Source organism: Balaenoptera borealis (assembly GCF_965194805.1).
Source record: "Balaenoptera borealis genome assembly, chromosome: 1".
Taxonomy (NCBI): domain Eukaryota; kingdom Metazoa; phylum Chordata; class Mammalia; order Artiodactyla; family Balaenopteridae; genus Balaenoptera; species Balaenoptera borealis.
The window spans coordinates 57,612,175-57,684,263 of record NC_138860.1 but is presented as its reverse complement, the minus strand read 5'-3'; the positions used below and the strand labels follow the sequence as shown (position 1 = coordinate 57,684,263).

The 72,089-nt window shown below is 37.6% G+C and overlaps 1 protein-coding gene across 1 annotated transcript; it reads right to left on the bottom strand.

Annotated features, from left to right (window-relative positions):
• Window positions 1–35,554: 35,554 nt before the first annotated feature.
• On the bottom strand, window positions 35,555–58,380 carry TNFSF18 (TNF superfamily member 18). The gene is made up of 3 exons (XM_082402460.1): window positions 53,959–58,380; window positions 48,254–48,284; window positions 35,555–46,003 (listed from the first exon to the last, which is right to left on the bottom strand). The coding sequence occupies exons 1-3, from the start codon at window positions 54,169–54,171 to the stop codon at window positions 45,657–45,659; spliced, it is 591 nt and encodes a 196-aa protein (XP_082258586.1). The 5' UTR covers window positions 54,172–58,380; the 3' UTR covers window positions 35,555–45,656.
• Window positions 58,381–72,089: the final 13,709 nt, after the last annotated feature.

The window sequence follows — 72,089 nt, the reverse complement described above, 5'->3', positions numbered from 1 at the left end:
ATAGATAGATAGATAGATAGATAGATAGATAAACATAGAGATGTATAGAAATAGATATATTTGAGTTAATCATACTCTTCAGAATGCACATTATTGTCATAGGTCCATGCTAGTCTCTTGCTTAATTTCTTTCATTCTTTCCTCCATTTCCCACACCAGTTCTCCATCCCTATGCCTCACATCATAGGAAAGTGTTCTAAGGTATTTAATGATTATCTTTTTTGTATGTATTATTCTTACAAAATATGCATTTTATTTGCATGAATTTTAAATTGATGCAGATGGGTTATTTACAGATTCCACTCCTATTTCTATCTTTTCTTTCTTTTTAAAAACTCAGCCATAACTTTTTTAGCATTTGTTTATGGAACTGTGGGCATATGTAGTCTGTTATTTCTTTCACTGCACAGTCCTTCATGATGGTAATTCTTCACTTTCAACCTATATTTCCCCCAGGATTGGACACCAAGATTGCCTGAAATTTCCACCACCAAAAGCAACACTGGGATGAGCTTTCTTGAAAATGTTCCCTTGTGAAACTGTGTGAGAATGTCTTTGGGTAGATATCCAGAAGTACGATTGCTTGGTCATTAAGTAAGGGGTTATTTATTTGGACCAAGGACTGTCAGAGTGATCTCTGCACCAATCTATACTCTATGGAAAAGATGTCCCCATATCTCTATCAACGCTTGGCAATGTCCATCTTTCTCTCTCTCTTTTTTTTTTTTTTTGTTGCCAGTTTAACAAATATAAAGTAATGTCTCATTGATTAATTTGCATTTCTCTAATTACTACTGAGTTTGGACAGCTTTTCATATGCTTGTTAGCCTTTCCTCTTCTATAAATGGCCCAATCATGTCTTTAGCCCATCTCTTGATTGGAAATTCCTGTCTTGTTGATTTTCATGTGTTTCTTATCTTAAATATTAGTCTTTTGTGGTTTTAGACATTTAAACATCTTCTTCCAATATGTAATGTCTATGAACTTTATCTATGATGTCCTTCATTGAACAGAAAGACCTAATTATTATATAATCAAATTCATCAATTATTTTATTAATGATTCGTGGAATTATTTTCGGGGGAAGCATTGTTTAAGAATAGTTTCCCCCACTTCTAGGTCACAAGGATATTCTTTTGCATTACTTTGTATGTACTTTTATAAATTTTGTTTTAACATCTGGTTCTGAATCCATCTGCAATCTACCATTTGCATTTACTATTGAAGAAGGAATCCAGTTTCATTATTCCACATGTTGCAAGCCTGTTTTCTTAACACCATCCACTAAACCATCTGCTCTTTGTCCATTGGTTTGCAGAACTTCCTTTGCTGTATATACATAGGTCTGTCTCTCTAGGCTCCATGTTCTTGAAACTATTTTTATAACTATGATTTTTTAGTATTCTTAATAACTGATAGGTTAAGTTTTCTCTCTGCAGTTTTCTTTTCTGAGATGTTAGAATTTTTTGTTAGTTTCTTCAAAGATCCAGATTAAAGTTTTATTGGGTTTACACTGAACTTATAGATAAATGTGGAGTGAATTGGTTTCTTTGTAACATTTAAGTCCTTATATCCAAGATAATAAAATGCCTCTCCCTTTGTTCAGGTCATCTTCTAGAAATCTTGTGTACCCTTGGGTAAGTTAACTTCTGATAACTTTTTCTTGTGATTGAGAGAGACGTCTTTTTTAAAAATAGCATTTTCTATTTGATTACTACTGATAAAGGAATGTGCTTTTATTATCGTGCAGTAATCTTGGATCCAGCAAACACATTGAACTCTTAATAGTTCTGAGTTGGTCTGTACCTCCATTGGTATTTCTAGGTAGATAATCATATCACTTGCAAGTCATGAGTTTTACTTTTTTCTTCCAATCCTTGAATTTACTTCTTTTTCTTTCCAGGTAACTTTCAGCAGCATGTCTAGTACTGTGTGAAATAGTAGCAGTGTGTACTTGTCTTATTTCCAGTATTTAAAGGACATGTGTAGGCTTTTTCACTGACCACAATGTTTGTTCTAGGTTTTTTGGTATATAACTATCACCAAGTTAAGGATTTCCTGGCTATTCCTAGTTTTCTAAGACTTTGCTTTTAATTATAAATAAGTGTTGAGTCATCCTTATCTACTTTTGGAATCAAGACTACACTGGCTCATAAAATGAGTTGGGCAATATTACTCCTTCCCTATTATCTGGAAAAACATATTTAAGTTAGAAATTAAGTGGCAAATCATTGTTTCTTTCCAATATGGGGCAGTCTGGGTTCTCTGGAAAGATATAGACTTTATTACATTTCCAACTAGAAAAGATTTGTCTTTTCCAAATCAGCATTGGTTCTTGTTTGGTATCTTCTACCTTGGTAGGAGGGTGCCTAGTGTTTTTAGCCATTGTTTTGCATAAACCAAGAGGACTCTTACTAAAGGAGGAATTTGCTTCCATTGTTGTTCAAACCCATTGAAAGGGATTCTAAAGCTATCTCTTGATGAGATCATTATTTTTGCTCCTTTGTTGCCCTTGAGATTAATCACTCCATGGGCTGAAGGTAAGGAGTAGAGGTGAGCATATAAGAGAAAGGAGTTTGGTCAGTTGTATCTGGCAAAATGCCATCAATGATGAAGATGGATAGATTGTGCTGTGCTCTACTTCCAAAGATGCTGGTCCTCCAGATTTCTTCTTTGGGTAATATCCAGGACCCAGTTTGCCAGAATTTCCAGGTTCCTCTTTATGATACTGAGGTTGTGGAAAGAATCCCAAAGATAGTTAGGATTTCAACAGTTCTAAAGATAAAGCTCAACAGGTCATGGTAAAGCATGTTAAGTGTGTGCGCACCCAAATCTGTACCCTTTACATGGTGAAAGGAAGTAAAATCTTTTTTCCCATGAGCATTTGTGAATTGGGGCTCACTCTCCCATGTGGCAATCTGAAGCTAGATGAGGGCTACATGCTGACTGACAGGGATATTGAGGTGAATTTGGGAGTGCTTAGCTTGAGCTCAGGTCTACCAAGTGATCTCCTGATAACTTTCTCTACTTGAGTTTACTACCACCCCTTTCCTCTTTGTACTTCTATGCTTCAGATAATACCATTTACACCACAGCAGAAGTAAGCAAGGGAGGGGTGAAGCTGAAGAAAGAGTCATTGCCAGCCCTGCTCAGGCAATAAGTCAGGGGAGTTTTCTTAATCCCCAAGGAACCTAATCATGCCAGTTGCCCACGCTTGTCTCAGGTGGCTAGACCTGTGGATGGAACCTGGCATCATTCCTTGAAACAGCTCATAGTGTTCCTTGAGCGTGAGAGAGACAGAGGATGGGGTAGAAGAGATCAGTTTTATTAGCAAGAGGGAAAGCAACCAAGTATGTATGCTTAAACATTGTGCCTATAAAATTCCCATACTCTCTTGTCAGTGAGTTTCAATGAGAGGTTGCACATAAAAGAACTTAGAAAAATATTAAGCCTACATATGGAAGGTGGTGTTACTTTTATCTTGTGTTTACTTTTCCATCTCAGGTTATCATTGATTCTCAGTATAAAAATTGTCCTTCCTCCATAGGAAGGAAAACAAAGAGAGAAAAGTTAAACTTAACAACACATTGAAGGTCAAGTAAGCAATGAATTTCTCCTTGTTTCCTCTCTCTGACTCCAATGCTCATTCACATACTCACTCAACAAATAATTAGTGAACCTTGATACTGTGCAAAGCACTGATACCATAAAAACAGTGTAATATTTTTCAGTTGAATCTGATCTTGTGGATACATATATTTTTAAATTTTCTTTCTCTACTGGCAATTTCCTCAGCACTTCCAAATAGAAGACTAAGAAATGTTTTCCCACAGTCACATAGTACTCCAGAGAACACTTGGAATTTGAACCAGCCCCCTTGACTTCTCTCTCGACCAGGTCATGTTGCTGCTAATTGTGATCTTAGATCATCAAAACTCTTTAGCTCTTCTAACAAGTGCATCCACCTTAATAAATTTGGCTACAGATTTTTTTTTTTCTCCTCCATCCCTTTCTTTTTTTTTTCTCTCAGGTAAAACAGATTTGTATGCTGTCAGCCAAATTAAGAAAAATCCTCATTTATCCAATTTATAAGCTTAGCAGAGACATCTCATAAATGTACTCACAATCTTATTACTGTACCTTTAAAATCCAATTGTTGAAAATTAATGTAAAACAAAAACAAAAATAAACTTCAAAATATGGCAGTTACGTTAACATCGTTCTATGGAGGAATTTTAACCATTCTCTAATATTAATGACTCACTCTTGTACACATTGATTTAACACATTACAAAATACTTTCTGACACATTTCATTTGAGGACTTCACATAACCCTTTGGGGATGAAAGTCAAAGCAGGATTAATGATTTCCATTTTTCCAGATATTAAATAGATGTAGAATGTTTGGTGACTGATGATCTAAGATCACACAAATTCTCTTTGGCAAATCCAAGTCTTATATTACTAATGCATTTTCTCAGAACAACACTCCTTTGAGAGGAATTTAGCTGTATTAAGCAAAACTAAACTTGCTTATGTAAACACACAAAAGTCATGTGATGCAGGCACAAATAGTTTCATATACCATTTTCTCATCATGGAAACAAACTTGGACAACCGTAACCGAAAGTGAAATGTCCAGAAAGTTTGTCATTTAGGATTCTATCACTCTCCTTCATCCTTTCCTCTCCATCTGGCCTCCCCTTCTCCCCTTCAGACACCCTTTAGCCTTCTTCTTGTTTCATACTTCTCCATCTATCCAAAAAGAAAAAAGCATTTCAAAGATCAATGTGCTATTTTTCCAGCTGTAGAAAGGGCATAAAGGAACAGTTAGTAGGATAACCCTGGGTGTCCTAAGGAGGTAGTTCTCTTTATCCCTCTGGAGGAATTGTTGCACATATGTATCTGTGTGTGCATGTATCAAGATGGAGGTTGAAGGAACAGAAGGATGAGTCAAAGGATGTTCCTGATATCCAGGAAAAATAGTAAACTTTATATGTTATTTCTACCACTGAAAAACTCAGCCATTCATATATTCATTCACATAACACAATGCAATAATTTATTGAACACCTACTCTGCGTCTGTTCTATGTTTCAGGGATCTAGTAGTACTCTCCCAGGTTGTTGGGCTAGGCAGACAAAAAAATGAATAATTGCAGCATAGGGTGAAAAAAAGCATAATAATGTTGGTAAGTACTATGTATAATAGTGGCACAAAAGAGGAAATAATCACCTTACGAGCTGGAAGTCAGCAAAGGGCTCTCAGAGGAGAAGGTATTTAAGCTGGAGTTGTAGAGAGGAATAAAACTTAGCCTGCCAGACATTCCAGGCAGAGAAAATAGCACTTGCAAAGGCAGGAAGGTCTGAAACGAACTGGCACATTCAGGAGTCTATAAGTAGTCCAGTGATGGAAAGAAAGAGTAGTGATGGGAGAGACTGACAGTGATCAAGATCATGGAGAGATCTGTATGTCATGGGGAGTGTACTTAAGTCATTTTGTCTGATCAGCATCTCTTTCCCCTTCAAGTGATAATAACACCCTGATTCTCTTTGGGGAACCACACTTCCCTACTCTTTGTGATCTCGGTTGGGCTATCTTTCATGGCAACCTCCTAGAGACAGAAAATGACTCAAAATTACCCAGTCTACGGTTCTGTCTTCCTTGGTTATGATGATTAATTCAAGGCACATGACTCAAGCCAGGCCAATAAGAATTTTCCCTAAGATTTGATGTATGAAAATTGAGATAAAGGGTCTTCTTCCTTTGGAATCTTGAATTGTATGGATCATGCAAGCCTGGAGTTGTAAGCAGCTACCATCTCCTGCTGCCTGCAAGTTGTATGCCAAATGAGACAAACACACCAAGGAAGGTAGAATCCAGGGACAGAGTGAGAGAGATCAAGAGAAATGGAAAGATGAGGCCCTAGTGATATCACTTGAGCCCTGTGCCTGAAGCGTCTGTTCAATTCCTGGACATTCTCATTACCTGGGTTCTACTTGAACCACTTTAAATTGAGTTTCCATCACTTCTGGCCAAAAAAGTCCTAATATGAAACCATGTAAAGGACATTGGACTTTATTATCTGGGCAGTGAGGGAGTCTTTGAAAAGAGTGGAGCAGTGACTAGATGTGTGTTTTAGAAAGCATATGCTGGCAACAGTGTAGAGAACAAGTAAGAGTAAGGGATTGTCACAGAGCCCAGTTATAAAACTAGTATGATAATCTAGATAAGAGAAGAGAAAGGCCTGAACTAAGGCAATGCTAGTGGGCATGAATGGAAAGAATCAACTTTGAGGAAGAATTAAGAGGTGATCAACTGGGTAAGAGGTATGAGGGGGAGGAAGGATTCAGGGATAATTGTTGACTTTCTTGCTTGGATTTTTAGGTTGATTGGTTTTCTGGTTAACCAAAAGAGGGAATCCAAGAGGAAATAAATATTGGGGGTGGGAGGAAGTAAGTTCATTCAGGGAACTTTTAAATTTAAGATTTTGTGGCACATTTATATGGCGATGTCCAGTGGCAGTTATATAGTTGTAATGCTTCCGAGTAAGATCTGGGCAGGAGATCCAGATTTGAATGTCATCACCGTACAGATAATACCAGACCCTTTTGATGTGGAAGAGATTGCTTGGGGAAACTATAAGGAGTAAGAAGAGAAGAAGACTAAGGACTAAACTCTGGAGAATGACAGCATTTAAGAGGTAGGCTTGTAATGGGAACTGAAAAGGAGATGTCGGAGAGATGGAAGAGGAATTATGAAAGAGTGGTGTCCCAGATATCAAGCCATAGTAAATGGTGTAAAGTACCTTGGATTAGGTCAATGAGGTAAAGACTATACAGTGTCCTTTTTTTTGACTATTTGGAGTTCTTCTATGACTGGAGCCTGAGCAGTTTCAAGGGAGCATAGGAGCTGGGAAGACAAAACTTTGTAAGCAGAGTAAATAAGAGGGAGTGTGTCCATCCAATTGAAACTTTTTAGTATTCTCAGATACAATACTGGTTATATGTAGAATTTTGTTGCACGTTATACCATATGGAGGGCATAGCAAGCAGGAGTTTACAGAAAACATCTAGTCTTTTATTGTGAGCTCTATACTTGTAACATGGGCAATATCTGGGGTACAGGGATATGTCATAGATGATCTCAGAAACCCAAAAGACATGTCTTTCAGAATCATCTAGTTACTATATTTGTGTCTGTCTAGACTGACACCTCAGGTACCTCGTGGCTCTCATTCAGGCTAAGTGCTTTAATTCTGATCAAATAATAACAGTTTACAAGTCAAAGAGATTGTTTAGAATGATGATTTGCTATCTTTGGCTCAATCTAAGTTTGCTTGGGCTGGGAATTAGATTAGGGCTTATAGCTATGTGTCTTAATACCCTTCTTAGAGATCTTGTGTGTGTAAATCACACAACCACAGAATTAGACATGATGATGATGACTAAAAAGATATATGTATATACCTTTTTCGTCATGTCTAATTATCAATGACAATATATCCATGACAATATTTTTAGGACACTTTAAATAACTCTGGCTCTAACATAAAATGAATGGAAAGTGAAGAGAAAGGAAAACGAGAGGAGAAGGTAAAAGATAAAACTATACAAGAGATGAAAAGGGAGAGAAGAAAAGGACAAAAACAAATGAAAAGGCAATTTTCGCCATCAGAGTACCTTCTTAGGGTCTCATGTGAAAAAGCACCTGAAGCCAAGGCCTTCACAACAGCAGAAAACTTGGCTATAATATGATCTGATTGCACAGCTTCCATTCTCTCTGGACTTTTCTAGCAAAGGGAGTATACAGAAGGAAAGAAATGACCTCGCTGCCCTTTAAAACCATCTAGGGAACTCATGTCATGAGAATCTGAACTCCCTACTACCCTGGGTTCAAATATCACCACAGCAGGGAGAACAGATGAAGGGATGAGGCCCCTGACCTTTCTACCAATGACTCATTGATCTAGCCAGCTGTAGGATGCATATTTATTAAACTTCTGCTTTAGCCCAAGTACTGCACAAGGTCCCATGGATAAAGAAGGCTTAAACTCCATCCTCTAGAAGCTCAAGAATTATCTTCATATTTCACTTATTTGAGCAGAGTCTGGAAACTGGAGTCTACCTCCTTGACTTAATTCACTCCATGAATCTTAGACAAGTCCTTTGCCCACTCTGTGCCTCTGTTTACTTACCTGTAGAATGGAGATAATGCTAGTGACTACCTTAGGGACCTTTCATGAAGACTAAATGAACTAGAATGTGTAAAGCACCAAGACCAGATTACTAGCACATAGTAGTTGCTCAATTAGTTCCTATTGTTTTTATCATTGTCATTATTAATATTGTCATCAAAAGGAAAGGGACTTTTTCTTGGAATTTTTTGCCTGGGACCCGATTATTTTCTCTTGTCCAGCTGAATGAAACTGCTTGCAGGTCCTGTGATAGAAAGCCCCATACTAAGGTACAGATTCTCAAAAAATCCTCAGCCTGGCCAGGCTCTTGTGAGTGTAACTTTCAGTATCTTGACCTTTGTGTTCCTTGTGGGTGATCAGGAAAATGAGAGAGGATTTATAGCATTTTCTCCTTCCTTTTGTTGCTTATGGTTTTATTGTTTGCTAAAGGGAAATATTTTGCCACATGCCCACACCTTCAGCTTTATCACATTATCCAAGACAAATGATGGCAACAGCTCCTACTTCTCCAGCTGTGAGCTTCTTGGGTGGCTGTCTGCATGTTTCTGGTCCTTGGAGCCAGAGAAAGTCTCATTTTCAGAAACAGCACTATGATGCACCAACAACACTAACCTCATTTCCTGTCTTGAGTGGGCCCAGAGCATTCCAGTAAGTTCACAAGTGTGTTGTAGACTGTGAAAGAATAGAAAACATGCTCCATTCTTTTGCAAGTTTCACCAAGATCCATGTGAATGAAACATACTGACTTCGTGCTTTCATGAAAAGTATTATAGATCCCAGACCTGCCAAAGGCAAAGGATGGAATGGGCCAGCCAAGGGGCTAAGCAGGGACATGCTGACAGCATGTTTTGATATCCAGCCTGTCTCTGGCTGAGAACTTTGAAGATCATTTATGCTTATTCCTCTGAGTGGGGACTTCTTTGCCTTAGCAGTCTCATGGAACAGAAACTTCAACAGGATACGCGTAAGCAAGCTGTGATATGTACGCATAGCTAGCAGGACGTTCTCTGGAGTCCTACCCATCATGACAGTCATCCTGGTTATCTCTGCAGCTTCCCTCAGTTTTGAGCCTCCACTACTCCACCCATTCTAGTTGTCTGATGCTACAGCCCGCCACAGAGTCAATCAAGCAATCATCTATCTCTAGGGCCCAGTGACAGGCCAAGCACTATGTACCTTCTATTGTGCATGTAAAAGAATTCTGTGACTTAGTTTCTTTCTGTGCAGTTTGAAAGACAAAGTGAGCACATCCAAAGCGATTAAAAAGCCAAAAAAATATCTAAATAATAATGCAGACCTCTAAGATAGGAGTCCCAAAGCAAGGGAGTTCAAGTTTAACTATAGTTATGTGACCGGAAGGACTTAAGGAAGAGGAATTCAGCTGAGTCTTGAAGGATCAGCACATTTAGAGAAGGAAGGCAGAGATGACAGAGATGTGTGTTCTAAACAGTGGGAGCTAAAAACACAAAGGCCAAAGTGTGCAGAGTGGGTGTGGGGGACTGGGGCAGGGGAGCAAGGGAGGGGTGAGACCAAATGACAGGAGCAGAAAGTTTTAGGAAGTTAAGTTGCCCTCCTTGGATTCTAGCCATCCTTCCTTATGCACTGGAGTTCACTTGTGAATCTCAGGACCTCTTTTGAAAGCGGCAACTGAGAAAACTGAGGGTACTGTTCGCGGAGCTGCGTACAGTAAGAGGGGAACCAGAGCGAGCTAGATACTGCATTTTCCTTCTTGTTGTTAGGGGCGTTGTAGGGGAAAATGGAGCTCCCATCTTCCCATATCCCTCTCTCTCACCCCCGCCCCACACCAGCACCACCATGCATCATCAAGAAGAGCTGGTCACACCAAAGCAGGCGTGGGCGAACCTAGCATGGTGTAAACCAGGAACAAAGGCTCAGACTCTCAGACACCCTTGTGTGTTAAGTGCACAGCCTCTTCCACACTGGCCTTGGGCCCCAAAAGGAGGCTGCTTTCTAGGGAAGCTTTCACCAATTGCTTTTCTGCTTCAAGATAGTAAAACCAGCATTCACCCCTTTGGGCTTTAATTTTAGTTCTCTTCCAGTGCTTCCCTGGTGAAAGAGGTAAGGGAGAGAATTCTCTTTCTCAATATTCCCTCTTCTCAGGAAAAAGCACACAGGCCTTTTTTCCCTCACCAATCAGAATACAAGTTCACACCTGATTCTGATTCCTAATATAAGTCAATAGTTGGGTATATATGTATATTCCCTGGCTGGACTGTAATCTCTCCGTGGACAAGACATGGTGCCACACGAGCCCCATTCATCTTTTCACCCCAGTGCTTAACAGCAATGGCTGATGCCTATGGAGTGTTCAACAACTGGAAAAGAAGAAAAGACCCCCAAAGAGTTTTTCGACGTTGTTCTGAAATTTTTTCTAGGACAAAGGAGCTCATGAATGAGTGAATCCATGCATGCCTGCTTACTCCACCCAACACAGTGCCATTAAACTCTTTAAGTTTAGGTTAGTGCTTCCTTTAAATTGAAAAAGATTGAGTGGCCCCATTAAATCATCAGGTCTTTTCCAAAGTAGCAGCTAGCCATAAGCAAGGTCTTATGATCACACAGGATAATTCTGCCAGAGAGGAGAGTGGAGCTTAGGATACAGAGTTTCAGGTATTTATTGGGAAAATAGAAGATGGTGATGCTACCCAAGGAAAGGCTTTATATGTCTCTTGTGATAGAGTGAAGGGCCCAGGTTCTAGGAAAGTGTGCTAAGGACAGAGATGAAAGGGTGGAAAAGATCACATTACTGATTCTTCATGACCTGTAATTCATCAAGTTGCACAACTGTGCCATGTTCAAGAGAGAGACCCTGTTCTTATCCCTAGAAAACCATGCCTTCCCTCTAAATACAGAATTTAGCAATTTTTCCAGAAGTTCTTGTGTACACCAGGCTGAAGCCTCTCCCTGTTCTCCAAAACAAAAAAAGCAAACCCACTTTCTACAGAGACGAGAGAACCATGAGCATTCTAAAACCAGATGGGGAGCCAGAGAAGCAAAAGAACAGGACATTATTTGGGTTTATGAAGAAAATATGTGTCACAAATAAGTTGTCAAGAAACTGCAGTATTGTTTTAAAGGAAAATTCCCCAAAGTCCCTAAAAAGTAGCCAGAATGAAGCTGATAGATTGGTGGCCTTTTCTAGAGGCCTACTGAATAAATGTTCAGAAAATACCCTGCGGTGCTTGCACGACTTTCTCCTACAGGGCCATTCCCTTCTTTTTCTTCCTTCCTTCCTTCCTTTCATCCTCCCTCCTCCCTCCCTTCCTTTATTTTCTTTCTTTCTTTCTTTTTTCTTTTCTTTCTTTCCTTCCTTCTTTCTTTCTTTCCTTCTTTCTCTCTCTCTCTCTCTCTCTCCCCTTCTCTCCCCCTCTCCATTCCTTCCTTCCTTCCTTTCTTTCTTTCACAAACCTAGACTTCGATTTCTTGAAATTTTCCCAAGCATCATTCTTGCTGTGTTTTCTAAATTAAAGTGCTGGTTCTCATTTCATAAAGGGCCCCACTTATAGGAGGCCCCTGAATTCTTATGCCCACTAAGCATTGTCTGTACACTAAATAAAGGATGTATCACAAATACATCTAAAGAAGCCATGGTAAATAGTGTATAATTAACTCATTTAAAAGACACCTTTTGTCATTTTTATGATCAACAGATATTAAAGGTATCTATTTTTAAATTAATTTTTATTGAGGTATAATGGACATATAACATATTAGTTTCAGGGATATAACAATGATTTGATATCTGTATATATTTAAAAATGATCACCACAATAAGTCTAGTTAACATCCATCACCATACATAGTTACAATTTTTTTCTTGGGATGAGAATTTTTAAGATCTACTCTCCTAGCAACTTTCAAATATGCCTTATTTTTCTTTATTTTTCTTTGGACCTCAAGTCTTTTTATCACCAACTCAGGGGCTAGCTAAAAATAATTTATCTTGTCTAAACTTGCCCCAGTGTTTAAGAGGATACAGCATCTGGTGGCAGCGTATTTAGGTTAACTGGCAATTCTGCCAAGAAAAGAGCAGAGAGGTGGAATGGTGTAGTCACAATGGCAAAATAAATTCCCAAAGTTGGAGAGCACAGATGTCTTCTTTGGCTGTCACACCACAGCAGAGCCCTGAGTTTCATGCTCTTTAATATCCACATCTTCCACCACACACACACACACACACACACAGTGCACTCATACACCCTCGTCTCTACTTCCTTCTTGGAGCCTTCCCTGGTTACCCAGCTCTCATTCACCTCTCCTTTCTGTAAACACCTATGGATAACAATTCCCACTTTGCATTTTATTATCTGGGTCTTCTAGAGTGTCATATAGTACTTTCTATCTCTAACCAAACTGCAAAGTCCTCGAGGATCAGGGATTGTGCTTGTATAATACTTCTCTTGGGATTTTTACCTGGTCCTTGTATTGTGTTGAACTTGTCCTAAGCACTTGAAAGTAATGATTGGTGGATTGTTTTAGATGGAGTCTCTCATTCTGCAGGTCTGTTTCACATCCTTATCTTAAGTGAAAATTTCTCAAACATAATGTTTTCTGGATTCCCTAAGAGAAAAGAGCTAGTAGAATTTATTACCACTTTGCCTAATGCAGCCAAAGAAAAAGTGACAAAACAAACTATACACAGGGGAGTTATGGGGAGGTTTCTCATCTGGTTTTATTTCCCTCACTAGAATATGTCTTCTGTGTCATGGAATGACTGTGTCATTGAGACCCAAAAGGCTAAGAAGTTGTCCTAGAACGTCAGAAAAAAAAAAAGAAAATAGAAAACAGATGTTCTTCCTCAAAAACTCTGGTGTTAACACCATAGGGGGAAGCCTCAGAGTCAGAAATCATGTGGGAATGGGCTTCCCTGGTGGCGCAGTGGTTAAGAATCCACCTGCCAATGCAGGGGGCACAGGTTTGAGCCCTAGTCCAGGAAGATCCCACATGCTGTGGAGCAACTAAGCCCGTGCACCACAACTACTGAGCCTGTGCTCTAGAGCCCACGAGCCACAACTACTGAGCCCGCGAGCCACAACTACTGAGCCCACATGCCACAACTACTGAAGCCCACGCACCTAGAGCCCATGCTCCGCAACAAGAGAAGCTACCACGATAAGAAGCCCAGACATGGCAACGAGAGTAGCCCCCACAACTAGAGAAAGCCCATACGCAGCAACGAAGACCCAATGCAGCCAAAAATAAAATAAGTAAAATAAATAAATTTATTTAAAAAAAAAAAAGAAATCATGGGGGAACTCCATTTCCTGGTGATTACAGACATACCTCTCAATGACAGGTTTCCAAAAGATATTTCTTCCTCTTTGATGTCACTTGTAGTGCCTTCTGATTGCAAGCTCCTTCAGGCCAAGCCCAGTTCCCATTCTTTTTCAGTTTCTCCCAGAGATTGGTTACACGGTACTCAAAATACTTGATTAAATGACACCTTCATTTGTGATTTTTATTTCAATTACCAGTCTGCATCATAATGGTTACCCTCAGTCTAGGCAATAACTCTCTTCCCACTAACATGGTATCTTGAAAGAATACCGTGCCTTAACCAAGGCTTATGATCTGCATTGATGAGTGAGCTAATACAGCAGAATGATGGAGAGTTCAGCCTCAAAGTCAACCACCTGAGCTTGCAGCCTGCCTTTGCTACTTATTTCTTCTGTGAACTTGGGCAAGTATCTTATCTTTTCCACATCTCAGTTTCTTTATTTGGCATGGATTTGTTAAGAAGATTAAATGAGATGATCCACATAAGTACATAAAAGAGCTACTGGTACACTCAGTGTTCAGTAGATATTAGTTATTATTAGTTATTCTTCTTGTCTAGCTCCAGAGGGTATGTGGGTCACCTGGACTTCTGGACACATTCTCTCTGTACCCTGAATTTGGAGCCTCCACCCTGAAACAGAGACTCTTACCCCACCTCAGGAAAGTCAACATGGCTCTCTCATCCATGGCCACATGTGGACAGATGCTGAACATCCTGTGTGCCATGCAGGAAGCAGTGCATGAGGGCCAGGGCTGCCGACTTGCCCGAGTTCAAATGAGCCCAGACACACTCCATGACAACATGACAGTGGCTTGCATTTGTTTCCTCTTTCTTTGCTGCTTCCTTTTCAGTAAAACACTAGTACAAACCAGACCACTGTATAACAAGGAAATTTCTAGGGCTTCATATAGTTGATTATTTTTTACATGTACATGTATCTATTCTTTTTCAAGTTCTTTTTGCATTTAGGTTATTAAAGAATATTCGTTCCTTAAATGTTATCTGATCAGATCAAAGTTCAATACCAATACTTGGAATTGGATAGTATTTTGCAATGTGTTGTGATCAATGTAGCCCGTGAAAACAGCTTTGTGATGAACTTCTTGAAGTGAGTATCAAGAAATTGTTATCTTATTGCTGTTTCTAATTCTGAGACTGCATTGGCTGGAGGACGTTAGGCAAATTACCTCCTTCTTGGATTTAGGCCTTCCCCAAAATAATCTCTGAAAAATAGTATTCATTGCTACTCTACTGTCAGAGAAGATCTAAAAGCACTACAAGAGTTGCCCCCAAACAGTAGGTGAATGCAAGGAAATAAAAACGCTTTCCGATTTGGTAATTTCTCAAAACCGTCTCTCTGTGTTTCCATGATAAACTAATTAATAAAGAACTTGGATGACTTTCTGGAATCAAAAACAAAATTCAGAAAGATTATCCTATTGTACAAGGAATGACATTGTTTAAATAGGGATTTACTTTCAGGGTAGGATAACTTTAGGTGGGTATTATTTTGTTAAAATTTTTCTGTGACCGGAATTAAGATTGCAGAGTGCAAATCTCAAGTTATCCTTAGAACCCTCCACAAGGATGTCAGTGATTTCATAACTCTCATTCAAGTCTTCTTGAATCTTTGGCTAATCAAAATAACACAAATTTGTCCAATCTCAGAACGCCCTGAGAATTCCAATACAAATATTTTTTATTGAAATATACTTGACATATAACATTGCAATTTGATACATTTATATACTGTAATATGATTAGCATTGGAGCAACAGTTAACACCTCTATCATGTTACATATTTATCCTTTCTTTTTGGTGATTGGAATAATTAAGTTCTAGTCTCTTAGCGAGTTTGATGATTATAATACAATATTGTTGTCTATATTCACTATACTGTGCATAAGACATCTAAGGCTTATTCACTACTTGTTGCAGGTTTGTACCCTTAGACAACATCTGTCCTAATATAAATATTTCTGAAAGCATTCTTCACCACAGATGATGGACTGTCTTGTTAATAAGGGAACAGTTATAATAGCAAGTGATATCCTAGCATATCTCTTTGTAATTTATAAGTAAGTTATTTTATATACCTTACCTCATTTAATCCTCACAATATTGTGAAATAGTTATAGGAGACATAACTATCTCAATTTTTATACATGAGAGGAGAAAAAGAAGAAGAGGAATCAGTAGAGATGACAGAGAATATCCACTCATCCGTTTATTCATCTATTCATTCAACAACTACTAGTGAATAATCATATGTGCCAATCACTGGGAGTATATGGCAATAGACCAAATCTTTACAAACCTATAGCTTAATGGAAGTGACTGAGAGTTGAGATAATAACAATAAAATAATATAAATGTTGTGATATGGACCTCTGAGATCAAAGAGCAGAGAGCCCTACTTGAAAGTTTGGAGAAGGCCTCCTTAAGGAACTTACATTTTAGCTAATGTATAAGGGATGAGTAAGGAGTTAGCTAGATGAAGGGGAAGTGGGTTGAGTACTCCTGTGGGATAGAACATCATGTCTCAAGGAACAGAGTCGAGTTAAGACAAATAGAACTTATCAAGAAATAAAAAAAAAAAAAATTTGGCATGATGAGTATAAAATGCAAGATGGAAAAGAGATGAGGCTAGAGAGACAAAGGACCAAACTCATATAGGACCTTGTAATTTATTTTAAGAGAAATGACAAGACAAAAACGAGGGCAGCATGGAAAATCTAGGATAGTAAGATATTTTGAAGGTCAAAGGCCAGGGAGAGCTTTAGGAATATAGTCAATCACACTAATCCTATAAAGGAGCTAAAGAATGAGAGAACTGACAGTAGGTCATTTGAGACATCATGGATGATGGTAACACCTTCAGTTTGATGTTAGAGGTGTAACACAAGCTCCATGTATGATTGAGAGACAAGGAAATAGAGGCAAAGTACATGTAGACTATGGTTTGAAAAAGTTCAATTCCTCTATTGCTAGAGTTGGTAGCAGGGTCAAAGGAAGTTTTTTCAAGGTAGAAATTTTTAAATATCTTTGAAGGCAGAGGGGAAAGGTTGGGTAAAAAGGGAGGACTTAAAGATGTCATGAACTCATTGAAGATTAAGGAAGTAGTAATATACAGCATGGTGACTATAGTTAATAATATTGTATTGCACATTTGAAAGTTTCTCAGAGAGTGGATCTTTTTTTTTCCCCATATCTGCTTTTTTTTTTTTAACATCTTTATTGGAGTATAATTGCTTTAGAATGTTGTGTTAGTTTCTGCTGTATAACAAAGTGAATCAGCTATATGTATACATATATCACCATATCCCCTCACTCTTACGTCTACCTCTTACACTCCATATCCCACCCCTCTAGGTGGTCACAAAGCACCAAGCTGATCTCCCTGTGCTAGGCGGCTGCTTCCCTCTACCTACCTATTTTACATTGCGTAGTGTATATATGTCAGTGCCATTCTCTCACTTTGTCCCAGCTTACCCTTCCCCCTCCCCGTGTCCTCAGGCCATTCTCTACATCTGCATCTTTATTCCTGTCCCACTTCTAGGTTCTTCAGAAACTTTTTTTTTTTTTTTTTTAGATTCCATATATATGTGTTAGCATACAGTATTTCTTTTTCTCTTTCTGACTTACTTCACTCTGTATGACAGACTCTAGGTCCATCCACCTCACTACAAATAACTCAGTTTTGTTTCTTTTTATGCTGAGTAATATTCCATTGTATATATGTGCCGCATCTTCTTTATCCATTCATCTGTCAATGGACACTTAGGTTGCTTCCATGTCCTGGATATTGTAAATAGTGCTGCAATGAACACTGTGGTACATGACTCTTTTTTTTTTTTTTTAACATCTTTATGGAGTTAAATGGCTTCACAATGGTGTGTTAGTTTCTGCTTTATAACAAAGTGAATAAGCTATACATATACATATATACCCATATCTCCTCCCTCTTACGTCTCCCTCCCACCCTCCCTATCCTGTGCCTCTAGGAGGTCACAAAGCACCGAGCTGATCTCCCTGTGCTATGTGGCTGCTTCCCACTAGCTATCTATTTTATATTTGGTAGTATATGTAAGTCCATGCCACTACATGACTCTTTTTGAACTATGGTTTTCTCAGGGTATATGCCAAGTAGTGGGATTGCTGGGTCATATGGTAGTAATATTTTTAGTTTTTTAAGGAACCTCCATACTGTTCTCCATAGTGGCTGTATCAATATACATTCCCACCAACAGTGCAAGAGGGTTCCCTTTTCTCCACACCCTCTCCAGAATTTATTGCTTGTAGATTTCTTAATGATGGCCATTCTGACTGGTGTGAGGTAATACCTCATTGTAGTTTTGATTTGCATTTCTCTAATGATTAGAGATGTTGAGCATTCTCTCATGTGTTTGTTGGCAATCTGTATATCTTCTTTGGAAAAGGTCTATTTAGATCTTCTGCTCATTTTTGGATTGGGTTGTTTGTTTTTATGATATTGAGCTGCATGAGCTGCTTGTATATTTTGGAGATAAATTCTTTGTCAGTTGCTCATTCTGAAGGTTGTCTTCTCATCTTCTTTATCGTTAACTTTGCTGTGCAAAAGCTTTTAAGTTTCATTAGGTCCCATTTGTTTATTTTTGTTTTTATTTCCATTTCGCTAGGAGGTGGGTCAAAAGGGATATTGCTGTGATTTATGTCATAGACTGTTCTGCCTCTGTTTTCCTCTAGGAGTTTTATAGTGTCTGGCCTTACATTTAGGTATTTAATCCATTTTGAGTTTATTTGTGTGTATGGTGTTAGGGAGTGTTCAAATTTCATACTTTTACATGTACCTGTCCAGTTTTCCCAGCACCACTTATTGAAGAGGCTGTCTTTTCTCCATTGTATATTCTTGCCTCCTTTGTGAAAGACAAGGTGACCACATGTGCATGGGTTTATCTCTGGGCTTTCTATCCTGTTCCATTGATCTATATTTCTGTTTTTGTGCCAGTACCATACTGTCTTGATTACTGTAGTTTTGTAGTATAGTCTGAAGTCAGGGTGCCTGATTCCTCCAGCTTCGTTTTTCTTTCTCAAGATTGCTTTGGCTATTCGGGGTCTTTTGTGTTTCCATACAAATTGTGAAATTTTTGTTCTAGTTCTGTGAAAAATGCCATTGGTAGTTTGATAGGGATTGCATTGAATCTGTAGATTGTTTTGGGTAGTATAGTCATTTTCACAATGTTGATTCTTCCAATCCAAGAACATGGTATATCACTCCATCTGTTTGTATCATCTTTCATTTCTTTCATCAGTGTCTTATAGTTTTCTGCATACAGGTCTTTTTTCTCCTTAGGTAGGTTTATTCCTAGGTATTTTATTCTTCTTGTTGCAGTGGTAAATGGGAGTGTCTCCTAAATTTCTCTTTCAGATTTTCCATCATTAGTGTATAGGAACGCAAGTGATTTCTGTGCATTAGTTTCGTATCCTGCTACTTTATCAAATTCATAGATTAGCTCTAGTAGTTTTCTGGTAGCATCTTTAGGATTCTCTATGTATAGTATGATGTCATCTGCAAACAATGATGGTTTTACTTCTTCTTTTCTGATTTGGATTCCTTTTATTTCTTTTTCTTCTCTGATTGCTCTGGCTAAAACTTCCAAAACTATATTGAATAGTAGTGGTGAGAGTGGGAAAGCCTGTCTTGTTCTGGATTTCAGTGGAAATGGTTTCAGTTTTTCACCATTGAGAATGATGTTGGCTGTGGATTTGTCATATATGGCCTTTACTATGTTGAGATAAGTTCCCTCTATGCCTACTTTCTGGAGAGTTTTTATAATAAATGTGTGTTGAATTTTGTCAAAAGCTTTTTCTGCACCTATTGACATGATCATATGGTTTTTATCCTTCGATTTGTTAATATGGTGTATCACACTGATTGATTAGCATATACTGAAGAATCCTTGCATCCCTGGGATAAACCCCACTTGATCATGGTGTATGATCCTTTTAATGTGCTGTTGGATTCTGTTTGCTAGTTTTTTTTTGAGGATTTTTACATCTATGTTCATCAGTGATATTGGTCTGTAGTTTTCTTTTTTTTGTGACATCTTTGTCTGATTTTGGTATCAGGGTGATGGTGGCCTCGTAGAATGAGTTTGGGTGTGTTCCTACCTTTGCTATATTTTGGAAGAGTTTGAGAAGGATAGGTGTCAGCTCTTCTCTAAATGTTTGATAGAATTCGCCTGTGAAGCCATCTGGTCCTGGGCTTTTGTTTGTTGGAAGACCTTTAATCACAATTTCGATTTCTGTGCTTATGATTTGTCTGTTTATATTTTCTATTTCTTCCTGGTTCAGTCTTGGAAGGTTGTGCTTTTCTAAGAATTTATCCATTTCTTCCAGGTTGTCCATTTTATTGGCATATACTTGCTTGTAGTAATCTCTCATGATCCTTTGCATATCTGCAGTGTCAGTTATTACTTCTCCTTTTTCATTTCTAATTCTGTTGATTTGAGTCTTCTCACTTTTTTTCTTAATGAGTCTGGCTAATGGTTTATCAATTTTCTTTATCTTCTCAAGAACCATCTTTTAGTTTTTTTGATCTTTGCTATTGTGTCCTTCATTTCTTTCTTTTCTAAAAATTTATTTATTTATTTATTTATTTTTGGCTGCTTTAGGTCTTCATTGCTGCGTGCTCTAGTTGCGGCGAATGGGGGCTACTCTTTGTAGTGGTGCGCAGACTTCTCATTTCGGTGGCTTCTCTTGTTACGGAGCACGGGCTCTAGGAGAACAGGCTTCAGTATTTGCAGCACACGGGCTCAGTAGTTGTGGTGCACGGGCTTAGTTGCTCCATGGCATGTGGGATCTTCCCGGACCAGTGCTCGAACCCATGTCCTCTGCTTTGGCAGGCGGATTCTTAACCATTGTACCACCAGGGAAGTCCTTCATTTATTTCTGATCTGATCTTTATGATTTCTTCCCTTCTGCTAACTTTGGGGGGGGGTTTTGTTCTTCTTTCTCTAATTGCTGTAGGTGTAAGGTTAAGTTGTTTATTTGAGATTTTTCTTGTTTCTTGAGGTAGGATTGTATTGCCATAAACTTCCCTCTTAAAACTGCTTTTGCTGCATCCCAAGGTTTTGGGTCATTGTGTTTTCATTGTCATTTGTTTCTAGGTATTTTTTGATTTCCTCTTTGATTTCTTCAGTGATCTCTTGGTTATTTAGTAACGTATTGTTTAGCCTCCATGTGTTTGTATTTTGTACAGATTTTTTCCTGTAATTGATATCTAGTCTCATAGCATTGTGGTCGGAAAAGATACTTGATACGATTTCAATTTTCTTAAATTTACCAAGGCTTGATTTGTGACCCAAGACATGATCTATCCTGGAGAATGTTCCATGAGCACTTGAGAAGAAAGTGTATTCTGTTGTTTTTGGATGGAATGTCCTATAAATATCAATTAAGTCCATCTTGTTTAATGTCTCATTTAAAGCATGTGTTTCCTTATTTATTTTCATTTTGGATAATCTGTCCATTGGTGAATGTGCAGCGTTAAAGTCCCTGACTATTATTGTGTTACTGTCGATTTCCGCTTTTATGGCTGTTAGCATTTGCCTTATGTATTGAGGTGCTCCTCTGTTGGGTGCATAAATATTTACAATTGTTATATCTTCTTCTTGGATTGATCCCTTGATCATTATGAAGTGTCCATCTTTGTCTCTTGTAATAGTCTTTATTTTAAAGTCTATATTGTCTGATATGAGAATTGCTAATCCATTTTTCTTTTGATTTCATTTTGCATGGAATATCTTTTTCCATCCCCTCACTTTCAGTCTGTATGTGTCACTAGGTCTGAAGTGGGTCTCTTATAGACAGCATATATACAGATCATGTTTTTGTATCCATTCAGCCAGTCTATGTCTTTTGGTTGGAGCATTTAATCCATTTACATTTAAGTTAGTTATTGATATGTGTGTTCCTATTACCATTTTCTTAATTGTTTTGGGTTTGTTATTGTAGGTCTTTTCCTTCTCTTGTGTTTCCTGCCTAGAGAAGTTCCTTTTGGATTTGCTGTAAAGCTGGTTTGGTGGTGATGAATTCTCTTAGGTTTTGCTTGTCTGTAAAGGTTTTAATTTCTCCGTCAAATCTGAATTTCAGGTCCTTGCTGGGTAGAGTAATCTTGGGTTAGTTTTTTCTCTTTCATCACTTTAAATATGTCCTGACACTCCTTTCTGGCTTGCAGAGTTTCTGCTGAAAGATCCGCTGTTAACCTTTCATCACTTTAAATATGTCCTGACACTCCTTTCTGGCTTGCAGAGTTTCTGCTGAAAGATCCACTGTTAACCTTTCATCACTTTAAATATGTTCTGACACTCCTTTCTGGCTTGCAGAGTTTCTGCTGAAAGATCCGCTGTTAACCTTATGTTATGTTAACCATAACATTCCCTTGCATGTTATTTGTTGATTTTCCCTTGCTGCTTTTAATATTTTTTCTTTGTATTTAATTTTTGATAGTTTGATTAATATGTGTCTTGGCGTGTTTCTCCCTGGGTTTATCCTTTATGGGATTCTCTGTGCTTCTTGGACTTGATAATTTCCTTTCCCATATTAAGGAAATTTTCAACTATAATCTTGTCAAATATTTTCTCAGTCCCTTTCTTTTTGTCTTCTTCTTCTGGGACCCCCTATAATTCGAATGTTGGTGTGTTTAATGTTGTCCCAGAGGTCTCTAAGACTGTCCTCAATTCTTTTCATTCTTTTTTCTTTATTCTGTTCTACAGTAGTAATTTCCACCATTTTATCTTCCAGGTCACGTATCCATTCTTCTGCCTCAATTATTCTGCTATTGATTCCTTCTAGAGAATTGTTAATTTCATTTACTGTGTTGTTCATCATTGTTTGTTTTCTCTTTAGTTCTTCTAGATCCTTGCTAAACATTTCTTGTATTTTCTCCATTCTGTTTCTGAGATTTTGGATCATCTTTACTATCATTAGTCTGAATTCTTTTTCAGGTAGACTGCCTATTTCCTCTGCATTTGTTTGGTCTGGTGGGGTTTTACCTTGCTCCTTCATCTGCTGTGTGTTTCTCTGTCTTCTCATTTTGCTTAACTTACTGTGTTTGGGGTCTCCTTTTCGCAGGCTGCATGTTCGTAGTTCACGTTGTTTTTGGTATCTGCCCCCAGTGGGTAAGGTTGGTTCAGTGGGTTGTGTAGGGTTCCTGGTGGAGGGGACTGGTCCCTGGGTTCTGGTGCATGAGGCTGGATCTTGTCTTTCTGGTGGCCAGGACTGCATCTGGTGGTGTGTTTTGGGGTGTCTGTGAAATTATGATTTTAGGCAGCCTCTCTGCTAATGTGTGGGGTTGTGTTCCTGTCTTGCTAGTTGTTTGGCATGGGGTGTCCAGCACTGGAGCTTGCTGGTCGTTGAGTGGAACTGGGTCTTAGCATTGAGATGGAGATCTCTGGGAGGGCTTTCGCTGATTGATACTACATGGGGCCAGGAGGTCTCTGGTGGCCCAATGTCCTGAACTCAGCTCTCCCACCTCAGAGGCTCAGGCCTGACACCCAGCCAGAGCACCAAAACTCTCTCAGCCACATGGCTCAGAAGAAAAGGGCGGAAAAAAAGAAAGAAAAATAAAATAATATTAAAAAAATAGAATAGAATAATATATTAAAATAAAAAATGAAAAAAAATTATTAAAATTAAAAAGTTTAAAAAGTAATTTAAGAAAAGAAGAGAGCAACCAAACCAATCAACAAATCCACCAATGATAACAAGCACTAAAAAACTGTAGTAAGATAAACATAAAATTCAGAAACTAGTCTGTTGCATACAGCAAACCCCAAGTCTTCAGTTCCTCCCAAAGTTCATGGCCTCAATTTTGGGATGATTCATTGTCTATTCAGGTATTCTACAGATGCAGGGTACATCAAATTGATTGGGGAGATTTAATCCGCTGCTCCTGAGGCTGCAAGGAAAAATTTCCCTTTCTCTTCTTTGGTCGCACAGCTCCTGGGGTTCAGCTTTGGATTTGGCCCCGCCTCTGCGTTGTAGGTCGCCCTCTGGTGTCTGTTCTTCACCCAGACAGGAGGGGGTTAAAGGAGCGGCTATTAGGGGGCTCTGGCTCACTCAGGACGGGAGGGAGGGAGGGGTACAGAATGCAGGGCAAGCCTGCAGCTGCAGAGGCCAGAATGACGTTGCAACAGCCTGAGGCACACAGTGTGTCCTCCTGGGGAAGCTGTCCCGGGATCACGGGACCCTGGCCGTGGCAGGCTGCACAGGCTCCCGGGAGGGGAGGTGTGGATAGTGACCTGTGCTTGCACACAGGCTTCTTGGTGGCTGCAGCAGCAACGTTAGCATCTCATGCCCATCTCTGGGGTCCACGCTGATAGCCATAGCTTGTGCCCATCTCTGAAGCTTGTTTAGGTGGTGCTCTGAGTCTCCTCTCCTCATGCCCTCTGAAACAATGGTCTCCTGATTCTTAGGCAGGTCCAGACTTTTTCCTGGACTCCCTCCCAGCTAGCTGTGGCGCACTAGCCCCCTTCAGGCTGTGTTCACACAGCCAACCCCAGTCCTCTCCCTGGGATCTGACCTCTGAAGCCTGAGCCTCAGCTCCCAGCCCACATCCACCCTGGCGGGTGAGCAGACAAGCCTCTCAGGCTGGTGAGTGCTGGTCAGCACCAATCCTCTGTGCGGGAATCTCTCCGCTTTGCCCTCTGCACCCCTGTTGCTGCGCTCTCCTCCATGGCTCTGAAGCTTCCCCTCTGCCCATCCCCCCATCTCCACCACTGAAGGGGCTTCCTAGAGTGTGGAAACTTTTCCTCCTTCACAGCTCCCTCCCAGAGGTGCAGGTCCCATCTCTATTTTTTGTCTCTGTTTTTTCTTTTTTCTTTTTTCTTTTACCCTACCCCAATACATGGGGATTTTCTTGCCTTTTGGGAAGTCTGAGGTCTTCTGCCATAGTTCAGTAGGTGTTCTGTAGGAGTTGTTCCACATGTAGATATATTTTTGATGTATTTGTGGGGAGGAAGGTGATCTCCATGTCTTACTCCTCTGCCATCTTGAAGGTCCTTCCCAAGAGTGGATCTTAGAAGTTCTCATCATAGGAAAAATTTTTTCTAACTATGTACAGTGACAGATGTCAACTAGACTTATTGTGGTGATCATTTTGCACTATATACAAGTATCAAATCATTATGCTATAGACCTGAAACAAATTTTGTATTATATGTCAATTATATCTCAATTTAAAAAGATTAAGGGAGTGAGATACACAGGAAGAGTTATAATGAAATGCTCCAGTAAGCAAGAAGGCTCAGAAAAAGACCTATGTGCATATTTTTAAAGCCCAAGTACCAAAGCCAATCCTACTCATTGCCCTCTCCCTGGCTACTTAATCTAATAATAACATTCCCAAAAAGTTTTGTCTTTTTATCACTTGGTCTATCTGTAGTGGGACACTTTCCTGTTGGACCCAATTCACTTATCTTCATCTTTGAGATGATGTCAAGATAATGTTAAGAATTGTTAAGTCACATATCCTTGGAATATGGAAAGACAACATAGAAAATAAATTCTGGCTAATGAATATACTCTTCTCCATTCCTGTGAAAAGGGGAGGTGCTCATATGCAATAAATGGGTGTGGAAAGGTCTCCAGAATTTGAAGTGAGGTGAGTCAGACTATTTTCTTTCATCATTGCAGCAACCAAAATGGAGAGTTCTCAGATCATCATTTTCCATTAGGACATCATCAACCTTTCATCAAAAAGTAGAGACCTTTTACAAGCACTGGCAAGAAAACTAAGCCACCTAATACTTTTTCCCCATGCCACCAACCCGACAAAAAATGGGGTGATGGGGCTTTTCTTAGACATTTCAAGGGATTATTGAGCCAGATACCCTGAAGATCCCATCCCAAAGTGTTTCAGGACCTCCTACACCTATAGGTACAGATTCTTCTAGTCCTGCTATGAAAAAGTAGACAATAAATCTATGCCTTTAGCAGGCCATAGAAAAAGGCTATTGGAAAGAAAATTGGTTTATTTGCAGATGCTGCAAAGCTGGGCAGTAGAACTCATCCAGAAGCTTCATTCAGTACTCTAAATAGGGACTTCCCTGGTGGCACAGTGGTTAAGAATCCCGTTAACCAATGCAGGGGACATGGGTTTGAGCCCTGGTCCAGGAAGATCCTGCATGCCGCAGAGCAAATAAGCCCGTGCGCTACAGCTACTGATCCTGTGCTCTAGAGCCCGTGAGCCACAACTACTGAGCCCACACGCCTAGAGCTGGTGCTCCACAACAAGAGAAGCCATTGCAGTGAGAAGCCTGTGCACCGCAACAAAGAGTAGCCCCTGCTCACTGCAACTAGAGAAAGCCCACGAGCAGCAACAAAGACCCAACGCAGCCAAAAATAAATAAATTTATTAAAATAAAAATACTCTAAATATCCTCAACGTACTCAAGAACTGGGCCAAGACCAATAGTGTGAAATTTAACTGGCACAAAGATTAATTCCTAGGGGTGGGGATTAAGAGGTACAAACTACTATGTATAAGACAAATAAATAAGCTATAAGAATATAAGAATATATTGTACAGCACAGGGAATATAGCCATTATTTTATAATAACTCTAAATGGAGTATAATCTATAAGAATTTTGAATTACTATGTTGTACACCTGAAACTTATATAATATTGTAAATTAACTATACTTAAGTTTTTTTTAAAAAGATTAATTTTTGCATCTAGGTTAAATACCATGAGTGCATACGAAAAAAGTAGAGGCGAAGATCTGGGTTTTTTAGCTGACCACAAGTTTAAGATGAGCAGCATAGCTAATAACAACCTCTAATGCCACTTTAGGCATACTAAAGAAGTGTTTTCACTGAGAGAGCAAAGTATCTCCCTATACCCTTTACAGATAAGCCCCATTCTGAAGTGCTTTATTCCAGTTTAAGTGTAACAACTCTACTGTGTGCAAGCACAGGGCAGCCATGATCAGCTTTACATAGAAATTTACAGTATGCAAGTCTTTGACACATACTCTGATGCTGATTTTGATCCCCATAATCATCCTGTGAGATAAATGTTATTATAACAGTCTTAATAGATTGAAGTGCTGAAATTGAGTGACATTAAGTGCCTTGATCAAAGTAGCATGGTTAATAAGTGGCAGAGCCAGGTCATTGACTCCTAGACCTCCATTCTTTCATCTGTATCATCCTGTAACAACTGTGATGTTTGATCAGGGGAGACAAGATTTGATGGTTCATGTTTACACTCTTCAAACATTGGAAGGACCATCATATGAGAAAGCTATTAGACTTAATATTTTTTTAAAATTTTATTGAAGTATAGTTGATTTACAATGTTGTGTTAGTTTTAGGTGTACAGCAAAGTAATTTAGTTATATATATATACATATATTCTTTTTTAGATTATTTTCCATTATAGGTTATTATAAGATATTGAGTATAGTTTCATGTGCTATATAGTAGGTCCTTGTGGGTTATCTATTTTTAAATTTTTATTGAAGTATAGTTGATTTATAATGTGTTAATTTCAGGTGTACAGCAAAGTGAATCAGTTATATATATATCTCACTCTTTTTTTTTTTCTTTTTAGAATCTATTCCCATATAGGCCACTACAGAGTACTGAGTAGAGTTCCCTGTGCTATACAGCAGGTTCTTACTAGTTATCTATTTTATATATAGTAGTGTGTCTATGTTAATCCCAAACTCCTAATCCATCCTTCCTCTACACCCTTTCCACTTTGGTAACCGTAAGTTTGTTTTCGAAGTCTGTGAGTCTGTTTCTGTTTTGTAAATAAGTTCATTTGTATCATTTTTTGTAGATTTCACATTTAAGAGATATATTATATTCGTCTTTCTCTGTCTGACTTACTTCACTTAGTGTGATTATCTCTAGGTCCATTCATATAGACTTACTCTTAAATGAGACAGCGAATAGATGTTAAGAGAACCAGGTATCAGCAAAGGCTGGGTGACTGTTACTAAAGGAGTAGAAAGCTGAAGAATGAGAATGTAAGACAGAGCTGATATAACTAAAAGGAGTCAGTAGACTAAACTGAAGTTCCTAATAAATCTTGGATTTTTTTTAAGCTTCAGAGAAAATTCCTGAACAAGAGTATGCAAATTTTTCCTTTACTCTCATTTTTTTAAATAAACCTCTATTTTTATTATGAAAGTAGAAGTGGAAAAAAGAGAGGGAGGATGCATTAACAATGACACTGGAAAAGGAACCACTGATAGTGCCATCTGCCTAAAACTGTAGTATCGTATCTACAAAGCCTTTTATGGAACATGCCAATTATTCCCACTCTGTGTGAATTAACAACAGGGAGTAAAGGATGAGAGGCTAATCTTTTCCCAAGTTAATGTTTGGATCTAATGGTGCTATATCCTCCCACACTCTTCAAAGTCATTCTAATCCTTCAAAATATCATATAAAATGCCAAGTCGGTGTTTGCTCTCTCTACCTAACCCCAGTAATGGAGGATGTCAAGAAGTGAGAGAGTGGCATGGACATATGTACACTACCAAACGTAAAATAGATAGCTAGTGGGAAGCAGCCACACAGCACAGGGAGATCAGCTCTGTGCTTTGTGACCACCTAGAGGGGTGGGATAGGGAGGGTGGGAGGGAGGCTCAAGAGGGAGGGGGTATGGGGATATATGTATACATATAGCTGATTCACTTTGTTATACAGCAGAAACTAACACAACAATGTAAAGCAATTATACTCCAATAAAGATGTTAAAAAAAAAAAAAAGAAAAAGAAAAGAAAGTAGAAAAAAATACCGAACTAGCAGTCAGAAACTTTGCTTCTAATTCCAGGTCTGCTGGATACTGCCTGACTGGCCTTGGGCCAGTGGGGCTATTGAAGCCTGTGGCACCTCATATAGAATTTATGAGCATATACTGTGTAATATGGTTTAAGAGTACATGCTTTATTTAGCATCAGACAGACCTGATTTTCAGCAATTCCCTGCCACTTAGAAGTGTCTCACCTTGAGCATTTTACTACGTTCCTCTAACTTCAGTCCCTTCATATGCTAAAGTTACAAGTATGAAAATGCATGTGATATAGTTATATAAATTACCAGTGAAGGGGGTCACTGGTCATAATCTCTATATTTTGGGGAAAGCAGATTTCAAAAGCTTCAAACAAAGTTAGATGGAATGCAATAAAGTGCAGTTGGAAGAGAGAGAATGAGTGGATCAAGAAAGATGGAAGCTAACAAGACATTCCTGACACTGCAGTAGCATATCACTCAGTTGAGTAAGGAAAGAAGGGCATATAGAAGGATATATATGGCTCACACATTGCCTTTCTAATATTTATACGCTGTAGGCTCAGACCTAACAGCGTATAAATAAAAGATGAGAGACGGGGCACATAACCAAGACAATTTTACTTTTTTTTTTTTTTTTTTTTAGCTGCACCACACAGCTTGCAGGATCTTAGTTCCCCAACCAAGGATCAAACCCGGGCCCACAGCAGTGAAAGCACCGAATCCTAACCAGTGTAATTCCCTTTTTTGTACACACTTTTTTTCCAAGACAATTTTAAAACAGTGGCACAAACCTCCCAGAATAGAGTCATAAGAGCCCAGAATGAACTAAAGTGTGTGACAAAAAATTCTGAAGCAAGAAAAAAGACTACTTTGTGTTTTTGGTTTTTGTTTGTTTAAAGAAGACTAAGAAGGAAAGAATAAGAGCCTCATTTCTTGGGGATAATAGTGTCATGATAACTTTTATGGTAGAGAAACCTGAGTTTCTCAGGCTCTGTTTTGCTTTCCTCCAATTTCTGTCAATAATATTTATTGAACACTTGCTATGTGGCAGGTCTTGTACCAAATGTTGAGCCTTTCATAATAAGGAGATATAACCTCTTCTATCAAGAAGTTGACAGTCCAATAAGAAGATAGGCATGCAAATAAATAAATGTAAAATATAAAATATACTAATTTATATTAATAGAGGTGAGTACAAAACCCAGGGGAAATATAACAAAAAACAACAACAAAAAAAAAAACCAAATCTGCCTGGAGGCTCTAGAGGACGATTCACAGAAAGAATAGCATTTAGACAGAGACATCTCAGATGAAATGCGGTACAAACCGAAAAGGGTAACACAGATAAAAGATAATAATATACTCAAACTTCCTGTCATTTTAAATGAGTTTAGCTCTATTGACCCTGGTGAACTCTTTCAGTTTGCTAAAAAACATTTACTAAGATTTTATAATGCCCAGCAAATTTTGGAGACAGTAGAGAACCAGAGAAATTCCAGAAGACTAAAAATTGATAAATATTATTTAGATTTTCAGTTTTAAGAGGGAGGATTCAATGACAGACAATGTTGTGGATTATTTGAAAGAACAGGCTCTGAATTTAGACTGCTAAGATTGTCAATAGAATTCTGGCGTTACTCCTTACCTTGGTTAAGATTGTGTGATCTTATCCAAGCTATTGAGCATCTCTGTTCTTCAGTTTCCTCATCTATAAAATGTGAGACTAAGACTATATATTCAAAGAAATTGTAGTGAGGATTACAGAGAAAATGGTTGGAAGAGTACCTGGTATATGGTAAGCTCTCAATATTATGAGCTGCTTTGTAATTCTACACACTAGACCAAACTGGTTGGCCTCAATCACACAAAAGATTCCAAAATAGAAGGCTTAAAAGACTCAGCATTGAAAAAGAAGTGGTGATATTTTGGGACCAGAGTGGGTTCACTAATAACATGTCATTTCTGACCCCCACACATTTCCTGTTTTGGCGTATGTGTTTGGCTGACATGGAAGAGGGATTTTGTAGACCTAGCACACATGGAATTTACCAAGGAATTTTGCCATCCTTGGAAACAAAGGTGGAAAAATACAGACAGGTATACCGGTTGATGATTTGATTAGGCACATCCATGACTAAGTGTTGATTAAAGGATCTTACCAATTACCAGGAGAGGAGTATACACACAGAAGGCTTTGATATACACACGGAGGAGGAACTATGCTAGACACTAGGAAAACAAAGAAAAGCATATTCCCATTCTCAAGGAGGTTGCAGTAGATGAGGGAAAATAGATGTTTATACAAATATTATAATAGCATATATATACTGTATATACTATATTATACAGTGTGTCTATACTATATATACTTTAATAACTATATATAAATATATATATATACACTATAATAACAAATATATATCCAGTATCATATGGCTTAGGTGACTGCAGGAAGGCAAAGAGGTCCCAGTGAGGAAGATACTTGAACTAGTTTTGAAGGCTGGTTTTTTGGCCTTGATAAATGATTTTTGTTTTTTTTAAAACATCCTTATTGGAGTATAATTGCTTTACAATGGTGTGTTAGTTTCTGCTCTATAACAAAGAGAATCAGCTATACATATACATATATCCCCATATCTCCTCCATCTTGCGTCTCCCTCCCATCCTCCCTATCCCACCTATCCCACCCCTCTAGGTGGTCACAAAGCACAGAGCTGATCTCCCTGTGCTATGCGGCTGCTTCCCACTGGCTATTTTACATTTGGTAGTATTTATTAGTCCATGCCACTCTCTCAGTTCGTCCCAGCTTACCCTTCCCCCTCCCCACGTCCTCAAGTCCATTCTCTACGTCTGTGTCCTTATTCCTGTCCTGCCCCTAGGTTCTTTATAACGATTTTTTTTTTTTTTTAGATTCCATATATATGTGTTAGCATACAGTATTTGTTTTTCTCTTTCTGACTTACTTCGCTCTGTATGACAGACTCTAGGTCCACCAACCTCACTACAAATAACTCAATTTTGTTTCTTTTTATGGCTGAGTAATATTCCATTGTATATATGTGCCACATCTTCTTTATCCATTCGTCTGTCGATGGACACTTAGGTTGCTTCCATGTTCTGGCTATTGTAAATAGAGCTGCAATGAACATTGTGGTACATGACTCTTTGAATTATGGTTTTCTCAGGGTGTATGCCCAGTTGTGGGATTGCTGGGTTGTATTGTAGTTCTATTTTTAGTTTCTTAAGGAACCTCCATACAGTTCTCCATAGTGGCCATATCAATTTACATTCCCACCAACAGTGCAAGAGGGTTCCCTTTTCTCCACACCCTCTCCAGCATTTATTGATTGTAGATTTCTTGATGATGGCCATTCTCACTGGTGTGAGGTGATACCTCCTTGTAGTTTTGATTTGCATTTCTCTAATGATTAGTGATGTTGAGCATTCTTTCATGTGTTTGGTGGCTATCTGTATATCTTCTTTGGAGAAATGTCTATTTAGTTCTTCTGCCCATTTTTGAATTGGGTTGTTTGTTTTTTGATATTGAGCTGCATAAGCTGCTTATAAATTTTGGAGATTAATCCTTTGTCAGTTGCTTCATTTGCAAATATTTTCTTCCATTCTGAGGGTTGTCTTTTCATCTTGTTTATGGTTTCCTTTGCTGTGCAAAAGCTTTTGAGTTTCATTAGGTCCCATTTGTTTATTTTTGTTTTTATTTCCTTTTCTCTAGGAGGTGGGTCAAAAAGGATCTTGCTGTGATTTATGTCATAGAGTGTTCTGCCTCTGTTTTCCTCAAAGAGTTTTATAGTGCCTCGCCTTACATTTAGGTCTTTAATCCATTTTGAGTTTATTTGTGTGTATGTGTTAGGGAGTGTTCTAATTTCATTTTTTACATGTAGCTGTCCAGTTTTCCCAGCACCATTTATTGAAGAGGCTGTCTTTTCTCCATTGTATATTCTTGCCTTCTTTATCAAAAATAAGGTGACCATGTGTGCATGGTTTTATCTCTGGGCTTTCTATCCTGTTCCATTGATCTATATTTCTGTTTTTTGTGCCAGTACCATACTGTCTTGATTACTGTAGCTTTGTAGTATAGTCTGAAGTCAGGGGGTCTGATTCCTCCAGCTCCGTTTTTCTTTCTCAAGATTGCTTTGGCTATTCAGGGTCTTTTGTGTTTCCATACAAATTGTGAAAGTTTTTGTTCTAGTTCTGTGAAAAATGCCATTGGTAGTTTGATAGGGATTGCATTGAATCTGTAGATTGCTTTGGGTAGTATAGTCATTTTCACAATGTTGATTCTTCCAATCCAAGAACATAGTATATTTCTCCATCTGTTTGTATCATCTTTCATTTCTTTCATCAGTGTCTTATAGTTTTCTGCATACAGGTCTTTTGTCTCCTTAGATAGGTTTATTCCTAGATATTTTATTCTTTTTGTTGCAGCGGTAAATGGGAGTGTTTTCTTAATTTCACTTTCAGATTTTTCATCATTAGTGTATAGGAATGCAAGAGATTTCTGTGCATTAATTTTGTATCCTGCTACTTTACCAAATTCATTGATTAGCTCTAGTAGTTTTCTGGTAGCATCTTTAGGACTCTCTATGTATAGTATCATGTCATCTGCAAACAGTGACGGCTTTACTTCTTCTTTTCTGATTTGGATTCCTTTTATTACTTTTTCTTCTCTGATTGCTCTGGCTAAAACTTCCAAAACTATGTTGAATAATAGTGGCGAGTGTGGACAACCTTGTCTTGTTCCTGATCTTAGTGGAAATGGTTTCAGTTTTTCACCATTGAGAACAATGTTGGCTGTGTGTTTGTCATATATGGCCTTTATTATGTTGAGGTAAGTTCCCTCTATGCCTACTTTCTGGTGGGTTTTTATCATAAATGGGTGCTGAATTTTGTCAAAAGCTTTCTCTGCATCATCTATTGAGATGATCATATGGTTTTTATCCTTCAATTTGTTAACATGTTTTATCACATTGATTGATTTGCATATATTGAAGAATCCTTGCATTCCTGGGAAAAACCCCACTTGATCATGGTGTATGATCCTTTTAATGTGCTGTTGGATTCTGTTTGCTAGTATTTTGTTGAGGATTTTTGCATCTATGTTCATCAGAGATATTGGCCTGTAGTTTTCTTTTTTTGTGATATCTTTGTCTGGTTTTGGTATCAGGGTGATGGTGGCCTCTTAGAATGAGTTTGGGAGTGTTCCTCCCTCTGCTATATTTTGGAAGAGTTTGAGAAGGATGGATAGGTGTCAGCTCTTCTCTAAATGTTTGATAGAATTCACCTGTGAAGCCATCTGCTCCTGGGCTTTTGTTTGTTGGAAGATTTTTTATCACAGTCTCAATTTCAGTGCTTGTGATTGGTCTGTTTATATTTTCTATTTCTTCTGGGTTCAATCTTGGAAGTTTGTGCTTTTCTAAGAATTTGTCCATTTCTTCGTGTTTGTCCATTTTATTGGCATATAGTTGCTTGTAGTAATCTCTCATGATCCTTTGTATTTCTGGAGTGTCAGTTGTTACTTCTCCTTTTTCATTTCTAATTCTGTTGATGTGAGTCTTCTCCCTTTTTTTCTTGATGAGTCTGGTTAATGGTTTATCAATTTTGTTTATCTTCTCAAAGAACCAGCTTTTATTTTTATTGATCTTTGCTATGCCTGCAGGCGACCCCGCAGTAAAGGAATAAATAAATGTTTGCTGGTTTCCGGGAGTAGTCTGCTGGTTGTTGGATAGTTGTTACCATTGGTTCTCTACAGTTTGGGAAATTCTGACCTGTATTCAAGCTCACTGACTCTGTCCACAGCTGTGACCAGCCTATGGTTGAGCTTATCCAAGGTGTTTACAACCGCAAATTTCCCTCTGAGCACTGCTTTCACTGTATCCAGTAAATTCTTCCATGTGGCTCACAGGGTCTTGGTGCTCCGGTCGGGTGTCAGGCTTGTTAAATGATTTTGAAGAAATACTTTTGTAAAATATTTATTGAAATATAGTTGATTTTGGTGAACTATATGGTGATTATATGCAGATGACGTGATACTGTATATAGAAAACCCTAAAGACTCCTAACAAAAACTACTAGTACTGATAAATGAATTCAGCAAGGTAGCAGGATACAAGATTAACATACAGAAATCTGTTGCATTTCTTTACACTAACAATAAAAATATCAGAAAGGGAAAGTAAAGAAACAATCTCTTTTAAAATCACATTAAAAAATATCTAGGAATAGTCTTAACCAAGGAGGTGAAAGAATTATATGCTGGGAACTATAAAACATGAAAAAAGGAAACTGAAGATGATTCAAAGAAATGTAAAGATATCCCATGCTCTTGGATTGGAAGAATTAATATTGTTAAAATGGCCATAGTACCCAAAGCAATCTACAGATTTAATGCAATCTCTATCAAATTACCCATGACATTTTTCAGAGAACTAGAAGAAATATTCCTAAAATTTATATGGAACCATAAAATTTATGGAATTTATGAATTTTATGGAACTATAAAAGAATTGCCAAAGTAATCCTGAGGAAAAAGAACAAAGCTGGAAGCATAACCCTCCCAGACTTCAGACAATACTACAAACCTACAGTAGTTAAAACAGTGTGGTATTGGCACAAAAAACAGACATATGGATCAATGGAACAGAATAGACAACCCAGGAATAAATCCACACACCTACAGTCAATTAATCTTCAATAAAGAAGGCAAGAATATACAATGGAGAAAAGACAATCTCTTCAATTGGTATTGGGAAAACTGGACAGCCACATGTAAATCAATGAAATTAGAACACTCCTTCACACCATACACAAAAATAAACTCAAACTGGCTTAAAGACTTAAATAAAAGACATGACACCATAAAACCCCTAGAAGAGAACATAGGCAAAACATTCTCTGACATAAATCATACCAATGTTTTCTTAGGGTAGTCTCCCAAGGCAATAGAAATAAAAGCAAAAATAAACAAATGGGACCTAATCAAACTTATAAGCTTTTGCACAGCAAAGGAAACCATAAACAAAATGAAAAGACAACCTACGGACTGGGAGAAAATATTTGCAAATGATGTGACCAACAAGGGCTTAATTTCCAAAATACACAAACAGCTTATACAACTTAATAACAAAAAAAACCCCAAACAACCCAATCAAAAAACGGGCAGAAGACTTAAATAGACATTTCTTCAAAAAGACATAGAGATGGCCAACCGGCACATGAAAAGATGCTCAACATCGTTAATTATTAGAGAAATGCAAATCAAAACTACAATGAGGTACCACCTCACACTGGTCAGAATGGTATCATTCTTCCAATCCAAGAGCATGGGATATCTTTACATTTCTTTGAATCATCTTCAGCTTCCTTTTTTCATGTTTTATAGTTCCCAGCATATAATTCTTTCACCTCCTTGGTCAGGACTATTCCTAGATATTTTTTAATGTGATTTTAAAAGAGATTGTTTTTTTACTTTCCCTTTCTGATATTTTTATTGTTAGTGTAAAGAAATGCAACAGATTTCTGTATGTTAATCTTGTATCCTGCTACCTTGCTGAATTCATTTATCAGTACTAGTAGTTTTTGTGAGGAGTCTTTAGGGTTTTCTATATAAAGTATCATGTCATCTGCATATAATCACCATTTTACCTCTTCCCTTCCAATTCGGATGACTTTTATTTCTTTTTCTTGCCTGATTGCTAGCTAGGACTACCAATGCTATGCTGAATAGTGGTGAGAGTGGACATCCTTGTCTGATTCCAGGTTTTAGTAGGAAGGCTTGAAGAAATATTTTATGTTATTTAAACTACCAAAATTTCAAAGTGCATCTGATTATTTTAGTGAAAACAATTCTATCCATTTATTGCTAAAACAGAGTATCTAAAATACTGAGATGGTTGTTTCAGTCATAACTAAAATCATTGTTGTTACAACCATGTCTTCTTCTTCAAGATCCATGTTTTCTTACTATTGCTTCTCTGTCTGAGCTCCTCTCCTCTCTGTTGCTTCTGCCACTATAGATCATGCCTCACTGGGGCTATCTCATTCTTTTAGGTGGTCTTGCTCTGCCCCTCCCATCCACTTTTCACCATGCTACCTGAGCTACCTTAGCTACCTTCTCTGAAAAAGGTCCCATCAAGCCACAAACTTCTAAAATAAAAAAACAAAAAGCCCCTAAATAGTAAAGCAGAGATTCCTTGAAATAGCACTACAGCTGCTTGGGATTTGGTTTCCTTTATGTTCAGTGTCAGCTCCCATCTCTTATCTCCACCTATCACCTTCACTGAGCAGAGGACCACACACACTCTCTTCCACGCCCTGTGCCTTTGCTCACACTTCACCCTCTGCCTGTAGGCCTACCTCCTACTCTTTCATCACACATGAATTAAAATTCTTCCCCCTTCTCTCATTTGGCTAGAATGTGTTATCCTTTATTATAGCCCTATGCTTATCATAGCACTTGCTTCATTCATTATTGTATTGGATGATCTAATTGAAAAAAGAACTGGGCTGGGATTTGGACAATCCAGATTTGAATTCCTGAATTACTTCTTAACCTCACTGTATCTCAGCTTCCCCATTTGTAAATGACAGATTGGGGATTGATTATCTTTGTATAAGGTACCTTTTAGCTCTATAATTCTGTGAATCCATCTATCTCTCTTACTAGATATAGCTTCTTAAATCACAATGTCTTACAAAGCTTCACATTGTCTATAGCACCTAACTGCACTTTGTACCTAGAAAAACCTTGACATATATTTGTGGAATAAATGAATGAATTAGTGAATGAATAATTAGATCTTTATATAAGATAAAATCACTATATGTTTGCAATTTAAATAAAATGTATTCTCCATTTAACTATATTTCTAGAGAAGATCTAAGACAAGGCAGCTAGTAAGAATAAGCCACAGAGATTAAAGCTTTTCAATATTCATCATTCCAAGCACCATTCAAATATCAATATACAAATATATAAAGTATGAAGAAGCTGAATATGTACTTAGTTGCTAGAAGGAACTCACTGAAACTAAAAAAGAAAATAGATATTTAAGATAGAGAAAAGGCTGCCTAACAAAACTAATTATAAACTGATAATAACACAAAAATAATTGGCATCTATTTAACTTTCTATTGCCAGACACTGAGGTGAGTTTTTTGTGTGTGTGCATTCTTTTATTTTAATCCTTAAATTATCCTATGCAGTAGAAATAATTATTCTTTCTTTACAGATGAGAACACCTGGACCCAGAGAAGTTACGCAAAGTGCTCAAGCTCACACAAAGTGTAAGTAGCAGAGTGAGTATTTAAATTCAGGTCTATCTAAATCTAAACCCATCTCTGAACCACAGTACTCATTTGCCTCCCCTGAGATGATACAGCCTAGAAAATAACAGATGTTTTTTAAAACATCTTGAAAAGACAACTTAGAGAGTTGATGGACCTTACTTTGTTGAAAGGAAAGAGATCCATTTACACTAACTCAAGGAGAAAATATGGTTTGTTAAAATGATTTACAAGGCCTAGAACAGGAACTGAAATTATATCAGAAACTGGAGCATCTCTGGGCATTGACTGTTTTCAACTTTTTCCAACAAGTTTCATGGTCTCTCCCTCCCTCCCTCCCTCTTTCCTTCCCTCCCTCTCTCCCTCCTGTTCATGGCAGCACTGGCTTTTCCTCTTACATTAGCTCTATTCTTCCTGCCTGTCAACAGTTCCATGGCATCATTTAACTTCTCCACTGCTAAATGGTACTTTTTCCTTGTATGTTCTAGATCAAATTCCTAAGAAAGGGCATTGGATTTGCCCAGCTCATTTTATTGCACAAGGCTTGCTTCTGCTGGGAAGAGGGTACCCTGACTGACCAACATTAACATGTAGTCTGCTTACCAGATAGATGCCTTTTTCTTTCCCTTTGCCCTGAGATTACCCACCCTGTACCATTCCACAACTCGTTTTTCTTCACAAACAAGTTTCTACAAAAAGTAGTATAACATATTGTTTCAGGTTCCATTAACTCCTCATCTGGCACTATTCTTGCCATTTGTTCTTCAGTCCTTGAAATCTGGATTCTTCTCCCATTATGCCACTGAAAATGACGAGCAACTACTTACCAGTGGAGTCTAATGAGCAATTATCAATCCTCGTAGTATTTGACTTCTTGGAGACTCTAACGTCACTGACCACACCCTCATTCTCAGTCTTTTAGGCCTGCTTCTCTTCCAGTTGACCTCATTTGTCTCTGGCTGCTACTCTATAGGATTCCTTTGCTATGCCTGTCCTCAACTGTTGGTGCTCCCCGGGTCTCAGTCGTTTGCTCCCTCTCTAAACCCTCTCTATAGTTATTTTATCCATATCATTGACTTTACTCTAAAGGCTGTTGACTTTCAAATATTCATCCTATCTCATGTGACTCTTCCTGAGTTCCAGTTATATACTAGTAATGCCCACTGGGATATTCTACAGACATCTCAAATCATACATTTATAAAACTGAACTCATTATCTCATCCACCCCAAACTTTCTCTAGTTCCTCCTTCCATATGCCCTACCATGAAAACATCACCATCTTCCTCACTTTGTCCAGCAAGGTCCCTCCTTCTTCTTTATCCCTCACCTTAAATCGATCACTTTACTAGTTAAGACTCTGATTTCAATTAGGAGAAGAAAACTTAAGGTAGCTGAGTGGGGAAAAGTAAAAGGGAATTTGTCATAGAGCTGCAGTGATTCTTACAGAATCCAGGGGTAAGAACATAGCTGGGCCTTATGGGTCAAGAACAGTTCAGTGGAGTTTCTTTCCATTTTTCATTTCTGCTTCTCTCTGCGTACCCCTTTCATTCTTCTTTCTCAGCCAGATTTGGTGTCTCTGCTTCTCGGTCCACTCTATAGGAGGAAGATGGGCTATCACATAGCTGTTAAATTTTTATCTTCTCCAGTCAAGAGATCACGCCAGGGCAGTTAATTCCGGACAAGTCAACACTGGCTAAGAGAATGAGATCACATCGTGAAAATGAGGCTGCTGAAACCCACCCCTGTGGTTAAGGAAGTCTGATAAGGAAACCATTATGACTTTGGCAGAAACCCCAGTGGTACCTACCACAATCACTACAGTCTGGTGAGTCTATGTCATAAATTTTTCTCTCAGTCTCATCACCAATGCCATTGTCCTTGTTCAGGTTCTCCATCTCTTCCATGGGCTAATTTACTCACATTAATTATCATATATACAGTCCTCTGATCATTTGTTTACATACATGTTTCTCAGCTAAACTCTAAACTGCTTGAGGACAGGTATTATATCATTTCATTTAGTTTCCCCTCTGGTATAATTTCTGAGATATATTTGGCCTCAGGAAATATTTGTTCAATAAGTAAAAGAGGCATTTTATATCTTAGGCCATTATTCATTTGAATCCCCTACCTAACCACCCTGACTTGGATTCCATGCCTGCCAATAACCTTCTGGTTATAATTTGAATTACCATACAATGCTTCCTTCAGGAAGAGAACGTGCTGACCAATAAACTTCTACCTTAGTTTAAATCTTACTCTCTTATGAGTTTGGTTATGCAGTCCCTGAGAGGTGTATAAACTCTAAGACTTTGTTAAAATTCAGTTTCTAGACCTAAAAACCTGGATCCTGGACTTCAGACATGGTAATTTCACCATTCTGAAATACCCACTCTGAAAAACCTTGTTGAGGAAGCAACTCACCACTTAAGGTGGCATCTGTCAATGTCTGTGCCCAGAAACCACAGTTCATGTTTCCAAAAATATTCGTGTGAAGTAATTAATAACAAATCAAGGTTCTAGAGACTTATAATGCCTTTGCAGAGGAAAAATGTGTGCATTCTAAAATCTCACATATTACTGAACTCTTTATTGCTCAATAGAAATATGTGAGAAAAAATTCCCATAGAGATATGGCTTCAAGTTCATGAGAGATCAGTTTTCCTGAATGTGTTTGTCACAAAGGATGATACGTAACATTAAAAAACATGGTTCTAAGAGCCATTTTTTGAGAAGATACACATGGCTGTTTCTAATAAATATATTTAATAAAGGCCAAAGGCACAAGCTTACCTTAAAATTTGGTGAAAGCATTACTATGGTAAAGCAAGCTAATGTGCTCTAGAATACTGCTTCCTAGGAAAACAAGGATAATGAAATGACTTTCATGATGATGATGGTGGTATGTGGTAGCCAGTTTTTTATTTTTTATTTTTTATTGAAGTATAGTTGATGTACAATATTAAATAAGTTATAGGTATACAGTACAGTGATTCACAATTTTTAAAAGTTATGCTCCATGTATAGTTATTATAAAATATTGGCTATGTGCCCTGTGGTATACAATACATCCTTGTAGATTATTTTATAGATAATGGTTTGTACCTCTTAATCCCCTACCCCTAGATTCTTAGGAAGCTAAGGGGACACACCTGAGGAGGTATGGTGGCATCAGACCCTCTAATTGCTCAATAACAAGACACATCAGCAAGCACTTACTCAACAAGCAATCTGTATTGGTTGATTATGTGCCAGGCTAGCAATAGAGCTGGGAACACAGCAGCCACAGCCCTTGCTCTCCAGTTAGCATGGTAATCATGGAGGTAATCATCCATGACTGCCATCTGGGCACCAAGCATCCCTCGGGGCATGGGAGCTACACAAGCCACATAAACCAGGTTCTTTGCACATTGTGGACCAAGCGGAGATGACCAGTCACATGTCATTTTGCTTCTCTTTATTACTGTGGTAGCCAGTTTTATGGAGCACTTGTTACATACATAAATACTTAGAATTTTCCATGCATTGTTTTACTTAGAGTTTTTAAAAACCTAGAGGAATGGACATTAGGCTATTTTGAGAGGTTGTTTGCAACATATGTATCTCATGTCTTGCTGGTCATTCTAACCGAGAACCAGCATCCCATCTTTTTTGTTCATTCATTTCAATATTTGTTGAGTTCTTTCAATGTTCCAAGCACTATTTTAGGTGCTGGTGATACAGCATTGAATAAATAAAATGCTTTTATCTTGGGGATTACCTTTTCTTGGGGAGGAAAGAGAATAAGATAGATGTTAAATTAACAGGTCAACTTGAGAAGTGGCAGTTTAAAAACTTAGGAATAAATCCAACTCTTTAATAAAAATGAAATCAATGGCAGCCATCATTTTAGTATCACTATGTATCAGAAACCTTTCATATATTAATTGGTATTTTAAACTTATTTTAATTTTATTCCTGGATTCAACAAATATTAAGCTCCAACTATGCATCAGACATTGGATAAACAAAACAAACAAGAAACTGAGTCTCAGAGAGGGCAAGTAATTTGTCCAAGACCCAAATAAGTGATAAACAGCAAAACTGGGATTTTGAAAAAGTGTGTCTGACTTCAAAAGTAGAAGCAGAGTAACTAGTTATGAAGCTATTGAAATAATCTTGGTCCACAAACAAGAGCCATAGCAGAAAAGAGGTCAGATTCTCTTTGAAGGTAAAGACAATATGATTTCCTTAAATGGGTGAAAAACAGAAGTCAAGAATGACTCCATGACTCAAAGGTTTTTGGCTCATGCAGTATGATTGAAATGAGGAGGGCTTCAAGAAAAGCTGGTTTGAGGAAACATTAAAAGATTCACTTTGGGAAAGTTGATTTAAGATGTCCATTGTACCTCCAATGTGAAATTATTGACTAGAGAAGTGAATTTACAAGTCTGAAATAAAGGAGAACAACTTGGGCTAGAGATAAAAATTTGAGAGTTGACAGCATACAGGTAAATAACATAATATTGATTGTGGCAAGGCTCATATGCCATAGATTGCCAGCATTCAAGTGGCAAAGTTGTCACTAGGTTATGAAAAGTGAAGAGCATGACCTTTTTTCAGACTCAAATAGAGGATAGAAGGCCATTTGCTTTTGTGATGAGAGATGGATTATGGTAAGTCTCATGGACAACGCTAACTTTGGTTTTTTGTTCTGCTTTTTTTATTTTTTTTTTAATTTGTTTAGAAGCTTTGATTGTCTTTAAATACTTGGAAAAATATTCAGCTGAGATTCAAAGTTGCATGCCATGAAGCAGTGGTTCTTAAACTGTAGTGTACATAAGAATCACCTATGGGTCAGAGCTCATTAAAAATTTGATTCCTAGGCCTTACTCCTAGAAACATTTATTCATTGGAATATGAATGGGGCCTGGGGATCTTTTTTTTTTTTTCCAAGCATACTGGGTGAATCTGATATAGAGTCCATAGGCCTCAGTTTGAAAAACTCCGCTATTGATCACTGAACAAATTGTTTTGTCTTAGTAGTGTAAAGATAGTTGGCTTCCTGGTGCATCTGCCCAGCAAGGCTTAAACCAAATAGGATTTTGTCCTGTTCTAGAAATGCAAGACAAGGTAGTTTATTGACTATTTACCCTATTGCAAGTTACTTAATTTACAAGGTTCTTTTCTTTTCCATAATTAATTTAACAATGTTCCTGAGAACAGGGTGTTTTTTTTTAATGGAAGGATGTGGAAGCGACTCAAGTGTCCATCAACAGATAAGTGGATAAATATGTAATTTAGATATACAATGGAATATTACTGACATAAAAAAGGATGAAATAATGCCATTTGAAACAATGTAGATAGACCATTATGCTTAGTGAAATAAGTCAGAGAAAGACAAATACTGTATGTTGTCACTCACATGTAAAATCTAAAAAATAAAGCAAACATATATAACAAAACAGAAACAGACTCACAGATACAGAGAACAAACTATTGGTTACCAGTGGGGAGAGGGAAAGGGGGAGGAGCAAGACAGGGGTAGGGGATTAAGAAGTACAAACTACTATGTATAAAATAAATAAGCTACAAGGTACAAACTACTATGTATAAAATAAGCTACAAGGATATATTGTACAGTGCAGGGAATACAACCAATATTTTATAATAACTTTAAATGGAGTATAATGTATAAAAATTTTGAATCACTATGTTGTATACCTCAAACTAATATAACATTGTAAATCAACTATACCTCAATTTAAAAACTTCTAAAAATAAATTTAAAAAGCAGTGTTTCATATGGGCCAGAATTTCTTTGATGCACTCTCATATTCTCTGGATCAAAATCTCTAGTCTGATAACCCACAGATAAATCAGCTACAAATGACTTACCAACATATACTTTATTATAGGTTTAAAATGTAAACAACTGTTTGAGGAAACAAGGAAAGAGTATACATTGAAAGCAAAACCTGAAATTACAACACTAGGGAAATTTAAAGGTCATCTGTTGGTAGCTGTCTTTCTGGTTGCAACTGCAGAGACCTCTGCTTGCCCTGAGAAATCACTGATATGTAGGGCTTTTGCTAGGAGTATGACAATTTCACTTTCTCCCTTATCTGCCTTGACTGATTGTCCCAGGAATGACGCAGAAGCCAAGAGGAGTTATTATGAAGGAGAGTTTTACAAGCAGTGGTGTGCTGGTGAATGGGTTTTCCAAAAACAAAAGCCCTGATTTGTAGCATTTGCCAGTTCCCATAGTATAAATAGTCCCACCATGGCCAATTTCAAGGATGACTGTATTTAACAACCAGATTGTGCAATTTGTGAAAATTTAACAATCACTTCTTATGAACTAGTACTGGCCCACTCCAGCACACTGCTGCTTATAGCTCAACAACAATCAATATCACCAAGTTTCCATAAATATATGTCATATAACTTTAATTTCCTGAGAAAATATACAAATGCAAGAGGAACCAGGCATCCAAGCCTTTGGCCCTAAGCTACTCAGCAGATGTCTTTTTAAAAAAAATTACTAAGAAGCACCGTGGCCTCAGGCTTAGTCTGCTCCCAGGCAGTTTTTCTTGCACACAATACAAATATTTTAAAATCAGCTTTATACGGTGATACTATTAATTAACAATGTAGCCTTTTACAAATATCCATAAATATTTTAAATTGGGTTATCATGTAATCACATTACATACCTTTCAACAAGAACCCATAAGCAGCTAGTTAATTTCTCAGAATCCAAAACTTTAGCAGACTGTCATTGAATTGAGTGCTATTCATTCTTTTTGGAAGTTAACACATTTGACCAAGACAGGCTCTTCAAAGTGAGGAAGGGGATTTGGTTGAAGTCAGTCCCGAACAACACCCTGTGTTCCCTGCTCCAGGCAAGGAAAGGAAAAGAAGTTTGCTGAGAAAGGAAAGAATTGGTGTAGCTTCCCTCTATCTACCTTGGGCTAAAAGGGAATATACCACCTGAAAAATCAAATCTGCTAAACTTTATAGACTTCTAATATGATAGCAGAAATACCAACCTTAAAGCTAAAATGGTGTGATACAGTGGGAAGCCCAGGGCCCCTTGTTAATCACTAGTTCTGTGGGTTGAAACAGGTTACCTATGTTCCATCTGCCTCCGTATTCTCATTGTTAAAACTGTGCCAAAAATACCTGCTCCATTAACTTCATAGAATTGTCAAGTGATATATGAAAGCACTTTGCAAACTGTGCAGAGCTAGCTAAAAATATGAAATCGTTACATGATAAAATACAGTACTGGTAATATCAATTTCTGGGGTAAAGCTTATGATTAGTAATGATTACTCTTTCTTTACTATTGACAACGTTTAGACACATACACAAGTTCTCTTGAAGCCCTATGTGAAGGTTCAGAATGACCCTTTTGACCAGCTGGTTTTATAAAGCACCCTGCATCCTGAGTATGATAAAATCAAGGAAAGTTCCCGAATAAAGTGCGTTCCATTCCAATGCCACCTGTGCCTCTGTCCCAATAGTTCTCAAGAGTGTTCTCTATCCTCTAATGCCATCAAATCTAAAGTGGTGTATTGCTGGCATATCTGTGGCCACCCTCCAAGTCTACTTTTTATTAGGAGGGTCTCAGAAGATGGGAATATGGGAAGAATGAAGTCAAGCAATCCACGGTCCAAGAGTATGAGAACAAGGCCAGGCTACTGCCCTGGATCTTTTTTCATACCAGATAAGGCTCCCATGGGAATAAGACTTCATTTTTTTCCACCCAGGGATTCAAGGATTAGACAAAGACACTTTGAGAAGATTCTGTCCTCTAGCCACCCGTATTCATTTTATTATGAACTAGTAAAGTGCCTTTGCTGACCTAACGTCAAGGGTAACCAAATGTCTTTGGTCCTCCCTTTGAGTCTTATTCAGACAGGCATGAGAAATGAAAATCCACATGAAGAGGAGTTCTGTTTGTGTTGATCTGTGTGCCCAGATGAACTGTAGGCACTGAAAATCTTCCTCCTCCGTCCTACCCACTGGTATCTCTGCATGTGCTGAAGAGGACGGAGGAGACCAAATCGAGTCTCTAGGAGATGAACTGGGGATTTGCTAGCAAAAAGATCCCCCAGTATGTGTTATTTTTTAGAACCTGATGCTCAGCGTTGAATATCAAGTCTATTACATCTCCAGCATGGAATTCATAAGCCCCTCCTACGTTCTGGATTGTAGAGTTGTTCGTTAGAGCTTGTATGGGGTCTTCATTCTTACGTAGCAGCACCTCAAAAGGAGCTCGCCCCTTGTAGGCTGTATTGGGAGCCACTTGGCCGTAAATTAAATACAAACCATTCTGAAGTATTTTCAGCCTCCAATCAGCTGTCTTATTCACACAAGAAGGCTCAGGAGAGGGCATTTGCCATTTTGAAGGTAATGGTCCTATAAGACATTTACAAGAAAGGTGGGGGAGAGAAAGAAAAAAAAAAAAAAGGAAAGCATAGTTATTTAATTATTTCATCTTCTTCCTGATTATAGTTCTTTCCTACTTACTGTATGTTTCTTTACCCGGTCTATACTAGTTCTCTCCAACCACAATTTTAATATTTTAAGTAAGTATCTACCTACTCCTTGTTTTAGAGAAATTGCAGCTCCTGAGTGTATCGCTTGCTTGGGGAGTTCTAAGGAAATATATTTGGAATAGGGACACAGGTTAAGTTTTAGGATGGCACTTCATCTCTTGTCAATCGATATTTGTGAAAGGGGAGAAAGGAGGAAAGAAGAGAGGAATCACTCGCCAGGATGGTGATGACCAAAGTTGGCAGTGCAGGATGCATATTTGTCTTTCTCTGTGTAAATAAATACTATTTACTATGTATCACTTTATCAATGAGATCTTCTCATCAATCTGTATAAAATATAGCACTCTCCTGTTACTCTCTCCCTTTACCTTGTTTTTGTTTTCTTCATAGAAGGTGTCACCATCTAGCCTATTATAAATTGTTCATTTGTTCATTGTCTATCTATCTCATACCCATTTGAATATAATGTCTTTGAGAACAAGTACTTCTCTATTTTGTCCATTGCTGTATCTTCAGCACCTAAAAGAATTCCTGGTACCCAGTATGTGCTCAATAAATATATCTTGATTGAATGATACAACTGTGTTCCTGAATTAGGTGCACTGTGTCTAAATTATGGCACTTTATGGGTATATATCATTCAAGATACACTTGGACTATCTTTATCCAAACACTCCCAGAATAGCTACTGGTAAATTAATGAGTTTATAAATGGAAATTATTTGACTGTTTAAATATAAGTATCCCTAGTTTATTGCTGTCAAAGGGGATGGGGAAAGGGTCAAGACTTGTTTATTTTCATAGGAATATATGGAATTTACATATTTTCCTAATGTTAATTATTTTACACAGAGGTGTGATTTCAGAATCCCAGGATGTGCTTTTACCTCCCAAAACACTTATCTGGCCTGTTCTCTAATTTTTGTTATGGCATCAAAGCTTTTGTCACATAATTAGAAACCTTGATTTTAAAAAAAGTACCCTGGAAGAGATAACATATTGACAAATTCTTATTTGTATATAAATGTCAGATATAAGGCTCTGAGAGTAGATTCTGAAGGAGAATGAAGGAAAGATCATTAAAGCAAGAAGCAAAGTCTCCCTGTATCTCCAATGAGCCCAGAGCCCAGTAAATTTCTTCCTGCTTGACCATGTAATTGACCATAGGCAAGTCACCAGGAAGAAGTGTCACTGGTTCTCATATTTAATTCTGTGATGGGGGACACTTAAAGACCATCTTAGCATCACTTGAGGTTCTCAACTTTTACCACATCAAAAGAAAATTTCAACATATCATGAGGAGTTTCACTCCATTCACTAGAAAAACAAAAACAAATCACAAAGGCAGAGACAAGTAAAAAGAGACTCCCTAATTTCCACAAAGCAAGGAAGCCTGGCTGTTTGCACTGTATAGGAAAACAGGAGTCGAAGTTAACTCTAGAAATATTCTGCTGTCAGCTGAAAATGGGTGTTTGACCTTAAACCAGTAAACAACCCAAAATGTATTCATTTCAATTTTGTATGTATTCTAAAAAATGCCCTAAGGCTCCGGAAAACTGTAAACTTTAGTGTGTTTTCTAAGCAAGTACCAGGTCACTATAAAGGAAATGACTCAGGAGCTAAGAGGAGAAGAGAAACGAGCAGAGATGTGACCATTCCCCTAACTAACTCTCATTTCTCATCTCTATACTTAGAAACAAAAATCACACCCTATACTCACTCTACTGGACGCTAGCAGTATGTGAAATGTGAGACTGACTTTGAGTTTGTCCCAGGGAAAGGTTGTAGAAATCTGAAACTCGTGCTTATTAAAACACAGAATTAAAAGTAGATTCCTGGATCTCAGATTCCCAGGCCTATGGGAGTGCCTAAACATTCCTGCCCAGAGATGTGACCTTGAATGTAGTCTTCATCAGGGCATGGGCTTGTCCATCTGGTTCACCTCTGAGGCCTCAGCTCCTAGACAACTGCTTGGCACAAGATAAGCAGTTGTAAATAGTAGCTGAAGGATGACTAAAATAGAATGCATGCTTTCTTAACTCTGGAGCTTGCCTTTTGCATCAAATACTAAGAAAAGTAAAAAAGGAGGTATATGAGACATGTTACTCACCAAACTTTGCAATACAGGGCCCATTGACAGTCTGTAAGGGAAGAAGAAGAATTGGTCAGGATGATGACAGTGTCACAACTTTCTTGATTGATTTATTTAGAGCCTCTGATTCCTGAAGCCGACTTCTTTTCCCTAGCCACATGAAAAAATCCCTCCCTCCCCCTTGTTTTGGATCTCTCAGCTTTCCTTTACAGATGGCTGGCGCCTTCCTTTACCTTTCATTACCCAGCTACCTTTTGGGTCTTCTAGGGAAAAGTTAAGAACTCCTTTTATCCACCTAATCTCTACCCACAGTACAGCTATTTGACCTTGGACTCTCCTCATCTTGGGCTATAGAAATTTTCTATAAATAATAGTCTCTGCATCCCAGTGACTTCACAAGATGGTCCACTGTCATGTGAGAAGAAAATAATAGAATTTCTATTTATATTTTAAATAACAAATTAAGCTATAGAAATATTTACATTTCAGATTGATAATGTCACGACTATTTAATATTCAGACAATCATGCATCATATACAGTGACTGAAATACCCTGAGGAGATCTCAGTTTCAAACTGTTGCAACATACCACAGTTTACATGCTACAGGAAGCCACCAGTGTGGTTGATTTTATAAATACAGATATTTAAATACTAAAGGCTTTAAGATACTTAGTAGTAAGGTAAGGTATACCCACACATTTTGTACCATGTAAAGTTCATTTGTTTCCTTGTGGCAAAGGGCTTAAGAGACTTCTCGAGCTTAAACATGATATCAGTTTTTCTTTTATAGGATTTCTCTGGCTGCTATGCTAGAAATAAATTAAAAGGTGACAAGAGCAAAAGCAGTGAGACAAGCTAAGAGATCAGTGTAATCATCTATGCAAGAAAGCATGGTGCCTCTGACCAAGGTGCTAGCCGTGGAGATGGTGATGAGTGATTGGAAACTGAGCCAACAGGAGTTCCTGACATGGATATGGATAAGAAAATGAGAAGAGACAAAGATGACACCACGATTTGGGGCATGAGTAATTAGAAAGATAAAACTGTTAATCACTGAAATGAGCAAGATTTAAGAGGAGTAAATTGGGGGGAAAAGAGTCATGAGTTCATTTTTAGACATGTCAAGTTTGTGATGCTTATTAGATATCCAGGTAGGAGTGTCAAGAAGGTAGTTAGATCTGTAAGGATGGAATTTAAGGAGTTCTGATAATATAAATTTAAGAGTCTTCAGCTTCTGTGTGGTGCTTAAAGATATGAGACTGTATAAGAGCATCAAGTCAGTGGGTACAGACAGACAGGAGTACTGGGGCACTGTAATGTTTAGAGGTCAGGAAATAAGAAAAAACCCGCAAAGGAGCCTACGAAGGAAAGGCCACCTTGGTAAGGATTTTAATTATAGACCGTGGAATTTAAGTTGTCTAAGGAAGGAAGAAAAATCATGAATGGAGTGATGGGACAATATTTTTTTTTAATTTTTTTTTTTTATACAGCAGGTTCTTACTAGTTATCTATTTTATACATATTAGTGCATATATGTCAATCCTAATCTCCCAATTCATCCCACCACCCTGCCCCCAACTTGGGACAATATTATTTTAATTTAAAAAAAAGAACTTTGCACTATTGAATGATGGATTTAAAATTTAGTGTCATAACATGGTAAGCACACTCAAAAATGCATTCCTCCATTTTGATCTATATTTCTTCATGAGGTAATTTTTCAGTTATGACGGTCAAAACCATGAATCAAGGTAAGGTAAATTAACCTAGACTATAACTTTCAAATTATTATATTAAAAAGTGTTAAACTAAGATTAAGAAAATAAAAGAAACACATTTATCAAATTACTAAAATATTATTTCAATTATTTTAGAAATCTTTATATTATATATTTGCATATTATATAAATATAACATTTTGGTAAAAGCAAAATGGTTTTGCACTGTGAATAAACAACATTAAGCATATTATTTGGTTCATCCTTACAAATTTCTATTGTGTATCTTTTTAATTTACAGAGTATTAGAACTTGTATAAAACTTACAATAAATTAGCATGTATATTGGGATTGTACTCTAGAACATTTTGTTGATAGAGAGGTGCAATCAAAAAGGTTGGGAATCACTGTTCTAGGAGATATATCACTGGATTCCTAAAATTGCTTTTGCTCTTGCAATTATTTCATCCTTACTTTGGGATTTCTTAGAAGAGATGTTAAAATTCAATTTAGTTTAGCCCATAATAGGCATGTGATAGAGACTCAACTTCAATTTTCTCACTTATAAAATGGGGGAAATAGCAGCACCTAGCCCATTGAGGTTGTTTATGAGTTTAAATGAGATAATTCTTATAAAGGATTTTGCCCAGATATTCTGTCTTGTCCTGCTTATTAAGTATTAGTGTTTTGATAATGATGCTGATTATAATGAAGAATTAAAACTTTAAGCACCTACATTCCCAACATTATACTAGCATTGTAAGCAAGAGAAACTAATGTCATCTATGGTCCTTGCCTCTTAAAAAGTTTATCATCTTTCTAGAAAGACATGATTAAACACATGAAGGGATTGGATAACAATCTAAATACAAAAGAGTTCCAAAATATGTACCACAGGTAACCTCTATGTTGTCTACTCTCATGTATAAAGAGTGTGAGGAGAAACCTAATGCCACAGACAAATTAATTGCCAGAGACAGAAATCCTGGATACTGCAGAAATCCTGTAGGCTGCTTTAATGTCTATTTAGAACTATAGAAACCACCACTGTGCTATTCTGTCATTATTGCCACAAATGAAAATCTGTCTAATCACAAAAATCCTCTGTTTGGTAGTGAGGCATGGTCTTTGGCTGAGGAAGTGGAATAGATAAGCAAGGAATACCCATTTTGTTAAAAGGCTTTTTTAACTTTATCTTCATTGTAAAGTCATTAATAATAATGGTGCAAATATGAATCACTACCATCCACTGAGAGCCTACTATGGGTCAGGCACTGTACTATCTATCTCATTAATTCTTACCACAACTCTGTGAAATAACCAACACACACATTTTCAGATGAGGAAACAAGAAGGAGAAGGATTATGTAACTAGCCCAAGGTCATGCAGCTGATGAGAGGCCAGGCTAAGATAAAAACAGAACCTGACTCAAAAGTCTCACCCCTACCACTCTGTGGAGCAGTTTGTATTTCTAATTTTGGTGATGTTTGGAAGGAGTGGGTATCCACTTATAAAGAAGCATATGGGACTTTCAGTTTAGTTAATTTATTTTTTGCTTAGAAGGATCAGTTGCTCTTGTAACCCCATTGTGATTTAAGCCCAGATTTACATACTTGGGTTAATAAATAAACTTAATAATTATTTCTCCAAACCAAGTCTAATCAGATCATCATTTGGAAATAGAATCTACTCTGCTTTTAAGTACAAGCACAACTTTCCCTTTTGAAAGTATCCTTCATTTCCTTGAAGCAGGGGACTCTCCTGACATTTGGTTTCTTAGAGACAATTTCTATGAGGTTATTTTCATCTAGGGACGGACCAACTCCTTGGGCTCATAACCGATTCTTTCAGTGAAATGTCTTCTGAATGAAGAGGGGGAAAAAAGAAAAAAAGAATTCTCCCAAGGAAATTTCTGTTGATTTCGAAGGAACCAACCTTCCTGTCTAACACTTTTTGAATTAGTGCCTAGAGAGGCTGGAAAGTGGGGTTTTTGTATATAAAAACCAGAGTGGAGACTAAAATAATGTAAACTCCAAGGTCGTGGAGCATTATGAGGAGGTGGAAGTGGCCACCTCATAATGACTCATCACCCACCAGCCATTCAGTCCTCTTTTCCAAAAATACTAATCTGTGGCCAATAGGGAAAAAGAAGTGCAGGCAAGTGGAAAGTGGAATACAGGAGCTAATATCATTCCACTGTCGGCCAGGCATTGGCTTTTCCCATGGGAACTAAGCCTCCCTGGCATTCTGTCAGGACAATATCCTGAAAACCTTTCAAACTTCCCCAAATTTGGTACAAACTCTGGGCTATTTCTTTAGAGGCGGAACCTTTCATTGAGAAGCTGCATATTGTCTAGGAGAGAGAATCTGGAATCAGAGCTCAAACACAGGGGATTGATCAAATTCAGTTCTGGCAAGAAGTATCCTAGTATGAGCCCACCTCCTTCCCTTTGCAAGAGCAGTTGTGTGCCTTTGAGAAAGGCACTTTCCTTCTCTCCCAGGCACTGGTTCCCCAGTCACACACAGGAAATGATGACACCTAGAACATATCCTGTGTTCTTCACAGTCATCTGGCTAATAGGACGTGAGGTTTGGAGAAGGAAAAGGCACTTCCAGATTTAAGTTGTTGCTATTCTCACCCTTCCCCTTCTTCAGAAATCTAAACACTCAGAATTCCTGACAATTCTTTTTTTTTTTTTCTGCTCAAAGCTTCACTGTTCCAGAAAGTTCAGAGTTCTGCTTGATACATTCCTGAGACAGTGGGGATGTGATTACAGATTCCTCTGTTGTACTCACTTGTGTACAAATTAATGCGCTACTGTGTAAAAACTTGGCCAAAGCTATACTTACCCTAAGTTAACATCAGCAACTACAATGTACTGCTTCCTCCTGTATCTTTTCTCAATTGCTTTTAAATATCTGAAGTAGTAAAACCATATCTTTGAAATTTTAACTGACCAATCCCCCTTAGAAAAATGTTTCTACAGTCACTGATTTCATATCACAGCCCTTTCTGAGATGGTCATGTACTACCTTATTCTTTGCAAGGCTCAGAATCTTTAGATGTACCCAGGAATTGGCTAAATCCTAAATTAAATAAAGCATTTCTTATTTTCTTTTTGGTCAATGCTATGTAGTCAACAGTCACATTTCTACTAAGAATCTCATGTACCTCCCTTCCCTTCACTAGACCCACAACTTGGATTGGAGCTCAGTGGGAAATTCCTGATAAGCATCAGGGCCTTCCCAAATAAGAAAGTATTTCCTCCTTCCTCCATGAAGCTTTCCCTGATCAACCTAGCCCAAAGTCAGTGACCCCCTCTTGACCTCCTAAAGCATTTATGTTCTATACTGTCCTTAGCTAAATTATTAATCACTGTATTTTATAGCTAGAAGGGACATTATAATGAACAAATCCTTTTGCCTACCACCATTTTTCAGATGAAGAAACTGAGAACCAGAAAGATTAGACGCCTTTCAGATGCATACAGCTAGTTATTGAGAGACATAGAATCCATATCTTCTTACTCCTAGTTCAGTGCCATTTCCCTCCTCAAAGATACGCTAACCATCTGTAACTTACCTTATTGTCTTTTATTATCTTTTTGTGTCTTTTTCCACAGTAAGAGTGTAGCTTGCACCCCATTCCTTGAGGGCAAGCATTGTGTTTTACGTCCTCTTATTCCACCAAGAGCAGAGTTCCAGAAAGGGAGAAAACACTCCACAGACATCTGTCAATTGACTGATTATTTGATTCCATCTAACTTAGTTCTGCAGCTAACATTTAGTATTTTCTACTACCTTTCATCTTAAACACTTAGATAAGCCTCAAAAGCCATATTGCTGTGACAAAAGTGGAATTATATTTACATTATCTGTACCCACATGACTCTTTCTTCCAACTAGCTCTAACAATACTGAGTGACAATGATAATAACTAGACTTATAAAAGAAAAAAGGAGTATAATAAATAGCAACCTTAGGTACTGTTGTCTCCTTACCTTGAGTGGAAGACAAGTAAAGATTAGTGTACTGAAGGAGCAAAGTAATAGCAAAATAACTGTTGTTGAGTAGAGTAGCCATTTCTTCCAGGATGGTCTCTGTGCTCTTTGAGGACTTGAATGGCCTAAAGGCATATTCTCCAGGTGGCTCAAATTCATTCTTTGCAGGAATGAGAGCTGTGGAAAGCAAACATTCACAAGTGATGAGCACATGGTGCAAGGAGTCAGTTTTGTAGTATTATGGTAATTAGTAGTGGGTGTAAGAGGCGGGATTTCCCTTCTGATTCTGTGTGTTGGAAAATGATACTCCTAGGCTAAGTGCTGATTCTCATTTGGCACCAGGCCAAATGCACTGAAAGGAAGAGAGGGCTAAAAGGGAACACAAACACAGAGGACAAAATACAGAACAAAACAAGAGAAGTTAAGAGGGGGGAAAAAAAGTATTTCCTGAAGCAAGAGGAACTATGGAACTGTGCAGTATTACAAATTATTCCAGATAAGAAAATCACTTTTTGTAAGAAAAAATAAAGTTCAAGATTAAGCCCTATCATACTCCAAATATCATACATGTGTGAGGCAGTAGATTAGATCAGGGAGCTAGGGAGACTGGGATGCATGGTTTGGAAAAAATAGTTTCATCAATTCCTAGTGTATAAAATGTGTTCATTCTGAGTGTGTTTCGTGTTTGGTAATTGCAATCATTGTTGCTTTTGTTGTGGTCATCCATTTACAATGCTTGGTGTCAGTTTATTTATCTCTTGTAAAAATAAAATACAGTGTGTGTGAAAAGAAAAAAAATGTGTTCGTTCTGAGATGGTCTCTAGAAAACACCAAGTGTATTACTAGAATTTAATTTTTAAAATATGTCAATACAACAAGCTTAATTCTTTTATGTCTCACCATTTAAAAACTCTGAAAATTCAATGCTGGCATCAAATAGAAATAAAGTTATACAAAAGGATATATTCTTGCACCCTGTCCTCCAGTCTGAGCTTACACTCTATTCCAAAAACCTTGAGTTTTCTTCCTGGCACCAAAAATACCAATTTACTACAAAATTGAGGAAGTTCCCTGGTTCTCTGTACCTCAGTCTTTCCATCTGTTAAATGGAATGCCTACCTTTTTTTTTACACAGTGCCAGAATCATGTTCTAGAAAGAACATGGACTTTTAAATCAGACAGACCTGAGAGGGGGGCCTGGTGTTGCCCAGCCCTTATCTGCTCAGTGGCCTGCAGCATGTTACTTGACTTCTTTGTTTCTGTCCTTGTAAATGGAGAAAATTTCCACTTCATAAGGCTTTTTTGAGAATGAAATAGATGTGAAGGTTTGGCTCATAAGAAGTGTTCCATAAGTGTTTCTCTCTTCTCCACCCTTCTGAGAGATGTTAAGACTGAGTCAATTATGAAATTCTAGAAAAGAATGATTTTTTTAATATTTGCCACAGGGTGTAACTCAACTGAAGTTCATTTAAATAAAAGGAGGTAAAATGAAAGTATTTTGAAGAAAAACTTTCTAATCTAAGAGAGAATCAAAGATGTTTTAAATTAGGGAAAAAGCCTAGAGGTTGAACATCCTCATTTCTGAAAGAAGACGCTAAGGATAATAGAAGTTGAGAGGTGTATCACACCACTAATGGCTGGGTAACAGTGGAGTGGGGACCTGAGCCCAAGGATACTATCTTTTAACCCAATCATGTTTGTTTGTTTTTTTTTGTTTTTTTAGTACCACACTAATTGTAGCAATATTTCTGAGTTGTCAGATTTAATTTGGCTCTATTTTACCTTGATCAATAAAGTATCTCTGAAGAAAAGAGTCACTGAGTCACACGGGAATAATTTTTTAATACAACAATGTTTTGTGGCTCTCTCCTAGATGCTGTGATGCAAAGATGAACAGCAAAATGACTCCAGAAGAGTGATGCATTCTACCTACAACTCTTCCCTTGTATCATGTCTGAAATGCATACGCACCAGCACAGAATTTAAAACTGACCACTGAAAAGTCAGTCTATTTCCTCTGTGTTTCTGACTTGTTCTTTCTCCTGATTCCTCTCCAAATTTTAGATGGAAGTGCCTCTGCTTGCTCAATTCAGTTAATATTTATTTAAATAAGGAACTGTTCCAAATAAAATCCAGTTCCTTCTTCTGCCCTTAACTAAGATTAGGCTCTGGAATATCCTGATTAATTATTTTAACCTTCTGAACATATCTTTAAAAAGATGACATGCTTATCTCAAGAAGAATACATTCCAAGCACAAGGAACTATATTCAGTATCTTGTAATAACCCATAATGGAAGAGAATGTTAAAAGAAGAACATAAATATTTGTATATATATGTATAACTGAATCACTGTACTGTGAGAGAGCATTAGATAGACATTGGATTCCTCCAGAATCAGGTCTGCAGTCCCTGCCACGTTCCCCTTATATACTATTTACCATGACTTTATGCTTGTGATAGTGTATGGCGTGGCCTATTCAGTGAGAAATATTCAGTGTGTCAGAACTCAGTCAGGAGCACTACACAGCTGATTTTGCCTACTCTAGATATCAGAGTATTCGTTGTTGGAACAAATAAGGCCCAGGTGGCCTGAAGATACATACATAAATGGATGATAGATAGGTAAGAGAAAATAGACAGACATAACACATAAATATGGTTTTAAACTTGGAATTTTATGAAGGCAACAACAGTCTCTGTTAAGATTAATAAACGCCTACTCTGTAAAGAGAATTGTGTAAGCTCTATACATAAATAGATATATATGTACACATATAAATACATATTTACATACATATACATATTTACATATTATATGTACAATAAATTCTAAAAGGTATATGGAGACATATCAATCTTCAGATCATTCTCTCTAAGGAACTAGTAACAACTCTAACCAGGGTGGTCTAGGAAACAGTTTGAATTAAGATTATGTTTTTCTTCCATGACTTGGGGACCCTCTTCTATACCCTAAATTCTCTTGTTCTGTGCTGTTTTTGCATGTCCATTTTTTTGGAGCCCTTCCCAAATTCTTCATTGTTTGTCTATGTTTTACTGAATCAAGTACAGTCTTTAAGCAACAAGTCTATTGACAAATTTCCATGGAAGCCTTCCTGTTCCAGGTACCTGCCTTACCACTAATCTTTGAGAAAGGCTGTGTGGGGTTGTATGTCCCTGTCTAGCCTGAGTTCTCTCTGTGAGTGGCTTCTTGTTGTCTTGGGGAGGTGTGGGGGGCTGTCCTCTCTAGCCTAACCAGTATTGTGTCAGTATCCCAGCATCTCCCGGAAGGAGCATCTTAAACACCTTTTGATGGGAAGGATTACTTCCTGCTTGGAATCTGGACTGAAAATAGATTTTCCGTTATGCAACATGGCATAACACTTCCTAATTAAAACCATCAAACATCACCCTAGAAGCCATAATGAAAGGGATTTGCTATTAAAGCATATCTTGCCCAATATCAAATGGATCACCAGAGAACTATATTTCACCTATCAACCAAATTAAATAAGAGGGTCTTAATATTCCTGAGACTAAGCATCTCCCAAATCTCCTGGATTTCCTTGGGTAGCCCTGGCAGATGGGGATGGGAGAGGTTTTTTTCCCTTTATGATTCAACTTGTTTTCCTCATTTGACAAACTACCAAACATGAGCTCCACCAGTGGAAAACAATCAGCACATTCACTGTATTCAACACCCAACTGTGACACGTGTTCATACAGAAATCTGGGAGACACTTTCTCTTCTGGTTTTCCATTTTTAGTACTGGTCTTACACCATCCAATTTAGATACTCTGGCTCATGGCTAGATTGGTTGGTTTTGGCACTGAGAACCTACATGAGTAAAGAAAGGTTTTGGTTTTTCTATATGAAATGATTCCAAAATATAGCAAAAGAACGTTATCCCCCTTGCTCATTTAGAAAATATTATTGACTGCCTTCTACGTACCAAGTATGTAGAGAACTTAAGTACTAATAGAAAAGGGCCAGTCCATATCTTCAAATTTCTTATCACTTTTGGTTTGGTTTGGTTTTTAAAGGTAGCTAGGGAAAGAGACAAATATACAAAGCAATATGGGGAGAAGTGTGTAATAGGATAAGAACCAAATACCTGACCTCACTTGGGTTAAGGGGAAGTTTTATAAAGGAGGCAATGACTAGGCTGATATATATGTCTAAAGAGATGTTACCAGGTGAAAAAAACCTCATAATATCCCACTCCCCTAAGCTAATCAATTTGTATAAATTTACTAATATGATTTATATTGATAATATATATTTATATATTATGCTATCAGCAAATTATGTATGCTATATATAGTACAATGTATAAATATATATATATATATATATATATATATATATATATATATATATATATATATATATATATATATATATATATATATATATATATATAGTGTGTGTAGTCTTACAGTGTTTCAGGCACTTTACTTGGCAATGGAGAAATCAGGAGTATGACAGGACCTCTGATCTTAAGGAATCCATTATCTGGTAATTGCTGGTTCTCTTACATTTGAGTCTTCTAAACTTGCATTGAAAACATGTTTCAATTTCAAGACAAGTTTCACTTATTTCTTTCTTTTTTTCTTTCTGTATGATTTTATGTAACTTTCCCAACTTCCTAAGTGAGAATTGCCAAAGCATCTGGAGTTGTTCAGGCCAAGATACTCGTCCATCTGGTTTGAGGACTCCAGCCCTGAATGGATGTCCCACTATAAAGAGGAAATCTCAGGCTGGTATGCCAATGGAAAAAATGCTGAATCAGACAACACTGTGGAATGCTGCTTGATGAACTGGTGCCAGCTGAAGGTAGCAGGCAGCTTCCATTAGCTAAATAAAGAATAAACAACCCTGAAGAGTTAGCTATGAATATTATGGAAAGATAAGGCCTAAGGTATTTCAGGTCTTTCCTCACCCAGCAAGCCTAAGGAAAATCTCTTTGGCTGAAAGTAAGGATATTCTCCACCCAACACATACACGGCCTCTTACATCCTCTCCTGGTCCCTCATCTCATGAATTCCTAGATTTTGTCATGTACCAGCTGCTCTGATGGCAACACCACTGAGCGTTGATTTCAAATGTAAACCATAAAAAAAAAAGATAGAAAATTATAAAGAGTAAAAACAAGAAAAATATATATTAAAAGCCTATTCTCTTCCAGTCACTGTGTTTAAAGTTTAAACTTTCACATGCATTATTAGGTTTATTTAATCTTCACAACATTAGAAAGTAGCCCTTATTAGTCCCATTTTACAGATGAGAAAATTGAGGTTAAGAGATGTTTAAGAACTTAACCAAAGTCACAAAACTACTAAAATTCAAATCCAAATCTGTCTAACTCTAAACCCTATTTTATCCATTCTGTCTTGATGCATTAGTAAGTACCTGAACTTGGCTTTAGTAGGGGAAGGATTTTAAAATGAGAAACAATTTACAATGTTAAGGATCCTTATGTGCTCCATTTCTGAATATGATATCTACTAATATATCTTTTGAAGAAAAAGCTCTTACTAAATAGTACTATCTTTTTCAAACAGGCATAATTCTTTGCTTTGTCTTCAATTTCAAATTCTTCCTTTTATTCCTTCTTAATCTCAAAATGACTCAGGTTTCCAGATAGAGCCAGAGTTGAAATCAAATTTTAAATTAGGATGAAGATAGTACTTGCTATTTCCAGTTCCAAAACTATTTCCAGCCAAAAAATTTCCTTAAGCAATTTTTCTTAGCAAAAAGAGAAAAAGAAACCCTTTATACTTTAATACTGTATATATAGCAAGCATTTACTTTAAATTTTATCCATATTAATTTAACAAAGAGAGTAATAGTAGTAAAATTTGTGGGCAAATACAGAGTCAGAGGGAGTATTAATTAAAAGAGAAATTTAGAGCCGAGTAGAATTGTGGGAACCCAATGGACGGGTTAGTTGTGGTAGTTTCAACGTAGAAGAAAATAGAGGTCCCAGAAGGCTTAAAGGGAAGATAGGACAGTAACTGTGGTAAAGATGATAGATGATTTCAACAATCATTAGTCATTCATGAATATGCTGAAAACACAAAGACTGGTGTGAAGATTCTTCTGATAGTAACAATGTAGACAGCAATCACAGCTGTCAACAACAGCTAACCTTGTTTGAGCACCTTCTGTCTTTTAAGTAGGAGTTGATCAGCCCATAATAAAGACTTGACCATGCTGATCTGAAGTCAACCAAGTTGTAAGACCTTTTTAGGTTCAGAGTAGGAAATACGCAAATTCACCATCAATTTGTATTTATATGAACACATAAAGTATGCGGTTTGCAAGTGAGTGGAGGGACAAGAAAACTAAATGGTATGGACTTCTGAAATGAATGAGCTAAGAAAGGGAGAAGTGGTTCCTGGCTTTTCCAAGTCCATCCTGCCTTTGTCTACCTCAGTCTCATATAGTGGCTTGAAGCTAGTGGACATGCGGAGGCAAGAACTTCCCAGCTTATATTGCTCTGCAGTGTTTTGAGGTAAGAGAAAGAGCTTTAGGAAAAGCACCTAAATTTTCCCATTATTACTCTCATCCTTAAATTAATATGAAGGATAAAATTTAAAATAAATGCACACACATATTATAGTTCTATTCATTTCCAACCACATAATAAAGTAGCCAGATTTCTTAAGTATTTATTTAGTTGCTATGTTCACACACAAAGAAAATGGCAGAATATTTGGACACTTCTGAATCTAAAGTTGAAACCAAGCAGAACCCTGCACACACCCCGGCCCCTCTATGTCCCCTGCCTCTTGTTTGTAGAAAAGTTGAAATCTCCCAGGCCTCCCTGAGTCACAAATGAGCAGGCTCAAGCAGTTAATGATTAGGGCAATAGAGTTGTTAACACAGAGGAGCCAATTTCGACTCCATGTTGCATCTGTTTCTTTGACTTTAACCTTCGCTTTTCATTGCTTTTGTTATTATAATCATACATAATGGCCTGCCTCGGGGAACCCTACCCACCTGTGGGTAGCTGCAAGCAAGAAGAAATTAACACATCCCCTCCCTGAGGATGGCCATTCCAGGAGATGTTTTGCAAGACTGATGGCCCTTTTTACTTTACTTCTTCCCCGCCTCTCCCTCTCTATTCTGCCTTTTTTACTTTACTTCCTTCTCTGATTCTATAAAAAACTGACCCCAATAAGATGGTTTTTTGGGGACCCTAATCTGCCATCTTCTTGGTCCGCCGGCTTTCCGAATAAAGTCATATTCCTTGCCTCAACACCTCGTCTGCTAATTTATTGGCCTGTCGTGAGGCCAGCAGAGTAAGCTTGGACTCAGTAACAGAGTCACAGACTCTTTCAGTGTCTGATGCACATTCCTGAGTTGTTTTACAGATACTGTAACTGCCACCAGAGGAAAAAGCTAACTGCACGTTAACCAGACTGTAACCATGACATAAACTGCTCCATCTTGAGCAGTACTGAATCTATGGCTAGCACAATTCCAAGAACTGGCCTCAAGAGAATGGGATTAACACTATTGCTCATAATAATCTATATCTTGGTGGGCATCAAAATAATTGTAGCTTGCTCTGCCCATATATGTAAACAGGCAACTAAAACTGTCAACAAAGAGATGCTACAGACACATGTCTACTTCTTCCACTCTAAGAATACAAAGCCCTTTGTCAGCATGAAGAAGTTACAGAAGACAGACCTTTGCCCATAATTCCATAGAAATGGAATGATGTCTGACAGTGGGGATTTGTAAGCAGCTTTTTGCAGGAAAGAGCTCTTTGCAGGAGATCCCTTTTGTCTTGTCACTTTAGCAAAGCTATATTTTAACTAACCTCTGACCTAAGCACAATTTTCAAATCTTTTGATCACACAAAGCCTTGCCTAACCTGTTGGTTCTTTCCTTAGATCAAAGAAATAGAGGTGAAGAATAAGTAATTAACAGATGACGAGATCTTTTCTCCAGCTTCCCATTCAGTAATCTCATGAACAAACTGTGTGAACAAGATAGCATCTGTAGAAAGATCACAAGGAGTCAACAAGCCTGCACCCAGTGGGAGATGGTGATGAATCTGACCCTCTATCTCAATGATTAACTGAGATTACTTCCCCATTTTCCCTTTAAAAACTTTCATGGCCAAACAGAATCTTCAGAGTTGGTCCTAGGACATGAGTCCACCTTCTCCCCAGATTGCTGGCCTTCTGATTAAAACAACCTCTCCGTTCCTACCAGCACTTGTCTCCTGAGTATTGATTTTTGAGCAGCAAGCACCAGACCTGAGTTTGGTAACAAAATGTGAGTGTACAGATGGTATCATTGGGATGTTCTTTTGTCATCTTGTAATCCTAGAATGTAAAAGCTGGAAAGGATTACTTTAACTCCCTCAATTTTCCATTGAGGGAACTGTGGACACAGAACCTACTTAAGACTCTTGATGAACTACTACTACTTCTCAAAGTAATTAAATACCTAGTTAGACAATATTGAAGTGCTATTTCTGGTCCAAGGTGTTGATATAGGAGGCTCCTGAACTCTCCTCCTCCCACAGACACACAAAATACACAACTACCATGAAACAATTCCCTCTTAAAGAAATTCAAAAACTATCTAAGCAACTCCTACATATTGGGTGAATGAGAAAAAACCCACATTGAAACTGGTAGGAAAGGCTGAGACACAGTCTCACCATAAACCCCATCCCCAGTATAGCACCATACCATTGGGAGGGAATCCCCAACTCCCAGTTTCTCCATGAGGAGCAAAGGATTTGGACTCCATATCTAGCACCCCAACTTTTAAGACTCCCACCTGAGGAGTGGGCCCCCAAAACCCCTAGCTCTGAAAGCCAGTGGGGCTTGCACCCACGAGACCCACAAGACTACAGCAAACAAAGCAACAGTTTTTAACAGGTTCTAGAGGACTCTAGTGGCTATCCCCTCAGGGTTTACCAGGAGCAGACAAAGAAATGCCCAACTTCCAGTCTTTCCTTGAAAAAGACCTATTTACATACATTAAAAGCTGCTGCGTCAGGCTTCTCTTTTAGCACGCATCTAGGGGCTAAATGCCATTCTCCCCAGAGACTAGGGAAGCATCGGAGGCCTTCCCCACCTTGTCTCTCTAGCTTGCTCCAAATTGTTAATATCTCCCAGAAAGGAGGTTGTACACACATCTTTACTCTAGTTTTAGCTGCTGCTACATAAGAGACAAGCCCCTAGATCACCTGGCTCTGATAGCCAATGGGGCTGGCCTGTGAAATTCCCATAGGACTGTAGCAAACAAAGAAATAGTTTTGCTCACAGAGCTCAGCACAGAGTGAGCAGGCAAAAAAAAAAAAAAAAAAAAAAAAAAGCCCATCTCCCAGGCTTCCCCTGAAAAGGGTCTATTTGAATACATTAAAAGCTGCTGCCTGAGGATCAAGCTTCCAAATAAGACACATCTAAGGACTGACAGATTTTCCCTGGAGGCCAGGGAAACCTATCGACATATACCCTGCCCTCTCCCTCTTGCTCACACTAAGCCACTAATATCACCCTGGAAGAAGCTTGTACACATGTCTGGTGCCCCAGCTTTGGCAACTGCCACCCAAGAAATAAGCCTCTGGGTCACTGACGCTCATAGTCAATGGATCTTGCATTCCCAAGTCCCACAGGACCGTATCAAACAAAGAAGCAGTTCTTAGTGGGTATAGGAGCCCCACCCACCCCTGATTGTATATACCGGGGCCAAATGCAGAAAGAGCAGGCAAAAGTTCCCATCTCCCAGTTTGTCCCTGGAAGGGGCCTAACTACATACTTTCCGAGAAGCTGCCTGAAGGTCCAGCTTTCAATCAATCTGAATCTAGGTGCTGACTCAATCCTCCTTTTGGGACACTGACAGGTCTTAGCACACCCTCAATTATAGGGAGGCCCAAAGACAAAGAACATGCTTTGGACAATCAGAAAAGTTTGAGAGATAAGCAAGAGCTCAGGCTGGGCTGATTGACAAGGCTCATCGTACATGAGACCACTCTGTCAAGACTGGGAGAGGTGGCTGTTTTATCTAATGTGCAGAAATCAACACAGAGAATCAAGGAAAATTAAGAAACAGAGGAATATGTTACAAAAAATAACAAGATAAAATCCAGAAACAGATCTTAATGAAATAGAGATACATGATTTACATGATAGAGAGTTCAAAAATAGCAGTCATAAAGAAGCTAACCAAAGCCAGGAGAACAATCCATGAATAAAGTGAAAATTTCAATAAAGAGAGAGAAAATAGTAAAAAGTATCAAAGAGAAATCACACAGTTGAAGAATGAAATAACTGAACTGAAAAATTCAATACAGGGGTAGACCAGTTCAGGTAGAAGAAAGGATTAGTGAAATGAAGATGACACGTGGAATTCATCCAATCGGAGAAGCAAAATGAAAAAGAATGAAGATAGCTTAAGGGATTAATGAGATAACATCACACAGACCAATATACACAGTATAGGGGCCCCAGAAGGAGATGAGGGAAGGAAGGACAGAAAGCTTATGCAAAGGAATAACAGATAAAAACTTCCCTAATCTGGGGAAAGAAACAAACATACAGATGCAGAAGGCCGAGAGACTTCCAAATAAGATGAATTCAAAGAGACCCACACTAAGCACATTATAATTAAATCATCAAAAGTTAAAGACAAGGAAAGAAAAGACAAAGACAAAGTTCAAGAAAAAAACAACTTGTCAATCATAATCTCCCAATTCATCTCAACCCTCCTTTCCCCCTTGGTATCCATATGTTTGTTCTCTACATCTGTGTCTCTATTTCTGCTTCGCAATAAGAGCGTCTATACCAATTTTTTCAGATTCCACATATATGCATTGATATATGATATTTGTTTCTCTCTTTCTGATTTACTGCACTCTGTACGACAGTCTCCAGGTCCATCCATGTCTCTACAAATGACCCAATTTCGTTCCTTTTTATGGCTGAGTAATATTCCATTGTATATATGTACCACATCTTCTTTATCCATTCCTCTGTTGATGGACATTTAGGTTGCTTCCATGTCCTGGCTATTGTAAATAGTGCTGCAACAAACATTGGGGTGCATGTGTCTTTTTGAATTATGGTTTTCTCTGGGTATATGCCCAGCAGTGGGATTGCTGTGTCATATGGTAGTTCTATTTTTAGAGATTGGGATTGACCTATATACACTATTTATACTATGTATAAAATAGATAACTAATGAGAGCCTACTGTATAGTGCGAGGAACTCTGCTCAGTGCTCAGTGGTGACCTAAATGAGAAGGAAATCCAAAAGAGAGGGGATATATGTATATGTATAGCTGATTCACTTAGCTGTACAGTATAAACTAACACAATATTGTAAAGCAACTATACTCAATAAAAAATACTACTAATAATAATTTAATAAAGAAAAAATGTTAAAAAAAAAAAAAAAAAGAGAGTGAAACAACTTATCACATACAAAGGAACCCCCAAAAGACTATCACAAGATTTTTCAGCAGAGACTTTGCAGACCGGAATGGAGTAGCATGATACATTCAAGGTACTGAAAGAAAAAAAAGAAAAAAAAAGCCAACCAAGAATACTATACCTGGCAAAACAACCCTTCAGAATTGAAGGAGAGATAAAGATTTTTCTAGACAAGTAAAGCTGAAAGAGTTCATCATCACTACATTGGTCTTACAAGAAATAGAAAGAGTTAGAAAGAGTTCTTTAACCTAAAACAAAGATACAGATTCATAACAGGAACATATTAAAGTATAAACTGATTGGTAAATATAAATATATGGTTAAATTCAAAGTCCTCTGATGTTGTAATAATGGTGGGTATGTCACTTACAACTCTAGTATGAAAGTTGACAAAAGTAGTAAAAGTAATTATAATTATAATAATTTGTTAAGGAATACACAATGTAATAGTTGTAAATTGTGACATCAAAAACATAAAATGGGGCTTCCCTGGTGACGCAGTGGTTGAGAATCTGCCTGCTAATGCAGGGGACACGGGTTCGAGTCCTGGTCTGGGAAGATCCCACATGCCGCGGAGCAACTGGGCCCATGAGCCACAATTACTGAGCCTGCGCGTCTGGAGCCTGTGCTCCACAACAAGAGAGGCCGCGATAGTGAGAGACCCGCACACCGCGATGAAGAGTAGCCCCCGCTTGCCGTGACTAGAGAAAGCCCTCGCACAGAAATGAAGACCCAACACAGCCATAAATTAATTAATTAATTAATTAAATTAAAAAAAAAAAAAACATAAAATGTTCCAGGCAATGTATAAATGCAGAATTTTTGTATATGTTCAAAGTTGTTGTTATCTTTAAAAAGACTGTTATAAAATTATCTGTTTTATGTAAGCCCTATTGTTACCACTAAGTAAAAACCTACAGTAGATACACAAAAGAGAAAAGGAAAGAAATCTAGGCATATCACTTAAGAAAGTCATCAAACCACAAAGGAAGAGAGCAAGAAAGGAATATAGCAACCAGAAAAAAAAATTAACAAAATAGGAAGAACAAATCCATATCTAAAAATAATTACTTTAAATGCAAATGGACTAAATTCTCCAGTCAAAGCACATAAACCAGGGACTTTCCTGGTGGTGCAGTGGTTAAGAATCTGCCTGCCAATGCAGGGGACACGGGTTCGAGCCTTTGTCTGGGAAGATCCCATATGCCATGGAGCAACTAAGCCCGTGCACCACAACTACTGAGCCTGCACTCTAGAGCCTGCGTGCCACAACTACTCAAGCCCACGTGCCTAGAGCCCGTGCTCCACAACAAGGGAAGCCACTGCAGTGAGAAGCCCGCGCACCACAATGAGGAGTATCCCCCACTCGCTGCAACTAGAGAAAGCCCACGTGCAGCAACAAAGACCCAATGCAGCCAAAAATAAATAAATAGGTAAATTGATTTAAAAAAAAACACACACACATAAACTGACTAAATGGATTAAAAAACAAGACCTACCTATATGGTGCTTACAAGAGACTCATTTTAGCTTTAAGGACACAGACTGAAAATAAAAGGATGGAAAAAGATAGTCCATGCAAATGGAAGCCAAAAGAAAGCAGGGCTAGCTAGACTTACATCAGACAAAATAAACTTTAAGCCAAAGACTGCAATAAGAGACAGAAAGACGTTATTATATAACGATAAAGGGCTCAATTCATCAAGGAGAGATAAAGGTTTGTAAACATTTATAGGAGCATCTAGATATATAAAGCAAATACTAACAGACCTGAAGGAAGAAGTAGACAGTGACAGAATAATAGTAGGGGACTCTAATAACCCACTTTCAGCAATGGATAGATCATCCAGGCAGAAAATCAGTTGTAAAAAATGGACTTAAACTACATTTTAGACCAGATAGTCTTGACATTTACAGAGCATTTCATCCAGCAGCAGCAGAATATACATTCTTCTCAAGTGCACATGAAACATTCTCAAGGATAGATCATATGGTAGGCCACAAAAAATGTCCCAATAAATTTAAGAAGACTGACATCATATCAAGTATCTTTTCCAACAGCAATGGTAAGAAACTAGAAATCAATTACAAGAACAAAACTGGAAAATTTATGAATATGTGAAGATGAAATAACATGCTTCTGAAAAAAGATCAATGGGCCAAAGAAGAAATCAAAACAGAAATCAAAAAATAGCTTGAGATAAATGAAAATGGACATACCACATACCAATATCATGGGATGATGCAAAAGCATTTATAAGAGGTAAGTTTATAGTGATAAACACATACCTCAAGAAAAGAACAAAGATCTCAATTAACAACCTAATTTTACACCTCAAGAAACAGAAAGAGAAGAACAAATTAAGCCCAAATTAGGCAGGAGGAAGAAATAACAAAGATCAGAGTGAAAATAAATGAAACAGAGATAGAAAAAAATAAACAAAATAGAAAACCTTTAGCTAGACTAACCACGAAAAAAAGAGGACTCAAATAAATAAAATTATAAATGAAAAAGAAGATATTACAAATGATATTACACAAATACAAATAGTCATAAGAGACAACTAGGAAGAATTATACACCAACAAATTGGACAACCTAGAAGAAATGAATAAATTTCTAGAATTATACAACCTACCAAGACTGAATCAGGAAGAAATAGAAATTCTAAACAGATCAATTACCAGTAAGGAGATTGATTATTGATTCAAAACGCTCCCAAAGGAAAGTTCAGGACTAGATGACTTCACTGTTGCATTCTACCAAACATTTAAAAAAAGAATTAATACCAATCATTCTCAAGTTCCTTCAAAAAATGGAAGAGAGGAGAACACTTCCAAACGCATTTTACAAAGCCAGCATTACCCTGATACAAAAACCAGACAATAATCCTACAAGAAAAGAATATTACAGGCCAATATCCGTGATGAACATAGATGCAAAAATCCTCCAAAAATATTAGCAAACCAAATTCAACAGTACATTGAAGGATCACACACCATGATCAAGTGGGAATTATTTCAGGGATGCAAGGAATGTTCAGCATCTGCAAATTAATCAATGTGATGCAATTGTGATACACCACATTAACAAAATAAGGGATAAAAATCAATGATCATCTCAATAGATAAAAGTACAAGCATTCGACAAAATTCAACATCTTTTCATGATTAAAAAAAAAAAAAAAAACACAACTCTCAACAAACTGAGTATAGAGGAAATGTACCTCAACACAATAAAGGTCATATGTGAGAAGCCCACAGCTAACATTATACTCAACAGTGAAAAGCTGAAATTTTTTTCTTTTAAGATCATGAATAAGAAAAGTCTGCCCACTCACTACTTTTATTAATATTGTTCTAGTAGTCCTAGCCAGAGCAATTAAGCAAAAAAAAGGAAATAGGGCTTCCCTGGTGGCGCAGTGGTTGAGAATCTGCCTGCCAATGCAGGGGACATGGGTTCGAGCCCTGGTCTGGGAAGATCCCACATGCCGCAGAGCAACTAGGCCCATGAGCCACAATTACTGAGCCTGCGCATCTGGAGCCTGTGCTCTGCAACAAGAGAGGCCGCAATAATGAGAGGCACACGCACAGTGATGAAGAGTGGCCCCCACTTGCCACAACTAGAGAAAGCCCTCACACAGAAACGAAGACCCAACACAGCCATAAATAAATTAATTAATTAAAAAAAAAAAAGGGGAGAATAAAACACATCCAAATCAGAAGAAGTAAAATTGTCTCTATTTGCAGATGACATATGTTACACATAGAAAACCCTGAAGACTCCATAAAAAAAAAACTGTTAGAATGAACATATGAATTCAGAAAAGCTGCAGGATAAAAAATTAATATAGAAAAATCGGTTGCATTTCTATACACTAACAACAAACTATCAGAAAGACAAATTAAGAAAACAATGCCATTTATAATTGCATCAAAAATAATAAAATACCTAGGAATAAATTTAAGCAACATGAAACTTTTGTATACTGAACTCTATAAGACATTAATGAAAGAAATTGAAGGAAACACAAACCAATGAAAAAATTATTACATGCTCATGGATTAGAAGTATTAATATTGTTAAAATGTCCATCCTACCCAAAGCGATTTACAGATTTAATAATCTCTATCAAAATTCCAATGGCATTTTTCACAGAATTTTTTAATTCTAAAATTTGTATAGAATGAAAGACCCCAAATCACCAAAGCAAACTTGAAAAAGAACAAAGCTGGAGGCATTACACTTCCTGACTTCAAACTATACTATAAAGTTATAGTAATCAAAACAGTACGGTATTGGCATAAAAACAGACCATAGATCAATGGAACAGAACAGAGAACCCAGAAAAAAACTCATGCATATATGATCAATTAATTTATAACTAAGGAGCCACAAATATACAGTGGAAAACGGATAGTCTCTTTATTAAATGGTGTTGGTAAAACTAGGCAGCCACATGCAACAGAAGGAAACTGTATCCCTATATTATGCCATACACAAAAATCAACTCAAAGTGGATTAAAGAACTGAATGTTAAGACCTGAAACCATAAAAATCCTAGAGGAAAACATAGGGGGTAACCTGTATGACATCAGTCTCAGCAATGACTTTTTGGATTTGACACCAATAGCACATGCAACAAAAGCAAAAATAAACGAGTGAGACTATATCAAATTTAAAAGTTTTTACACAGCAAAGGAAATCATCAACAAAATGAAAATAAAACCTACAGAATAGGAGAAAATATTTAAATCATATATCTGATAAGGGGTTAATATCCAATATAGATAAAGAACTCACATAACAGCAAAACTAAATCTGATTTAAAAATGGACAGAGGAACTGAATAGACATTTTCCCAAAGAAGACATACAAGTGTCCAACAGGCGTACAAACTTCATTCTCAACATCATTAATGATCAAGAAAATGCAAATCAAAACCACGAGATATCACCTTACACCTGTTAGAATGGCTATCATCAAAAAGGCAAGAGATAACAAGTGTTGAGAAGGATGGGGAGAAAAGGGAATCTTTTTGCACTGTTTGTAGGAATGTAAATTGGTGCAGCCACTATGAAAAACAATATGGAGTTTCCTGAAAAAATTTAAAATAGAGCTATCATATGATCCAGCATTCCTACTTGTGGGTATAAATCCAAAGAAATGAAAACAGAATCTCAAAAATATATCTGCAATCCCATGTGCCTTGCAGCATTATTCACAACAGCCAAAATATGAAAACAACTTAAATATCCATCAAGAAAAGAATGAATAAAGAATCACTATATATATACAATGGCATATTATTCAGCCATAAGGAAGGATATCCTACCTTTTGTGACAAGATGGATGAAGCTTGAGGGTATTATGCTAAGTGAATTAAGTCAGAAAAAGACAAATGCCACAAGATATTATTTGTGCATAGAATCTTAAAAAAAAGCTGAACTCAAAGGGACTAGAATAGTGGTTACCAGAGGCTGGATGGTAAAGGAAAAGGGAAGATATTGGTCAAAAAGTACAAACTTCCAGTTATAAGGTGTAAAAGTTCTGGGGGCCTTATGTACAGCATACCAAATATAGTTAATAATACTATACTATATTCATGAAAGTTGCTCAGAGAGTAGATCTTAAATGTGTTCACCACACACACACACACACACACACACTCAAAATAGTAATTAGGTGATGTGATTCAGGTGTTAATGCTAAGGTAATAATAATTTTGCAATATATGTGTATCAAATCAACATGTTGTACACTGTAAACTTACACAATGCTATATGTCAAATATATCTCAATAAAGTTGAGGGAAAAAAAGAAAGTAAATATTTCAATAATATCACCCTAGTCATTGATAAGTATTAATATACAAAAGGTTTACTGATACAAAATATTTGAATGCTAATTTCCCTCAAATTTTCAAAGAAAGTGTTTCAGTAGGTACTTTGGAATTTTTTTTTAAATGGCATTAGATATAGACTTTACAAAAATGTGCAAACCCTTAAAAGAAACAATAACTGAATTCCCTTGATAAATATACTTTATATAACAGTAGAAATTTTCAAAAATCCAGAAAAATACAATAGTTAAAATCACACATAACCTAGGTAAAATCACTGTTAACATGTAGATTTTATTACTTTCCTACCCTTTTTTCTGTATCTACAAAACAAATAAGATCAACAGTCCAAACTTATCAATTTACACACAAAGAAGGATTTATTTTTCCAATAACTAATGTCAAAGTTTGCCTTTTTTGCAATCTCACCCACTTACCCACCACTCCCTACCCCACACACTTATACATGTAAGCTGTGGCAGTTGGGAAAGAGGTGGTATGGATGTTACCTGCTTTCTCTCCATCTCACATTCCCTGTGCCTTGGCCCACCAGTTCAGCATGAAGTCAGAGAGAACACATGTGGAGTTGGAAGGGAGGAGGGGAGACTGCTCAGGCCAGCGGAGGCCATTAGTGGAGATTTGGTATTACTTTGTTGGGCCATGATCCCTTTGGGTTACCCATTAGTGGTTGGGGTATGTATTAGTTTCCTATTGCTGCCACTATTAATTATCACAAATGTAGTAGTTCAAAACAGCAACCATTTATTATCTTATAGTTCTGTAGGTCAGAAGTCTGAGGTAATCAACTGGGTACTCTGCTTAG

Excerpts from the sequence above, each read along its gene's own strand:
- TNFSF18 (XM_082402460.1), bottom strand. The coding sequence starts at position 54,171 with ATGTGCTCATCACTTGTGAATGTTTGCTTTCCACAGCTCTCATTCCTG. Across the intron at positions 48,285-53,958 it reads TTACTTGTCTTCCACTCAAG|ACTGTCAATGGGCCCTGTAT; the intron begins GTAAGGAGACAA and ends CTTCCCTTACAG. Across the intron at positions 46,004-48,253 it reads GCCCTGTATTGCAAAGTTTG|GACCATTACCTTCAAAATGG; the intron begins GTGAGTAACATG and ends AATGTCTTATAG.